This window comes from Lycorma delicatula, chromosome 7 (genome assembly GCF_047948215.1).
Source record: "Lycorma delicatula isolate Av1 chromosome 7, ASM4794821v1, whole genome shotgun sequence".
In the NCBI taxonomy this organism is placed as follows: domain Eukaryota; kingdom Metazoa; phylum Arthropoda; class Insecta; order Hemiptera; family Fulgoridae; genus Lycorma; species Lycorma delicatula.
In genome coordinates this window covers 116,057,534-116,128,140 of record NC_134461.1, presented here as the reverse complement: position 1 = coordinate 116,128,140, position 70,607 = coordinate 116,057,534, and the positions used below count along the sequence as shown (strand labels likewise).

The 70,607-nt window shown below is 29.4% G+C and overlaps 1 protein-coding gene across 2 annotated transcripts; it reads right to left on the bottom strand.

Moving 5' to 3' along the window:
- Window positions 1-18,482: 18,482 nt before the first annotated feature.
- On the bottom strand, window positions 18,483-59,259 carry LOC142328485 (uncharacterized). 2 transcript variants are annotated; one of them, XM_075372304.1, is made up of 8 exons: window positions 59,187-59,259; window positions 50,533-50,911; window positions 42,622-42,915; window positions 33,947-34,162; window positions 29,385-29,886; window positions 26,860-26,970; window positions 23,246-23,359; window positions 18,483-21,799 (listed from the first exon to the last, which is right to left on the bottom strand). In XM_075372304.1, the coding sequence occupies exons 2-8, from the start codon at window positions 50,836-50,838 to the stop codon at window positions 21,741-21,743; spliced, it is 1,602 nt and encodes a 533-aa protein (XP_075228419.1). In that variant the 5' UTR covers window positions 50,839-50,911; window positions 59,187-59,259; the 3' UTR covers window positions 18,483-21,740. The 2 variants fall into 2 exon arrangements, with proteins under 2 accessions (XP_075228419.1, XP_075228420.1); XM_075372305.1 differs by lacking the exon at window positions 59,187-59,259 and adding an exon at window positions 53,903-53,981.
- Window positions 59,260-70,607: the final 11,348 nt, after the last annotated feature.

Here is a 70,607-nt window from a genome sequence, read left to right as displayed (position 1 = left end):
TGTTGGGAAATTTCTAGATGTTATATTGGTATCCCTGAAAGCCTCCAACCCAAAAGTTTGTTTATGAGCAGTTGTAACCCCACCGTCAGTTCTTGTATTGTTGTTGCGGTGAGTTTAGTGAGTTACAATGTTCTCGGATAAAGACAAAGCAAAGTGTGTTTTATTGATGGCCGAATTAAAATCCGTAATTTTAGTTCAATGTGCGTTTCGACGTGAATTCGGAAGAGATCCACCACACAAAAATAACATAACACGTTGGTTCAAAAGATTCGAAGAAACCGTATCGGTTAAGAAACAGAAATCAACCGGCAGACAAAGTGTACCAGACGAAACGGTTGAACTAATTAGACAATCGGCAATTAGAAGTCCTGGGAAGTCCATCCCCCGTCAAAGCGTCGAATTAGGTATTCCAAAATTAACAGTTCACAAAGTTTTGCATAAAAAACTAAAATTACATGCTTATAAAATTCAGATACTGCAGGAATTGATACCCGATGCGATGGTGGTGTAAAACATCAGAATTTCGCTGTTGAAATGTCGGACAGAATAAGTGAAAACGAATCATTTTTAGACGGTGCTACATTCCATGTGAATGGATGCGTTAACAGACACAATTCACGAATATTTGGCTCTGAAAATCCACACAGTTATTGAGAAACAACGCGATTCGCCTAAAGTTAATGTTTGGTGTGGTGTGATGAAAAATCGTGTAATAGGGCCTTTCTTCTTTGCTGAAAAAACAATTAATGGAGTGCGTATCTTGACATGTTAACCAATTATTGCTTTCTTCAGCCGGATGAACTCGAAAACATTCATCGACTTCATTTCCAACAATATGGTGCTCCCCCGCACTTCATGCGTCGGTCCCGGATGCTTTGAACGAAAAATTTGGAGATCGATGGATAGGCCGCCAAGGACCCATACTTTGGCCTCCAAGGAGTCCAGACCTAACACCTTGCGATATTTTCTTGCGGGGTACATCAAAAGCGTTGTTTATACACAAAAAATTCGCGACCAAACCACTTAAAAAACACGATAAATGAAGCGATGATAACCATTAACGAAGAAATGTTAACTAATGTTTGTAGAGAAGTTGAGTATCGTTTGGACATTTATCGAGCGACTAAGGTCGCACATTTGAAACTTATTAATTTATGTAAAAAAATGTTTGAGACGGCAAATTTGAAAAATAAAAAAACATAAACTGTAAGTAATTCTGTTTTAATTTAAACCATGTTCAGAACCGCATCATTCTTTTATGATAACTCTGTATATTGGAAACTGTTATAATGTTATTAATTTTTAAGTACTAACAATTAAGTTATGTAAGAATTTTTTTTAAGAACATATAATGTAGCTCTGAAATTATGTAAAAAAAAAGAGGGGAGGAGAAATAATGAATAAAATAATTAATAAGTACGTGATCATGGACATATTGGCGCCATACCAAAAGTGTGTTTATATTGTCATGCTCATGGAAATGGAAAGGGGAATCAAAAGGGTTATGTGTTTGTCTGTAGCAGGAGCGTACCAAGACTTGGACGTTTGTCGAGCGACTACGGGCGCACATATTGAAATTGATTAATTATGTAAAAAAAAAATGTTTGAGACGACAAGTTTGAAAAATCAAAAACATAAACTGTAAGTAATTCTGTTTTAATTTAAACCATGTTCAAAACCGCACCATTCTTTTATGATAACCCTGTATTTTTTTAGTTATATAAACGAAATCATAAATTTCAGGATAAATATATTTGAAACACTAGAATTAAATACTTTACCTAATAAATAAACATCTATTAAAATGTTTAATATTTTATTTTGAAATTAAATAGCTAAAAATTTATCTTTTCTTTATTTATGATCAATATTTAATTTAATTACAATAATTACGGCCTGGAGCCTGTTATTAGATTTGACAATATAATTTATGAAAAAATCAATTTAAAATAAAATTTCAGGTAATTTTCTTAGCAGAATATAATTAGGCCTCGTGAGTTCTAAATAATATTTTTTTATTTTTTTTATTTATCTTTTAAAATTTCTGGATTTGGACAGTTATAAAAAAAATTTAAATTACTTAATACTTATTAATAATTAAATTAAATAATCTTTGAATTTTAATTATTTTTGTTAATATTTTTTTTGCTTAATGAAATTTACTACAAAAACTCGAAGCATATGCGTAGAAATATGAAATTTAATTTTTGTAGCGTATGAAAAATTTCATGCCTAACCGGCAATCGAACCCAGGACCTCTGGATGAAAGGCTGAGAAGCCACCATTCGCGCCACGGAGGCCTCTCGCTTTTTCTGTTTAGTCTCCGGAACCGTAAGCTACTACTTTAGAGAATGATATGTATGAATGTAAATGACATGTAGTCTTGTACAATCTCAGGCCAACTATTCCTGAGATGTGAACTGAAATCCAACCACCAAAGAACACAGGTATCGACGATCTAGTATTCAAATTCCTATAAAAATAACTGCCTTTTCTAGGATTTGAACCTCAGAAATCTCGATTTCGAAATCAGCTGATTTGTGATGACAAGTTCATCAGTAGACCAACCCGGCGGGTTGCGCCACGTAGGCCGGCGCGAGATATGCTCACTACTATCTCTATTAAATTATTATTTATACATTTAGAAAAATCTGTAAATAATCTTCTACATTTATCTTAATTGAAACGTGTAGTTGTAAATAAGTTGAATTTATTGCTGTTATTTTAAAACTTTTTTTTAATAAATTGTAAAATAAATTAATAATTTAAAAAATTTAACACAGTTTTAAATCCTAAAGTCATAAAATCATAAAATTAGATCATAATTTTTGTTTTTATATTATAATGAATTAATTTTATTACTAACTTTTATCATAAATTATTTACCTAACCTAAAAAACAAACAAAATTACTTAAATTTTTTTTCATCAAAATATTATTTTAAGAAAGCTTTAATTTTTAGAAATAAAACTATTTTATATTCGGTATCCGTACATTAATAGATTAAATAAAAATAGAAAATGTTCAATGTTCAATTGTAAACAAATATTGTAACATACAACACTTACCTTAACTGTTAACGGACAAGGTTGCATATTAATTTTCGATATAAAAACGTAGATAATTATTTGTATAACAAAATATACATTAAACATAATATAAAAAAACAAAATTCAGTGATTAAACTGATGTCAATTTAATTTATTATTTTTTGAGGTAAAATAGAGAAATATAAATATTAGATTGAACATCATATTCAATCTTTTATGGTTGTTTTTTTATCTCTAAAACAATCAGCTGTTATATATATTTTTTTAAATATATATTTTACTTACAGCTTGTTTTCATTCATTATTTTTAAATTCATATGATAATATTTCAGGTTTATTACAAAAGAAAAGTAATTTTTTAAAACTAAATTAAAATTATTACTTTAGTATAAATTACTTTTTATTATTATTTTTTTCTCTATTAAAGAATAACGACTAATTATTAAAAGAAAAAAACGTGTAAGTTAAAATAATTGAAAACCAAATCATGAAATCCCAGAACTATGTTAGCGCAACGATTAAATCATAAAATCTTTTCTTTTTTTTGTCTTCAGTTATTTGACTGGTTTGATGCAGCTCTCCAAGATTCTCTATCTAGTGCTAGTGGTTTCATTTCGGTATACCTCCTACATCTTACATCCCTAACAATTTGTTTTACATATTCTAAACGTTGCCTGCCTGCACAATTTTTCCCTTCTACCTGTCCCTCCAATATTAAAGCGATTATTCCAGGATGCCTTAAAATGTGGCCTATAAGTCTGTCTCTTCTTTTAACTATATTTTTCAAATGCTTCTTTCTTCATCGATTTGCCGCAACACCTATTCATTTGTCACTTTATTCGCTCATCTGATATTTAACATTCTCCTATAGCAACAAAAGCTTCTAATCTATTTTCTCAGGTACTCCGATCGTCCAAGTTTCACTTCCATATAAAGCTACGCTTCAAACATATACCTTTAAAAATGTTTTCCTTACGTTTAAATTAATTTTTGATGTAAACAAATTATATTTCTGACTGAAGACTCGTTTCACCTATGCTATTCGGGATTTTGTATCGCTCCGGATTAACGGGACACCAGAAATTAAAAACACTTCAAAAATTTTAACTAACGTATTATAGCCTTGGATCTTATAAATACGTAACTTTTTGAATTTTTGAATTACCTTGGATAGGATCAGAGTTATGGAAGTTTATTTATTACGCGCCCTCGAGTTACGCTACATATGTATGACAGCTATAACGCGATTTTGGTGCTTATTGAAAAATTCGCTAGCGCTCTTAATTTTCCTCATAGAAAAAAAAAAGTTTTTATATGAAATTTCCTCAGCTATCTTTTTCTTTTTCCTATTTAGTCTCCGGTAACTACCGTTTAGATATTACTTTAGAGGATGAATGAGGATGATATGTATGAGTGTAAATGACGTGTAGTCTTTTACAGTCCTCAGCTATCTATTGGTACTTTGTATTTTTATATTCGATTAAAAATAAAGCCGGTATTGGTGAAAAACTAAACGTTTTTCCTTAATTTGATAATTAAATAAAATAATAGTTAACCGCTCTTTTCCGCTAGGGTAAACGTTTATTTTACATATTTTTCCGAACCCATTCCAATCGTTTATTTGCTGTAGTAAATTTTGTCGATGTTAAAAATCTTTATTGACTAAGCTATTTATTAGATAATTCTAAAATCCATTTTAATTATTTTTATAAAATAAGTATAGGGAACAAAACTGGTTGCTGGGTAGAAACTCACCGTTATCATTATCTAATTAACTGTTGATTTTATGTGAATTATCCTTAAAGCAATCTAGATGTGTGGGATCCAGCTATAGGGTACGACGAGTAATAACACTGTTTAGTTAATTCAGCAATTCCAAAATAAACTTTGAGGACCTTAGCAGAGGCGTCGCGGTTTGTTAAGGATAGAAAAATGCATCTTCTGTTTACAAAGAGATTCAGAAAATTGTTTCACGATATAAACCGAGGTTAGACAAACATGTAAATTATCTGGCGATAAATCTATTGGAAAACAGCGATGACATCAGACGAATGAAATGTTTCCATGTACTGGACCTGGGAGATGTAACCAGAGGAGTGACCTGAAGAAGGAACTAGGAACTCAGGATGAACCTGACACTATGTAGTGAACCTCATTTGATAATCTACGAATTTTGTAGCTTTTTCTATTTACTGACGAATATTTTTTTATCTGTAGTATTGTTTTCATATGTTGGTATTAATGACATTGTTTTTATTTTTAGTTTTTCTTCCTGTAATTTATTTCTAGTGTTGTGTTAAGTATTGAACTTTATATAGATCACTGAAACAAGTATTTTTTTTATATATGAGGTGTTGAACCTATGTATGCTTTAGTGAGGGGTTTTGTCGGGGACCTCTCTTTATGTGATTATCATGACTCAAATTTACTATGTATGTATAATTATGTATCCTCCCTATGTGGAAGCGATTGTAAATTCTAACAGAGAGACGAAAAAAAATATTTTTATTAATATTATCATGATTATTTCTATTAAATGATTTTTTCTACATTTAACTTTTATAAATATTTTATTTATTAAATTAAGAAACTCTATATACTTTAAAGTTTAATTGAAATTCTTTATTCGACTAGTTATACGTTTATTTGATACCAAAAATAAATAAAAAATTGAAGAAAAATAAAAGAGTTTTCACAGAAAATTATTAAATAATTATTATTAAAAAAAAAAATTAAACCGATACCAAAATGCGCTGAAAAGTAAGAAGTAATTTCGTCTAAATACTTGATTAATTCTTCAGACACCTTTCTTAATCGGCGCTAAAATACATGATCATATTTACGTGGTACTCGAATGAACCTCTATAGATTGTGTATATAAAAATCTGGTGTGGACACCACATGACTTCCTTGTACGCTTATTAAATTACATATACACTTACTTTTTTTAAATAAAAATTACATAAAATTTTATTTTACTGATAACTTCTGATTTTTTCTTTTTTTTTGTTATTGAATTATTATTTACTGTATTTTTTTTTTAAATCAGAGATTAATAGTTATTAATAAATCAATATATTTAAATTAAATGAAAAAAAAATTTAAATATATATATATATATATATATATCTGAAGTAGGATTCGAACCGATGTGCCTACTCCTTGCAAGATTAAATATTTCATTAATTAAAATTTTATTTGACTATAACTCTGGAACCAATGAAAATAAATACCACTTATGAAACATCGTTGAAAAGCTCTCAATGTGAGCGTATTACTGCATTTAAGAAAACGTCTCAAATCCAATTTTGTTTTGAATTTTGGGCTTTTTGGAAACCTCTGGTTCAGTTGATTGCAATCAAATGGGGAGGTGCACAACTACATGCTACAACAGTCTTAAATCTAAAATTTCAATATGTTACGGCTGATCGTTTTTGAGTTATGCGAGAGACGTCACGTCGAAACTAGTCAAAATGGATTCAAGGATGGTCAAAATGGATATTTCCGTTGAAATCTGAAAACCGAAATTTTCGCGATTACAATACTTCGTTTACTTTGTACAAAAAATTAAAAATATGTAATAATCTTAAACGGAAAAGCAATCAAAGCACATAAATAAGAATTTCCCTGATGTAATATCGGTATTGGTTTATAGTACAATATCTGTAGGGCGTGGAGTAATTGTTTTTTTGGGGGGTCAATTTAACCAAAAATTGAAAACATAACACTACTTTATTTTAATTCCACAATATTACACGAAAATAATACAATCAATCTCTGAATAGGTTCTACTGCATCATATATAAACCAGAAATCTAAATTGATTTAATAGGGAAACGCAGAAGAATTTTTAGTGGTGATTTTCATGAATGAATTAGTCACATCGAGAAAATTTTTAAGTCTACATCTTTGTATGCGCTTACAGATTAGCATACAAGTGTTCGATTTATTTATATATAAATTTGGACAAAGAATCTTACAATTCAAAAAAATATGGTCAACTTTATAAACACTTAAACACAATCTAATAAATTTCTATTTAAAAATAACAAACCGAACAAATACCTATCACCGAGCCTTCAGATTAGATTACTTCAGCACCTAACCAATAGATTACTAAATTTCTGTAAAGAATCATTAAGAAGAATACTGTTTATGAAAATGTTTATCAAAAAGATACTGTGATGCATCAATCTCTGTATAAATTATCCTACATCATAATTTACCCAGACGTCTGAATGAATTAATAAAGAAACGCACAAGAGTATTTTAGTGGCGATTTTAATAAATGAATTGTTACATCGAGAGAAAATTTAAGCCTGCATCTTTGCATCCGCTTTAAGACTAACATAAAAGTAATATATTTATTTATATATCAATTTGGACTAAGAATACTGTGATATAATTAATAAACATGGTAACCTTTAAAACCACCGAAAAAACCTCATAAATATCTATTTAAAAATAACAACCACTTTGATAACTTATTTCTTGTTATATTAAATATCATCGTAATACCAAAAACGACAGTATATATTTTTTTCAAAATATAACATAATCTGATAAATTTGTAAAATACTGTTACGTATTTTTATAAATAATAAATTCCACAGTAAATATTGATTTTTTTTTTAAATTCCTAACCGGTCGGTAACTTTTTTTGTATGTATATAAATTTGCTTTTGATGCGAAAGTATAATTTAACCGGTAACTCTAAAAATTCATGCACCCAGATTTATTAATGTTTGTATGAAACATTATGACAGAAGGTAATGTAAAAGTAAGTAAAAGTTCAAGATACCGGACCTCAAAAATGTTCAATAAAAGTAAAATTTTGTGATATTTATTTAACTTTTTTAATTCATAACAGTCAACCAGCATTGGTAAAAAGAATGAAATACGAACTAATATCGATTCTATTTCACTCACAGCAAACCGATAAAGAATTAACCAATGACAATTCACATTCATCCTCACGTATCGTCGTTAAAACTTACGTTTCTCCGCCCCTTCAGATTAGATTGATTCAGCATTTTTCCAGTCAAATTACTTAATTTTTCTTACCAATCATTAAGAGGAATACGATTGTTTATCAATAAGATAATACGATGAACCAATCATAGCTGTAAAAAGGAACGGAAAAATGAAGAAGCCGTAAATTCAAAGCAGTCATAATTCTTATTCCTAAACCAATCTTAAAGTTTGAATAAAACTTATCAATTACGATAAAAAAAATGTTGCCCAATTTAATATAAACAGTCCATGAATGCTGTAAATATATATTATATACGGTTGTCAAACTTTGTATTTTATCAGACACAAAGACAGACAACCATCGAGAAAAATAATTAACTTTGACCATACCACATACAAAGAAATAATATCTCCATTATTTTATCCGATTAACATAGAAACATATTTTTTTAACGAATCTAAATCCACTTAAGATTCGGTATTAATGTATTGGCAAACAATCGACTGTATATTGAACGACTTTAATTAATTAAGTGAAACTACGTGTTACTATACGAGGTGCGACAATAAAGTAATGAGACTGATTTTTCTTTGCAAGATGTGGCAACCCTGCAGCTTGCGTAGGCACACCATCTTTGACCTTGGTCTATAAGCTACTTCTAGTCCAAGCGGCACATTGATGCAACTGCTCAGTCGTGAGTTGTGCTGTAATAAGTGAACATGTGTTTGTGTCTCTCGCCACAGAAATGAAACCGCAAAATATTGCGCAACGGTATGCCATTTCATTTTGCGTTAAATTGGGTGAAAACGCAACAACTTATGGTAAGCTTCAGAAGGCTTTTGGAGAGGAGGTTATGTCAAGAGCTCAAGTTTTTCGGTGGCATAAAATTTTTAGTGAAGGCAGAAAGAATGTTCAAGATGAAGATCGCAGTGGACGACCATCAACCTCATGGACAGATGTCAACTTGACCAGGGTGCGTGAAATCGTATGATCTGATGGAAGATTATCCGTGAAAATGATTGCAGAAGAACTCAACATCGATCGAGAAACGGTTCATCTAATATTAACTCTCGCATGTCAAAGTCAAAAGTGAAATACATGCTTCTGTGCTTCTTCGATTCCAAGGGAATTGTTTATAAAGAATGGGTGCCTCCTGGACAATCAGTTAACCGATATTTCTACAAACAAATTTTAGAAAGACTTCGTAAACGAGTTCTTCGTGTGCGTGCCGACATTGCTGATAATTGGATTCTGCATCACGATAATGCGCCATCCCATACTGCTCTGACAGTACAGCAATTTTTAACCTCAAAACAAATTTCAGTACTACCACAGCCACCTTATTCACCAGATATCGCTCCGTGCGACTTTTTTCTATTTCCAAGAGTCAAAATGGCGGTCAAGGGACACCATTTTCAAATAACACAAGATGTCCAAAAAGCTGTAACGAAGGTCTTGGAGGATATTACAGAAGATGAGTTCCAGAAATGTTACCATCAATGGCAGAAGCGCTGGAATAAGTGTATGCAATCAGAGGGGAACTACTTTAAAGGAGACAACACTAAACATGACTAAAACGGTAAGCAACATTTTTTTTCACATCAGTCTCATTACTTTATTGTCGCACCTCGTACTTTTTGACAGATGAAAGCTAGAAACTGTAGGTGGGAGGAAAATAAATGTAATAATGATTAACGTTTATTTACCTTTAAATGCATGAACGTTATTTATAGCACTCGTAATATACGATATTTTTTTGGAATTAAGAAATAAATTTATAAACTTATACTTCATTTCACATATTTGCGTTACGAGTCAAAATAACCAATCGGCATGTAGAAGAGTTAAATTTTTCGTGTTCACATGAACTGATGTCGATGTACACGAGAACACTAAAAAAAATTAAATGTTACAAATATTACACAATGACACATGAATGAAACTAAGTATGTAGTATTTAGCATTTAACAAATAACCGCGAGAGCTCTGGAACACACCCAGAAAACTTAGCATTCTTGCCGTAAACACAGCCTACTTTTTTCTTTTTTGTTTTTTTAACCTCCGGGTTCACAGTTAAGTATTGCTACAGAGGATCTAATGAATGATTTTTAGCATGTGTGAAAATGCCATTCCTGACCGGGATTCGAACTCGGAACCTTCGGGTGAAAGGCCGAGACGCTACCACTCGCGCCACGGAGGCCGGCTAAACACAGTATTCTGGGAGATCGTTAGTCTCGGTACGTTTATAAAACAGGACCGCCAGGATTGAGATTTATAATCTTATTTTATGATGGGTCGGTAACAACACTAACATAATAACGAAACTTGTTATCATGTTCGAACATGTAACATCTTGAAAATAGAATTCGGCTTTAGTTTTCCCAGTGAATGAGATTTTAATATATGAATTTGGCTAAAGTTATACGAATGTCAATCGGTATTAGAATATTTGTCTATGTTTTTTCTTGTAGTTGTTTGGGAGATATAATGTTTGTTTGGTCGGTAAATAGTCGACACTGTCATCGATAAATGTTTAATGTTACTATATTTTCAAGACAAAAAATTAAAGTTAAATATCAATTACAGATATTTTTATTATCTTCCTTTCGTTTTCAGTTAATATGTGTCTTTAAGCTCAGTACATGCGCACATGCTTCGCGTGTACTGAGCTTACCATTAAAAAATATCTTAAAATTTGGTTGCTATTAAAACCTCATGATGAATTTTATGCGTTTTTTATCTAAAGCTGTATCAAATAATCAAACTAAAAATAAAAGAAAAAATAGTGTACATCTTATAATGAGACTAATAGTAAGGAGTTATTAAGACAGGGCGATGTAGACCTTTTCGTTACGCTACAAATTACTGTTCTGGTGCCCGTATGTTTCGGTGTGATTTTAAAGACGTTTCACATCAATGTGTAGTTATAAAAATATTATATATAAACGATAACTAGATCTCTCCACTATACTCGAATACTGCGATTAGCTGACACAATGTATATCCACTCATTCTATTGCTTATTTCAGGAACTAAGATCTTAGTTACTGAATATGTAGATCAAGTTCATTTTAAAATATTTCCATTTCCTATTCTTAGAATTGTTGGTACTGTTTTTATGCTATTTATTTATTCAGGAATATCAATTAAAGCATAACAGAAATAGTTTTTTTTCATGAAAATTCCACTACAAAAGTAATTTTTACATGCTATAACATGCAGACAAGATTTGACTTCAAACAATTATGGGAAACTTTGTAAAATACGATCTCTTACACAAAATTCTGACGCGGTTTTTTCTTTTTAATACCCATTTATTTATTTTTCCACCAATTTTATATTGTATACAATATTATGTACGTAATTATATATAACTTTATTGCTATACGTATTTAAAATAATATTTAATTTAAATTATTTTTCTTTTTCAAATTTACAAAATTATACATACACTTTTCAGGCCAATTAGTAAATTACATATTCTTATATCAAAAACTAAAATTTTTTTTTATAAGTTATATTTTCAAATGAGCTGTACGTCTTTTTTATTTATTTTTTTATCATTTGCATAAATTATGTTTTTTATAAAGTTTCTTTATACTGCCGACTTCTACTTCATGATCATAAAAGTGATATGGATTAATAGTCTGTAGATCAAAAGCAGATAATATATATAAGACTGGATGATATGAGATGTGGTTAAGAGTGTCAGCCAGCGTTGATTTTCTGCTTTTTTTATTTATTTAACCTCCGGATCCACCGTTAAGCATTCTTCAGAGGATGAAGCTGAATGATTTGTAGCGTATGTGAAAATCCCATGCCTGACCGGGATTCGAACCCAGGACCCCGGATGAAAGGCCGAGACGCTACCCCTCGCGCCACGGAGACCGGCCGATTTTCTGCATTTAAAATATGTATTTTGAACGATTAATTTCTCTGATGATAATTTTAAGAAAATTAATTGTGTTCTTATTAAATTGTAAATTTTAATTTTTTTCTTGGATTTTGTTTATATATATATATATATATATATATATATATATATATATATATTAATGCTTCACATTTTCTATGCTACTTATTATTTTACATTCAGATAAATTGATAATGTTTCATAGAACCTGGTTATCCACTTCTTAATCGGTCAATATCATTTTGCATGGGTTTTAATATTTATCTATATCTATAAAGCAACTAGTCATGACTGATTCATCAACACCCAGCAAAAACTACGAAGATATTTGATGAAAATTTATATATTTGTTCATACGGTGTAATTACACTCTAAGAAAGAATGTTTTGAAATTCCAAGTTTAAAGAGTTAAAATGAAGTAACAATGAAATTTATTATTTATTTTTTTTATTTCTCGGTAACAAGTAAAGATATCAATTTGATTTTTGGTGTGTGAAATATTGATGTGAATATCTAAATACCAATCTCTAGATTTTTGAAATTCCGAGTTAAAATGGATTCTGATTTTTTTTTTGAAACCCAGCTATTTTTTTTTTAATTTCTCGGTAACAAGTAAAGTTTTTGGTGCGTGTAATCTTCATGTGAATATCTAAAAACCAATTTTTTGGCAGAGACTTTGGCAGTGGTGAATAAAGGTAGAAAGATTTTGAACAATGATTTCAGGTTTTCCCCATTTTCGACTATACGAAACAAATTATTCAGTAGATTTGGGCATGCAAATACTCTTCACATAAATATCTAAAAACTATTTTTGGTTTTTCTTTTAATTTCGATTTTTTAAGCGCTGGGATGGTGTACAGCGCAGCGGTTCTTCCATTTTCCTCTCTTTGATCCTGTGCTGAAGGCAGTTTTAAGAAAGTGTTCTTCTTACTTGGGGATGATAATATATGTACTTTCCTGTTTGCTTATGACCAAGTCATGTTGGCTGATGATCCATTTTACATAGAATACTGATTCATATAATTATTTATCAATAATTATCAAATAATTATTTATCATAGAATATTGATGATTCAAGAATATAAATATCATGGTACAATTTTGACATTTGATGAGAGACCAGATAATAATATCTTGAAAGACGTTGGCAGAGATAGATTGATACTAAAATTTTTCACCTAGTTTCGCAGTACAAATGAATATGAAAAAACACCAAGAAGAGGATATTCACTTTCTTTGTTCATAGTTCATCCACTTACAAATCAGAGTTGTGGACTCTCCACTGCAGACTGAAAGATAAAGTGGCAGCAATGCAAATGAATTTTTGAAGGTGGAATTGTTGGTTGACCATTCAGGATCGAGTTTGAAACAATGATAACTTGAAGAGGATGGGCAGGACAGTGTTGTTAATTGACAAAATTAAACAATGAACGACTCACCTGATATGGTCATGTGAGATGAGTGGAAGAAAATAGAATACCTCAGAAAGTCTAGTCATGGATTCCAGCTAGATGAAGGAAGAGGGGACATCCTAGGCAAGAATGTATGAATGGAATTGTAGAAACCATGGATAGGACTACGATGTGTTTGACAGATGAAAATGGCATTGTGGGGTTGCGGTAAATGGCCTTATGTTGTAAACAAAAACCAGTAAATAATAATAATAAGCTCTTCCTTAACATCTTCACTAAATTCTACTTTCTCCTATTCTTCTCATTTTTTCTGTCCATTTCACTTTCTCCACTCAACTTCATTACCAAATTTCAGAGCTGCCCTAGTACTTCCCTTCCATATTTATGGTTAGCATACATAATCCATATGTATACAATGGACTTCACACAAAGAATTTGGCAAACCTCTTTCTCAATTCATTTTGGATCCTTCTAGCTGGTAGTCATCTTCCATGTTTTCAAAACCTGTTTTTCTCATAAACGTTTTGCTTCTTACTTCCACTGAACAGTTTCCATTACCAAACTTCCAAATCTATTAAATGATTACATTTTGTATAATCTTTCTTTTTGTTCACAATAGAGACATACTTGTTACACTCTTACAAAGTATTAATTGAGATGAATAGTTCAATAGTCTTTGTATGTGATGAGATAACTTAAAAAAATTATATTAAACTGTAGAAAAAAATAATTACAAATTTATTGCACTTCCCCTTTCTGTATAAAATCAACTATCAATTTATTTTTTCATCAGAAATAGAAATAACAGTAAAAAAAAAAAGTAATAATATAGAGTTAGCTATAAGTTATATTACATTAACTTATATATCTTATCAATTGCTCCTGGAATGTGTTATCTGATACTAAATAAACTTGATAGATATAGTATTTTCTTAAAATTGTATTTTTTCATAAATGACAACCTCTGTGTTATCTTAAACATTGTATTTGCACACTAATAATAATATTTTAAACAAATTTCAAAAGTAATATTGGTAATTTTTTTAAAAATCTTGTTATATTTGCATCAGAATGTTATAGCTTTGAAATTTATGTAAAATTTACAGTTAATATAGAAATAATTATTCTGGGTCAAATTTCCTTCAGTTTCATATGACACTATTTTCATATTCAATTTCAGCTATGGCTAAAATAGGGAGTATACAAGACATCAAAAAAGGAGTTATACTCATACAAGACAGAAAATATTCTCATTTATCTATTTTTTTTTTTTTTAGATAACATGATCACTGTACAACTAGTATTTTTTTATACGTATGCTTATTTTATCACACGTCTCAGGAGTGGTCAACCTAAGTCTGTTCCAGACTACTTGTTTACCAGTACATTTATACTTACATTAAAGCAACGTCAGGCCTGGCAAGCCACCAGCAGGAATTGTATTTACCTATACACAAATGGTCAGACCTGGCAGTAACTAAAATTGGTTAGAGAAAACGAAACAAACATAAGCATATTTTAGTTTTATCATTGAGTGCGAATGAATATATATTTTAAAAGTGATATGGGTTGAGTAGTGTTAAAAAATCTACAATGAAATCAAAGCTTTCAATCAACAAAAGCCGTAGATTTTTCAAAAATTTTAACAATACTGAGCATTAACAACAATGATAAATATTATAAGAAACAATTTTCATTTCACATGTTTAACATACTATTTTATTAAGAAATGAATCACACTCTTACATTTATGATCAAACAGTTGTCAAAGTTTCAGATAGAAATTATATTAGGCTTAATTTTTTCATTTCTTATTTCTTGTATCCAGGTGTGCTCAAATTGTACGTATATTGTAACTTGTAAGCAGAAAAAATAAAAATTTCATAAGCATTAGGCATTAAAAATAGTTTAAAACAGTGCTTTGAAGAGGTTATTGTAGCTTTTGCAGTATAATATTACATACTGCATTTCGGTAGGAGTTTTATCTTGTGATAAACAAAGGGGTCTCATCAATAAAAAAAATCATGATTGAAATACCAAATGGGTGTTGTCATACAGTTGCAAGTGCCTGAAATAAACAATCATATTTTGTAAATTTGACTATAAAAAGATATTTTCAAATACTGGGAAGATTACTTCAGCCCAATGTATAAAAACGAAATTTGCAATTGCTACTAGTAGGCTACATTGAAGTTGAAGATACTTCAAAATAAATATATTTTGGATCACAGAGAAGAATATGATTTTTGTTTTTTGTACAACACAATCAAAGAATTGAAAGGGAAAAGCTTTAGAAATGCAGACATTATTTTATTTCTCTAGTGCAAGATACATTGCCACACTTTGTATGCTAAACAACTACGATGATACTCAGCATTTGAAGAGATTTTTTGCCTTAACATTCAAGACTTACTTTTCAGCTTATCAGTAGCAGCTTCTAGTACCACATTGAAAACAATTACAAGTTATGATAAAATGATCAAAATTTTAACATAAGGTTTGACTTTTTTTTACGGCTAAAATACTTCTTAATGCTTGTTACTTAATTTACTTAATGCTGATCTCCATGGCAGAGTAATAGTATCTCGGCCTTTCATCATGAGATCCCGGGTTTGAATCCTAGTCAGACATGCCATTTTTCACATGCTACAAAATTCCATTTCCATATCCCATACACAAGCTTCAAACTTGTGAAAAAAAATCAATTTGGTTAAAATTTGTTAATTAATTATTAATTAATTTGTTAACATCAAACTAGTCAAATGACTGAAAACAAAAAAAAATAATCAAATTGGAAACTATCAAACTGCTCCGCCAAAAATGCTTTTGTGTGATTGTTCTTCCCTTGACCTCTTCATATAGTATTTATATCAGCAACAGATACTAGGATTTATATCAGTTAACAGAGTTATCTCTGGATCAGTTAATAGAGTTATCTCTGGATTTATATCAGTTAACAGATACTAGTGAGAAAGAAAGAACCAGCTCCTGATTTTACTGCTGATTAGCTATAAGGTAATCAATCTCTTATCTGACATCTCATCATGACTGATATTTTCTTAAAATTTTATTAGTCTTTTTTAATTTTATTAGTTTTTATTTTAATTTTATTAGTTAATTAAACTAAATTATTTTCCATAAAATTATTAGCTTTATCATATTTGTTTATTTTTTATTTTATTTTATGTAACTTATAAGAGCATATAATTAACAATTTTATACCCTTTCTTGATAACAAATTCAACTTTCCCAACTTTTTTTTAACCACTGCAATGATCAAAGCAACCTTAAAAATTGATTGTATGGATAAGTATTGATATATGATATACAAAAAATAATAATAAAATAAAATATATTTTTTATATATATTTGATACTGATATAAACTTTTATTTCAAATACATTAAAAAATACTTATTTATATCACATAAAAATTAAACATACTCAAATGATTAGAAGTAATTAGTTACAATTCAATGAAGATGACAATTTAGTCAAACCTATTAACTAAATGCTTTAATTAAGTTATCAATCAATTATATAAAATCCTATTAATAATAATATTTTTAATTTTTTTATAACAGTTTACTTCTTTTGTAGAAGAGTCTTTTTTTATTAGAATTGTGTCCATTAAAGAAATTACTTTTCTATCATAGTAATAAAATATTACTCAAACCATAGAATTGTAAACTAAAAAACAAAAATCTTTGTAATTGGGAGTTAGTCAGCTGAGAATGAGTCAATGAAAAAAAAAACAAAAAAAGGGAAAATAGGAGGTCAAAATTTACCCAATATTCACTTCAGCAAATAATATCCATATTGTACAGTCACCAGCAACAGACATAATCAAAGATTTGTAATTTCCAAGTCAGTCCATGAATAGCTCCCCTACCAGAGGATGCAATGGCTGTACAATCTTAACTTTCCAGCAAGAAGAACATAGAAAGGTAGTAAAAAAAATGATCATCATCATGCTCACCAAGTAGGCTTAAAACACAGAAAGAATTTGACTGTCTTTCCAAAAAAGACCAAAGCATGTGGATTATAGTATTACTCATCAGCTAAACATTCCTACAAACACTGTCCATGATATTGTTCAAAAGCGATTGAAACTTCATGCTTACAAACTGCAGCTACTCTATGAAATTACATCTAGCCACAAAGAGCCAATTTGTAACAACTATGTCAGATTTCATTTCAGCTGATGAAATCTACCTGCAGCGCATTTTATTTTCTAATGAAGCAAAATTTCATGCCCATGGAATCGTGAATCACCATAACTGTCAAGAATGGGACTCAGAAAAGCTTAAAAAATTGGTGGAATTCATCCACAACTGTCTGAATATCTGGCAAGATCATGCATGATAAGAGTTTTTGGGTCATTATGTTCCATGAACAGACTACTACGGGCAAAGTGTCCCCAAAAATGTAGAAAACATTGTGACGCAAATTGAAAATATAGAGGGCCTTATTTTCCAACATGATAGAGCACTTTCACATCATGCAGAAGTTATGTGGACTGTGCTTAACGACAAATTCCCAGAAGGTCAGAGAGGAAGGAACTCTTATCACTTGGCCACCATGAAGACCCAGTTTGATACCAATGGATTTCTTCTTTTCGGGCTATGTGAAATTTTATTAAGAAAAAATTCATCACTTGACCACATGTGCCAAAAAATAACAACAGCTGACTCCATAAGCGATTCCTGCAGACGTGCTTGCCAGAATGTGGAATGAGGTGGATATCAGTTTGATGTCTGCAGGGCTGTAAACAGTGCTCATATTGAGCAGATTAAGGGGTAAAAAAAGTGATAGACTTTGTACTTTCATGTAATAAAACACATAAATTTGTAATTCTAAATGCAATAAAGTAAATTTAATTTAAAACTGTAGAGTTCTTTTTAGAACCAACATTAAATATCTGTTATTTACTGAACAAAATGTAAATGCCATCAGTTATTATAAAAAGTTATTCTGAGAAAAATTCTATAATATTCATGGCCACTTTTATTTTTATTTTACTTGATTTTCTCCTTTCCTGCTGCTGTTAATAAAACCATTACTATACTTTCAGATTCAAAGAATGTATTGAGCATACATTCTTGTAAGGTAACAAAAAAAAAAAATTCCCAATTACAACTAATGTTAACATTTACTTCATTGAACTTAGTATAACTTGTACATGATTCAAACAAGAAAACTGTATATCTTCTCTACAATATGATAGCTACTACAGATTTTATTACTTGCACCAATTTCAATTATTTCTATAAATATATGTAGGAAGACACAATTTTAATAACTGAATATGATGCTTAACAATTAATATTATTTTAATGGAATAGAATTAAACATTTTATACGATACATAACACATGTTATTAACTAAACCAAATTTATCAATAATTTATTATATATTTTTTATCACCCTAGTAAAGAAAATTCACATCAGTTATAATAAAAATAACTACCTCATAAACTATAATATCTTACTTGACAAAAAAATTAATTACAATAACAATCAGAAACAATTTAAGTAACTAATAGAATTAAAAAAAATAACTAATAAAATTATAATATCTAACGACTAAATTTTCTTTATATTGTACTTTGTGTATCAACTATACAGTTAATGTAACTAATACAGTTGAATTATAAAAGTATGCATTTAATTCAAGAACAATATTTCTAAGCTAACACAAGCTATTAAAAATTTAATTAATGGTATTTTACACTAATCATTGGTCTACAACACAAAAGAGATTAAAGTGATGTTTGCTAAATTTAATTTTTTGTATTATTATTCTAATCAAAAATTCAAATACCTGTAATATAATTCCCTCCCCTACATTTATTTTTTTTTACGAGTAGTATTGTAATAGTTATTTTAAATTTTATTTCAGTTCATTTATGGTTAATAAAAACATACCATTCTATTTTTTAATTTATCATCAAATAAAATCAACTCAGGATTTATTATCACTGTCTGATATGATGAAGATAAATTTATAAAGAGATACTATGTTGCATCAAATTTAAGAACTTATTTTTTTTTTTTTTTTAATTGGCTGTCTATATAAAATGAGATATTTATAGTTATGTTAAGTTTGCAGTTATTATACAATAATAGTTGTAGGCAACCTGTCATAAGCCAAAAATAACTTTTAAAAATAACTAGCCATTCTCAAGAATAACAATATCTAATGCCAAGCTTACTAAAGAAGTGAAGTAGTTCCCTGTTGTCTTCACCACCAAGCCAAAAATACTGTAACAGTATTACCATTCAAAGCACATTGAAATACTCTGTCTGATATTCAGTTCTAAAAACAACAACTTCACAACTTCTCTCAGTTCACCATAATAATTAACATCATAACTACCAAAGAAAGTAACCCTGACTGGTGTCTATTGTACCTCAAGTGTTTTAGTTGCATCAAGCCACTAGTAAGGTGGGATGGACAATGTAAAGCAACAAAAAATAATTTTACAAAACTCCTTAGTATACATAGCATTGTGATATACCACTTTAACTCAAAGGGAAAAAAGTGGTATTAAAAATCCTAAAAAAAAAATCAGTTATTAAAAATAAAAAAAAATAACTTCTAAATAATACTCCCTTCAGTTCAATGAAAGAAGAAAGATAAAATGTTCATTTAATTTCTACTGAAAGTTTAAAGTTACATTAGTTAAGGGACAAGATTTATTTAACAAAGAATAATAGTCACTTGATCTGTATCTTATTATTATTATTATTAATCTAATAATTTTAACCTTCTGCATTTCACAGAATATTTTAGTTATTGTTTTACACAGTTATTGCTTGTGCCTCTATAAAAAAAAAATTGTATAAAATAGAACCCAGCTGAATGATGAGGGAGTTAAACAGAATTGGAACTTTTCATAGACTACAGAGCTGGAAAAAAGATACAATAATAAGCTTAGTGTAAGCTGCAGATGAGTGGCGTCAGTGTGTTCAAATGAAGCATATAATCAATTAAAAAAAAAAATGTTTTCATCAATTCGTTAAATTAATCTTCAGTTACAATGCATAAAGTATTTATTTCATATTGTTACAATCCAAATTTAGTAACTTGGATTTAATTACTATGTGAAAAAATGTAATCAAATCAAAAAATAATCTTAAAATTACACTATTTATGAATCTCTCAAAAAATCGGTAACATAATTAATAAAAACACATTACAAGAACATTTATTACATAAATTTAGTATGATAACAAAAAAGTTTTTTTTATTAATCAACTTTTATTTAATACTTTAGAAAACGTTTTTCTGAAAATCACTCCTTGTAGTTTAGGCTTTTAGTTTTATCAGTTTATCTTACATTTGAAGCAATATAATAATAAAACAAAAAGTAATATATTTTATTTTTCTAAATTTGTATATTTTTAAAGAACATTAAATTTTCAATGTGAAACAATCAATCAAGTAGCAATTCTAAAAAATAAATCCCTAAATACAAACAAACTACAAAAATAAAAAAAAATTATTTACAAAAATTAAATTAATTTACAATAAAAACATCACTTTCATAAGTAAAGATCATCAATTACACACATTCTTTATAAAAATTAGAATTCAGAATTCTAATGAAATAAAAAATATATTTTATAAAAAAATATTTACCCTGCAAGCTATTAAAAAAACTAATTAAATTTAAATAAAAAATTACTCAGTCAAAGATTATTGATTATTGTTACACATCACATAGAATATGTTATATGTACGATAAAATCAACAGCCAAATTAATTTTATGTACAAATCACTTATACATTTCATATAAGTTATCACAGTCAACATTTTAGTCACTTTTATGCACCATAATTGTTTAGTATTAAGTTTAATACAGAACGTTTTTTGTAATATTAATAAAACAAAAACCTGAAATATTTATCTTTAATGAAAAGGGATGTTGATTTATGAAAAAACTACACAAAATTCAAAATTTAAAAACAAAATCAATGCAGCAGAAAATGTGAAACTTTAACAATAGACTATTGATTCATTTAGATCCATTGTAGCAGATTTTTTATGCTACTCTTATTTTAGCATAGCTCATATTTTGCCTACTAAAATCCAGCAATATAAAAAAGCTGAGCAAGCATACAAAAAAACTATTTCTTAAATTTATTTTATAAAAGTATATGATTGTTAATGTTTATATGCTAATTCTGACTGTTATTTGTATTTTATAAAAAAATTATTTCTTTTATAATTATTGCATCATATACCAGTGATGTATGTCAATTTTAATACTTTTTATCTTAACATTGTGGCAATGTAATAATCATCATAGCCAAGATTAAGAGTTTATAATCACATACAAATGTATACACAAAACTGCTTGAAACCTCAATTTTCCAGAAAGATATTAATGATAAGTACAATCAGCAACTGATGATTTCTTCTTCTTAGAACTTCTTAAATAATCTGAAAGAAAATTACGTACTTTTAATAAAACAAAGAGAAAAAAATCAATAATACTAATTTTTCTATGGCTGTATTACAATATTTGAGTTACATGGCTAGAACCTGTATCATAGTGAGGGTCATTATGAAACAAGTGTTCAACCAGCTCCACGGGGTTGGTCTAGTGGTTAAACTCGTCAATGCAAATCAGTTGATTTCAAAGTCAAGAATTCTAAGGTTCAAATCCTAGTAAAGGCAGTTACTTTTATACGGATCTGAATAATAGATCATGTTATGGATACGGGTGTTCTTTGGTGGTTGAGTTTCAATTAACCACACATCTCAGAAATGCTCTACCTGAGACTGTACAACACTATACTTCATTTACATTCATACAAATCATCCTCCCGAGTAATACCTTATTGTAGTTCCAGAGGCTAAACAGGAAAAGAGAGGTGTTCAATCATCCATTGGTGGTGGAAAAGCCTACTCTTTTCAAACACTGACCAGTCAGAAGCAGTACTGTTTAATGTATCAGCTGTTTTTTTACTCTGATTTTGGTCTGACTTAGTAACTATAAAATCTGAGTTAGAAGAAGCTGAGAAAGAAATGTCTTTAACACTGATCGATATTAAAGAGATGGCATGATTTATGATTAATAACAAATTGCTACAGAAATGTATTATTTGATGTATTTTTTTTTTTTTTTTTTTGAGAGGACGTGAACTTACAAGTGAAGTGAATTTTTTTTTTGAGAAGAAGTGCGCAAGAGAGGGGATGTGGTGAGAGTAATGGAAGAGATATGGTTCATGGATCGAGACAAATGGAGAAATTTTGTTAAAGGCCCAACTCGAGAAAACTTTGGTTAAAGAGAAGTTAAAATGATGTTGATGATAAATATGGTCGAGAGGAAAGTAACAAAATTTCAGAGGTATTTCAAAGGACTAGTCAAATCTGGAATAAATTTTGTTAGTAATATTTACAAAAATTTCAAATGGGAGGTGGTTCTATCTCCTTCCAAAAATCACTTCTATTAGATTAGTCATAAGTTTAGCAAAATATTTCCAATGTATCAAAATTACTTTTATTAAATACCTCATAAATATTTTACAGAAACTTGACAGGTAGTATTGCAACTAATTTTATATTATGGATCTCATTTACATGAATTAAACCATTCCCAACAGCTAAATCAAACAAATCTAAACATAGGAATATATTTTGTTAAATAGTACTGCTTAGTATTGTCACAAAATAAAAATATTTTTTATGTGAATTTTACAACAAAAAAAATATCATCTAACAAAGAGTATTACTCTATTAAGATAATAATTCAAAAAAATAAGGCAATTCACTACAATATTTATAAAAACAAACAAAGGAGGTGACGAATTAACATATTCTGTCAATATAAGATCAAATATTATATTAATTTAAATATAATAAATATACATTTTTGCTTCTTACTATCAAGAGTTCCAAGAGCATAATGTTCTTCAAGGATCTTTAAACGCAATTTAGCACGTTGATGGCCATGATCAGCAGCCATTCTGTACAGCTGAAGAATCAACTCAGGATCCACTAAAAAAATAAACAAAGAATTCAATATTATTTATTTTAGGGGAATAAATAAATATATAATCTTAAACAAATATGTTTCAAGTATGTACTCTATATCACATATTTGTTTCTGAATTTGTCTCCAATCAAAAGAAACCTCATCTGTTAAAAAAAAGAACCAAAAGAGCAAATCAAGTCCATGAAGCTGCCCTTATTTCTGATCATGTCCAAGAAATCTGAACAGCAAAGAACACTTATTGTCAATGAACTCGTATATTTCGAAGGCAAATACAAAAAGTTGAATTTTTTCTATAATAAAATCATTATAATTTCAGAAATCTTAATCTACTTCTAAAAAATGTATTTCTGCATTTTCATCCAAATATAATTCAAGGAGAACTGTACATTTATAAGTCAACATACATATGTCACTGAGTAAATTCGTCTTATTAACCATTAAAGCATCAGAAATGACAGCTAGAAATCATCACACTAATGCTCCTGATAATTAAATTATCAATGAAGAAAATTTTATCCTAGCAACTGTTTGATAAACCAAGATTTTTAAAGTATTCCTTAATATGCAGGTGATATTAAAGTATGGAAACGGCTTCATATTTTAAAACTGAGGAATACTAGAAGGTAGAAACGAGTATGGATCTACAAAATCACAACTCTATGGGATATTTGAAATTTTTGTCTGCCATCTTGGATTAAACCTCAATACTGAATTAAATTTTTTTTTAAATAGGAAAGTGGACAGTGATACATGATTTTAATGTAAGGTTTTACAAGAAAAACAATGGTGAAAACTGTTTCTCAATGTCTTTGTTTTCAGAGAAAATGCAGCAAAATCGTAAAAATTATGGTAGTAATAAAAAGAGGTAAATATCTCAAAAGTAACATTTTTATTTAGTATTACCTTCAAATAACATCTTTAGATAGTTAATGTTAGAATTAATGGGACAAACACTATTATTTCAAAATAATAAATTCACAGCATTCAAAATAATAAATAACACTAATAATAACATGCAAAACTTTTCTTTTCTTTATTCTGTTTAGCTTTCAGAACCACCGTAAGGTATTATTTCAGAGGATGAATTAGGATGATATGTATAAATGTAGTCTTTTACAGTCTCAGATCAACCATTCCTGAGATATGTGGTTAAATGAAACCCAACTACCAAAGAACATCAGTATCCACGATCTAGTATACAGATCTATACAAAAGTAACTGCCTTTACTAGGATTTGAACTTTAAAATTATAGAGAAAGGTTTATATTAATGACCATCTGAATAGGCATAAATGTCAATATTGGAGCAATGATATTCCTAATGAAAAATATCATACACAGTTCTGCAAGAGGGTCATACATAGTTTACCCTGAGAAAGAAAACTTTCGGGCAGGAAATATTGATAATCAAATGGAAGGTCCTTTTATTTTAGATGGAAATGTTAAAAGAGATACTTACTGCAACTTGACAGCCAATAGGATTTTTCCAAATATCCAGGAAAATTTTGGACGACAACTAGATAATTTATAGTTTCAGCAAGATGAGGCACCATCTTATTATTAAAAGTACAGCAAATTTTACAGATCATTAGATAGGTCATAGAGGTCACCTGCCACATCTACTACGCTACAATATTATTTTTGGGGTTACTTAAAAGCATACAATTGATGAATCTCATGTATATTACTTAAGGTTAGTGCATTGCCAAGCTATAGAGAAGTATTTTGAACATTTGTTTTAGAATGGTAGCTTTCAAAATTTATTGTATAACTAATTTAGAATCAAAACACTTAAATTTTTTAATTAAATATTGCGATAAAATAAATAATATCAGCTGATCTAACTATTTAATTTGTAGCAGTGTTGCAAATTATAAGTTACTGTGTATTGTTATTAATGTTATTCATTATTATAAAGTCCAACATTAACTGTTTAAAATTACTTATTAAATGTAATTCTGAAGATATTAAGAAATAGAAATGTTATTTCGAGGAGTTTTTACCTCGTTTTATTACTAAAGCGATTTTTCCATTTTTTTAAATTTTATTGCTTATAACTTGAAAACAAAAGGTTATATCAAGAAACAGTATTTGAATCATTTTTCTGATAAAATCTTACATTAAAAATCTTTATCACATTTCCTATTTTTTTAAAATCTGATGTGGACATCACATAACTTCATTGTACACATATTAAATTACATATACACATTTATTGCTGCACTTCATTTAAACTTATTTCATTTAAAAGTGAGATACGATCCACCAATTATTTAATAAAGTGGACAGTTACACAATTGCTAATATGTTAATTTTTATTAACATCAAATATTTATACAATTATTAATTCAACAATCTTACCTGAAATATTAGGATAGAGTAAAAGTCCCTAAGTTTAAATAAATGTAAGTCTTACATCTATCTAATACTATGATTTTTTTTTAAAATTATTATGATGTAGCAATCAACAAAATGAAAACAACAACGAACAATCAGATGTTTCGCCAAATCTGATATGGACACCACATGACTTACTTGTATGCCTACTAAATTACTTATACAGATTTTTTAAAATGAAAAGTACATAAAATTTTATTTCATTAATAACTTATAATATTTTTTCATATTTTCTTTTTGTTATTGTTATTACTGAATTATTATTTATTGTAATTTTTTTTACAATCAGAGGTTAATAATTATTATTAAATCAATATATTTAAATTAGAAAAAAAAAGTTAAAAAAAAGGGATGAAGTCAAATTTGAACTGATATATCTTCCTTTGTAAGATCCAAATATTTCATTAATTAAAATTTTATTCGGCTATAACTCTGGAGCCAAACAAAATTAGTATACTACTTATGACATATCGTTGAAAAGCTCTCAATGAGGGTTTATTAATGCAGTTAACAAAAAGTACAAAATCCAAATGTTTTTGAATACTTTTGGTTCAGTTGATTCCATTCAAAAGGGAAGGTGACTATCAAAAAGGTTGTAACTAGATGTTACAACCCTGGCCTCGGGCAGGAAGTGTTAGTTAACAGTCCTAACTCCAAAATTTCAACATCCTATGGCTAATCATTTTTGAGTTATGCAAGGTACGTATGTACATATAGACAACACACCGAAAATAGTCAAAATGGATTAAGGGACGATCAAATTTCTGTTGAAATCTGAAAATCAAAACTTTTTGTGATTACAATACTTTCTTGTATGAAGTACAAGGAAGTACTTTAATATCACTCTGTATTGCTGATTTATATATTTGTTTCATAATAACTCAAATTAAAAAAAAAAAATGTATGAAAAATGTATATAATGTATATAATATACCATAAAAATTAATTTACACAGAATAACAAAAATAGGTATTGTTGATTTCAGTTTAAATTCTTTAATCAGTTTATTGACAGAAAAACAAATAATACATATTTTTTACTAGAAAACTTAATTCAAAAATTTTATGACATGATTTACTTCTTAAATATATTTAGAATAAACCTACCAGAATGACTACTATTTTCATAACATTCGGCAAGCCTGTACAATGTAGCTGAATTTCCATTCACATTAACTATGTCACCAAATGTTTGCCAGTCATCACTTGAATTCGTCTCTAAAATAGAACAGAAGTAAAAAGTAATGGTGAATAAAAAACTAATTAATAGCTGCATAAAATTAGACAAAAAAAATTACAGTATGAAACAAAACCATTTTAAATCAAATATTGTTAAAGACTTTAGGAATCTAAAATGAAATCTCTCATGCAGTAAAAGAAAATGAATACAAAAACCTGTAGCAAGAGAGCCTGTACACTGACTGAGCCTACATAATTTCATTCGAAACTTCAATTTTGAATATGAAAAATGCAAGGATCAAAAGACCTAAAAAACTTTGCAAGGCTGTATACCCCAAAGAATAATGAAACAGTAAAATAACAGAAAAGAGATGTGTTATCCTATTACAAGGATCTGGGAATATTTGTAACTACATTGTTTTAATTCATCAAGACCAAAACTTGAATAACACTTTCAACTGAAGTAAAAAAGGTTAAGAATCAACTAACCAGCAATCTGTATACATCATGTAATTAAATATAAATTAAAATCATATAATTAATGGATATACATACTTGGGAATTTAAAATGTGAAAGTCAAGACAATATTTGATTTTCTCCAATAACAGGTAGATGCCTAATTATAGTTCCTTAATCCTTAGTCCTTGACTGTTGCATGAGCCCTACAATGTCATTGTCTACTAGTTTTACTCGAATATCGGGTGACACCCACACGAGTATTTGAACTATAATAACTGTACTGCGGAGATAGCCTGAATTTCATTAAAACATCAATTTGTACTGTTCTCTTTTGAACCAGTTCAAAAACCTCGCTGCTTATTAGTACAGTTACAAAATTTCTTTTTTTAGGCTATGTGTATCCACTTCTTAACCTAAACGTGTGTTCTGTTTTTGTTTATATTTTTATGATGGCTTCTTGTTTGCATGTTCTAAATGATGATGATATTATTACTGCAGGTTTTGTAACTGACAGTTTTAGTTCTTCATCTTTGTGGACAGATGAAAATCTTCAGAATGAATTGAACAAAATTGTAATGATGTAGGGGATGAATGGTGATGGATTGAGTGTTTTAAATGAATGGAAGTATACTCCAATGATTTTCCCCAGCTTTTCTAAATTTCTGTCTAGTCTGGTTCAAGGACCACAAAATACGAGGGTTATTTTTTTTCAAGGTCCGATCGGTCACAAAATTAAAACCACAGTGAAAATAACAAATTTTTTATTTGTAACAAGTACTTGCATAGTTACACTATTTCTCTACATAGTTGCCACTCCAATTTAGACATCTGTCGTAGCGTGGTACCAACTTTCCAATACCATTGTCATAGAATGGAGCCGCCTGTTTGAGAAAGCCCATTCCCACATTTTGGAATTCTTCAGGCTTCATACTTTATAAATAATAAAATATTTTAAACATAATCTGCTAACTGAGCAAGGAAGTTAGCACCTGATATATTAAAATCTCAATTAGATTTCTGTATGAATTTTACACTTCATAGTATTCCCAGGTTTAACCTTATTTTAACCTTACACTTTCTTATCACTATTTCTTCTTACACATTTCTTATCACTAGCTTTTTAGATTATAAAAAAAATCTATGTTATATCACTTTCTACGTGCATAAGAATTTTACCCTGATGTAATTCTAAATTTTTGTCCTAATAAGCTTTGATGAAGTTGATAATTTTCTTATTTCTTAAATTTTTTATAATTATCGATTACAGATAGGATATTACTTGTTTGTTCAATTCATGAGCAACCTTAATAAAATGAGATTTAGATAGCATCTGCATCTTCATTTGTAAAGTAAGCTGGTAATCTTACCAACAAATTTAAAAAATAAATATATGTTAATAGTTAAACTAAATATAAGGCCAAATTACAGATAAAAAAAACAATATTGCAAGAAAGGAATAATTCATATATTACCAAAATTACTTGAGTTTCAAGGTAGAATTTAGTAACTGAAGTTAGCAGGTGATCATCGCATGAAACTTTTAAAGAATATAGAACAGAAATAGTTTACAAATAAATTTTACCGATCCATTACAATTAAAAAATGGAAATTCTTTGATAAGTTTAGTTAGCAAATGATCTGTTGTACATGAGTTTATTTGTAATGTGTGAAAGCTGTAAAAAAATTTAAACTTATTAATCAATGATGATTAAAAATATAGTAAATTCTTGATAATTAAAATTGTGTAAATCATAAATAAAGAAAATTTCAGGGTGCCATCTGCTAACTTGGACTTTCAGTTAAAAGATAGTAAGTAGGACTTTTGGCAAAATATGGGAAATTGCACATTTTAAGGTAATCATAGTATATATATATATATATATAAAAGGAGAAAAGGACATGTTTTTCCATTAAACATAAAGGGAAGTCTTAAGTTAATTAGTAGTTTTAAAAAACATAGCAACTACAATATAGTCAATATACTTTAACTTACCAGAACATGTTTTAGAAGATTCTTCAATAGTGCTAATCTCTTGATTAAACATTAATGGATCATCATTTGTGGAAGAAGCAGATGATGATGATGACGATGATAACTGTGAAGATAGTGATGGAGAAGACGGCAATGATGAATCAGGTCGATAAAAAACTGATAAATCATGAATTTTTTTATTGAGATTATTTGAAATTTGTCTTTTATCTGTGAACTGTAACTTAATTTTATTCATTTTAAAAAAGTCAAATGCAAGTTTAGATTCAAAATTTTCTGGTATTTTCTCAGACTCGGTTTTTTCATTAAGATTAACATTTTTAGTCTGTAGATTAAGAGCAGCTTGAGCTTCTGGTTGTCCAAGTGCAGCTGCTGTAATAAATAGCTTCTTTGCTTGCCTACTATCCGCATCTAGTCCACCCCATCCGTGTGCATAAAATACACCTAAATTATATGTTGCAGCAGGATGACCCATTTCTGATGCTACTTGATACCAGTGAGCAGCCTGTAACAGTTTCTTTATTCAGTACAGTAACAGCCTGTAACAGTTTCTTTTTTGTACAGTTTTGAAGAAAAAAATTTATGAAATTTTATGATTTCTTAAATAACTTCAAAGCAATATATTTTAAACATTTTATTTTAGTTTTCATTATAGTCTAACTAGAAATTGTTCTTCATGAGTTACTTTTTTTTAGATTCAATATTTTTAAATTCTCCAGGTAACTAAAAGTTATTAATATGACACTTATAATTTAGAAGTGCACATTACATAAAATAAGTAAAAGAGAAAAGACAAACAAATATTTATGCTAATATTTTGTATGTATTATTAAATTTTTAAATTCAACATTAACAACTTAAATCATGAGCTAAATTTTATCTATTCCCAATAACAAAACTCCCTTTTAATTTTTTTTATAGAGTGATATAATCAGGCACCAGATTATCTTGGAAAGTTGGTGACTGAGATGCAATTTTTACAAATTCTACTTCCTTCTTACTTGTAACCTTACTAATATATAGATCTGTAAAATAAACTTCCTTTAAAATAACAGACCTACATTTCTAAAAAAATTTTATAACTATTTTTTTTTTATGAAGAGTAGTTTGAATGAAAGGCAATAAAACATTTACTGAGTATTAGGGGTTTTTCCTAATACTAAAAATTGACAAACTGCAGTGGGCACACATTGATTTTTTTTTAATTTTTCAAACGTCCATTTGTTTTCAGTAGTTTATGACAAATCATCATGGAACACTACATGCCTTAACAACACTGTTTATAAATCATAAAAATGCATTAACAAAACATAGAAACAGTTATATTTATGTACTGTGTTTCAAAATATTTATGGTGTGCACAACTGGTCAAACATAAGCACAATACACAGTCTGGTTAAAAAATTTAAAGAGAATTTTTCTCTACTTGGATGTTGAAACACCACTTCACAAAATAAATGCAAGAAGTCTAGAGAATATTGCTATGTTACAAGGGCAAGAGTGTCTGTGAAGATCAAAATTAATTGATTTCACATCGTTCACAAGAATTGGGCCTTTCTTCAACAACATGGCGAATGTGTAAAGATTTTGTTCTACACCTGTATAAAATTCACTAACTCAAGAACTAATGCTATGAACCATTCTTTGCATTGTCGGTTTGCTAATTTGTCTCTAGACCAGCTCAAAGTGGATCCAAATTTTTATAAAAAAAAAAATCATTTTCAAATGAGGCTCATTTTTGCCTTGATTGGCTTTGTAAACAAGTAAAATTGCTGTATTTGGGATGATTCCATTCCACAAATGAATCAACAGCCACCATTATATACAAAAAAAATCATGTTTGATATGGATTATGTATGGGCTGATGGCGTCCTGGTGATATTTATTTTTTTCAAAAATGAGCAATAAGATGCTGTTACAGTAAATGGTGAAATCCTATCGAGCTATGATTTATGATCTTTTCTATATAAATTTTGAAAATTTTTATTTGAATGAGATGTGGTTTGAACAGGAAGGTGCTAGATTACACACAGCTGCTAAAACAATTAAGTTATCTGTCAAAAGTTTGGTGATTTGATAATTTCACAAAATGGTAATGCCAACTGGCCATGAAGATCATGTGATTTGACTCCCACATACTTTTTTCTCTGGGATTATGTTAAGTCACAAATCTGTAGTAATAAACCACAAATGACTTATGACTTGAAAACAAATATTCAATCCGTTTTTAGTGGTATTCAAGCTCATTTGTGAGAAAGTCAAGTAAAATTTTGTTAATAGATTTGACTAAATCAAGCAAAGCTATGGATGTCATATAAACAATATTGTTTTTCAATCATAATGTAATAAAAGCTTCAAATTAAAAAAAAAAATTTGGTTGATATTGCACATACTGCTTTTTTATTACAATTTTACTTTTTTGTGCTGAAAATGAAAGATCCATTTAGTTATATGTAACATAAATTTATAAAATATTACAAAAATATGTTTAAAATTTTTTCACAATTCTTATCAACATCTCTAATGTCTCTTATTATAAATAACTGAAATGTTTTAAGAAATTTTCAGTTCATATTTTCTTGCACAATCGCATTATTGAAATATTAATTATGTAGGCACTTATCATCAGTATTTATTAGTTCAAATTCTGAATAAAATTTCTATTATTTTACATTATTATGTTTTTAAAAATTAGAAAATATTAATTATTGGCTAACTTCATATTGTAATGCAAAAAAGTGTAAAGAATGCTAAACATAGTTGTTTACTGAATATTGATATAAAACTGACCTTATATGAAAAAAACCATCAGCTTAGCTGAATGTGTATATATTCTTATAAATTTTTAAATATATAACAGATGAGTAATTCAAGTTATAATATTTATTTCTAATTTATTATAATATTTTTATACCAGAAAACTCTTTATCAGACAGGGGATTTTAAATAAATGATCATGATAGTGTCTTACCAATTATGAAAGCAAAACAAAAAAAAATTATGCCAGAACTTATCCCAGATAAGTGTTCATAATTACATAATTTTACAGTATAAAATAAATGTACATTTTCATAAAATAAAAACAATGATAAATTCAACTTAATATCTTCTAATTAAGTGTACCTATAATGTATGTTTGAACAAAAAGTGTGAACAGCAAAGATAAGATTAAAACTGGAAATATTGTATTCCCAGTATCATGGTGTATATGAAACTGAAATGGAAACATGTGATTCCAGTGGTATACTGGAGGTTAATCATAACATAACCACAATAAATTAGTGTTTAAAATATATTTTTTTAAATTTTATTCATGTTCCACTTTTGTAATATGGAAAAATAAAAATGTTTAGATAACATTTAAAGCCAAATAACTATCTGAAGTGTCAACTGAATAAAGTAGGATCATCTATTCTTCTACCAATTGATAAACATTGTATATTTAACATACTACTATTTTTTTTGTTAATATATGTAAATTAGGCAAGAAAATCAATGTCAACTTGGTGTAACTACAAACGAAAAAGATTCATTACATAAAAAAAAGATTAGATTTAGGTAACAATCACGCAAAGAAAATTCTTTAAATGAGGTCTGTAAAAAAAATAACTAAAGTTTTTGAATTCCGTGGATATGGGGGACTGACATATGGCTTTGGTAACTTTATGAAGTGAAAGACCATAGGAAAAGTTCATTAAGACAAAAAAAAGTACATCAACTTCAATAAAATGTCAAAGTCATGTTCATAATTATTTTTTGATAGTCATTTATTACCGATTTTTACTGGAAGAGTAAACTGTAACTTGGGATTACTACTTAGGAGTTTTAAAAAAGACTATACAAAAAATGTCAGCAGGAAAAGGCTCAGGCTCTAATAATCTAGTCATGACTACTCCACCATGAAAATGCACTTCGCATTAAGCATTATTAATCCGCACGTTTTGTTATAAAAAGAAACAACTGTTCTTCTAAGCTCCTGTATACACTTTTAACTTGGACCCAGCAGACATTTTTTCCTAAACTTAAATAAATGATAAAAATTTGAAGATTTGACATCATTAAAGAGAATAAACAAAAAAATTTGTCTATGTCACTGAAGCCAATTTTAATTGAAATTTTATAACTGGTGCTTAAATTGGAAATGCCAATTTATATATATGTATAAATAGAAAATAGTATCAATACTGTATCAACAGCGGTCAACACTACTTTGACGGTGTCAAGGACCTATAACTCTAATGGAAGTCCAAAGCTTTAACATAATAAAATTTTTAAACAGACTTTGCATACATATATTTTAAAAATGTTAAACAAAATAATTAATATTTCTTTCTTAGGTCAAGCAAAGAACTGAGATTCAGATGTAATTTTAAGATTATTCATTTTTCACAATGACTATAAAACTATTGTTTTAAGGTTATAAAGTATTTAAAAAAGAAAAGCGAGTTATTTACAAAAAGTTACTTGTATAAATGGTACTCATAAATCAATACATTAGTTCTCTTCATTTACATACATAAACTTTCGATTATAATACTAGGCTAAAGGTATTTGAAAATAATTACCTGAGCAAAATCCTGCTTTGTACCTATTCCCAGTTCAAAACATTGTCCAAGATTAAATGCTGCTGGAGCATTTTTGAATGCTGATGCTATTTTAAAATGTTTGATTGCTTCTCTATCATTTCTATGTGATAAACAAGCTATACCACGTCGGTTCTCAGCTTCACCAACAACTCGTTCATGTACCCACCTTACTTCTTCTGCAGCTTCATCAAAGGCCTTTTAAATCGAAATAAATTGTTGACTTATTTCAGTCTGATACAAATTAATATTATCAAATAAATTAAAAGAACCACCAATAATTGAATAAGTTCATATCTTAAAATAAGTACTACCTCAGAATCTTTATCATCAGTTGATGATGATAGATAGTGTTTTGATTGCAAAACTATAGCTTAAAATGAATATAGCAAATTAATATTTCATGGTAGTTAATTCATTATACAATTTTTTTTTAATTTAAATATTTATTTTGAATAAAAATCATTTAAAAAAATCAGATTAGAAAAGTATTTGATATTGGAAAAAATAACCTACATCCCAGTAATTTCATATGAACTGAATGAGGCTAACCTCCTTTGCTATTTACTTCCAGTACTGCAAATCTGGGATATCAATCATGAATCATTCAACTGATCATTATAGTAGACGTTCTACAGTCCTAAAAGGTAGATTGTGAATGACCGTTCAGTACTAAAAGGATTTTTACTTTTAATTTAAAGTGTATACCTGCTTCATAAAATTGTAGAATAAAGAACAGACCTCAAACAGAAAGCTCTTTTGTTGTGCAGCTATGAAAAGCAATTTGGGTCTTTTTTAATAGTCAGCTAACTTTTCTATCAGTTTTAACAGAAATTATTTGTTTCTTCCTTCACAACCCTTTTTTAATTTTATTTTGAACTAAATTTAAGGAACTGCATAATGTTTTAAGATGTTTACAGTAAAATTATTTTCAATGTTCACTGACAGCCAAAATCTAATAAAAAAATAAAAAATTGATAACACAGTTATAGGACTTTCCCATTACGCAGCTAAAGCTGCATTCCAGGAAAGTCCTACAACTACGGGTTGTTTTTGATGCACGGCTTACACACATACCTTAATGAAAAATATTTATCATTTTATTTAAATATAATATTTTTTTATCTAATTCAATAATTCTAAATAAAGCACATGCACATACTGTATTTAATTTGCGGGAGTAAAAAGGTACTAGCGGCGATGGTCAGCATTAATTAACTAATGTAATTTCACATCTTACACAGAGCAAATTTTGTGTTTACAGTTGGCAGACTGGTGTAGCTGTGAGGCTAACGCACCGGTACCAAGTCAGCTGGGATCAAGTTCGAGACCCAGCCAGATTGAGTTACTTTTTTACACTTTAAATACTATTCATTTATTTAATTCTACCGTTCACCAGTAACGTCACAACATAGCAGATGATAACACCTTTTTTGGGGGTTGGGGTGCAATTTTGCAAAAATCTTTTTTTTGCAAAAATTGTTTTTTAATTGTTAACAAATGTGCATAAGAAAAATATAACCTTAATTAATCTTGAGATACTAAAGATGACCTACTTTACAGCCTCACACCCTTAATTTTAAAGTTGAAAATCTAATGGTATCAATGTATATAGAAGTAACAAACTGACCAAGTTTGATCAAAATCGGTCTAGTAGTTCTGGAGATTTAGAGGGTAGAAGGTGATTTAGAGGCCAACACTGAACACACACATGAATGCGCGAGTACACATGAACATTAACATTAACACCCAGAAAATTTCCATCCGTTTTTTTGGGTTCCTTATGTGTCAAAACATCAAGATCTGGTGAAAACTGCATATGCCCGAACTGGACCGATTACAATACTTTTCCTTCTAGAGCTGTAGTTTTGCTATAGTGCTATCTAGACAGGAAAGTAGAAATAAAAACAACTGCTCATCTCTTAAATATACTTATACTATTCTTTTATATAACCTCTTTTCAAAGTTATGAAACAATGAAGTTGCACAGTTGTGTATAAAGGCAAAAATAATGGGATTTTCCATATGTAATTTTTCATAATTGAAAAGGTTTTCTTTAACACAAAAACAAAAAATTTCAATCTACACCCTTTTTCTATCATATTAAATTTATTAAATATGAATTTCAAAATTAATTACTTTACAGATGAATATTGTTAGAATAGCTACATTAAAGGGGAAAGTATGGTGAACTTGCCAAAAATGGAATACCAGGTTTCTAGCAAATCTTTACATTTTAAGGTACAACTAGTTCATCTAGATAAAAAAACATGTATAATGTATGTGCTGTATGAGGTAAATAAATTTCATACTTTGGCCTTACATTTCAGGATTGACCAAACCGATTTTCTTCAAATTTGGCTCAAATACTTTTATATACGTGGCACTGATCATGTTAATTATTTTTCAAAATTCATTCAGGGATGGGGGTATTACAAAAAAAACAATTTTGATATTTTTACAAAAAAAAACATCACTTTAGCAAATTTGGTACCCACATTGCATAAATAAATAATCAAAAAAAACTTCCAAAATATACTTCCCTACCTCTTAAAATTGAAACACGTATTTTTTGTTCTTTTTTTTCATCTCCCTTCATTTTTAATATTAAAGATTTTTTTTTGCCATTTTATACATCATATAAAGGGCTATCAAAATATGTTTGCAATTTTCCAAAATTAAAAACCCCAGACTTTATACACGGAAATGTTTTTTTGAAAATATTTATGTTTGTTTTAGCCTTATTGGAGGAGATGATAAATTTAGAAAAAACTTTACTTAAGCAAATTTGTTAAGCACCTTTATTTCATTCACATTTTTAAAAAATTTATTCCCATCCTCTAAAAAAAAAAAATATTTTCTTTTTTGTTCTCTCTTTTACGTGTTAATATAAAAAAAAATAAAAAAATATTTTTCTAAGTCAATTTAAGGAAAATTAATATATTGGTGACATCTAGATAGTTCTAATATGCCAACCATACTCATAATAAAAAATAGTCACTATATAAAACTGTAATACATTATTCATATATTATGTTCATTAATGGAATACTAAAAACTTCACATGCGTGGTAGAGATCTAAAAAAATAAAATAAAACTTTCAATTGTTTAAACCAATAAACCAATTGAAATGATTTATTTATTTGATTTTTTTAAATTGATTTGCTTTTTTTTTAATTTAATAAGATGATCATGAATGAAAGGTTAATCATACATTACAATATTACAAAGAAAAATACTAAATTAATAAAACTATTACATAAGTTTTTTTTGGACTTACAAATCTTGAATTACAAAATATTAAAGTTATGGAATACATTTTTTTTAAATATATTACACCCTAGTTTCACTGATAAGTATAAGTTAATGAACAAAAATAGAATTATATTTGCATCAGATGTTAAATATGAAAAAAGAGCAAAAAAAAATGTTTACTGCAAATATTATAAACAAGCCTAATACAATGCCTATATACTATGATAACCTTGATAACACAGTAAAAAATAAATGACTAACAACTCATAACAATTCATGTTTATATGAAACAAGTGATTAAAAAACAAAGAAAAACAGGAAATTCAGTTAAGTTTATCAATGAATAAATGTAGTACTGTGATAACGATGTCATAACATTAGCAAAATAAATTCAAATAAGGAATATATTTTTAAGAAAATATTATTGCAGTATAATCTTTATAATTACTCACCTTCTGTTATTTGTCAACCTGGAAATATTTTACAAGATAATTTTACTTTCCTGCCTAGCACTATATAGAAGGGAAAGTATAAAGTATGGTAATTGGTCCAATTTGGGCATACATGGTTTTCCCCGAATCTTTATATTTTGGCACCTAAGGGACCCAAAACATTGGATAGAAATTTTCCAGATGTTAATGTTCATATGTTTGTGTGTCTGTTCGATGTTGGGCTCTAAATCACCTTATATGTCCAGAACTACTGGACCGATTTTGACCAAACTTGGTCAGATTACTTCTATATATGGAGCAGTGATGCTATTAAAAAAAAAGTCAAGGGGGTGAGGCTGTAGAGCAAGATCACCCTCAGTATCTCAAGATTTTTCCTAATTACGATCTTATTTTTCGTAGGCACATTTGCTAATTAAAAATAATACTATTTCCAAAAAAAGTTTGCAAAATCGCACCCCACCCCAAAAAATGCTCTAAATAAACTACTGGCTAAATGGGTATAGTGTGTCGTTAGTACCCCTTCTCACCAAAGGAGTGCTAGTGTAGCACTGGCATACAGCTGCTGTAGTCATTTCTCTCTCTCTCTCTTTTTCTGTTTAGCCTCCGGAACCACCGAAAGGTATTTCAGAGGTTGAATAAGGATAATATGTATGAATGTAAATGAAGTGTACTCTTGTACAGCCTCACATTGACCATTCCTGAGATGTGTAGTTAATAGAAAACCCAACCATCAAAGAAAACCGGTATCCACAATCTAGTATCTTGTATCTATGTTACAACATCACAGGTAGGTGGCAGAATTAAATAAATGAATAATACTTAAAGTGAATAAAAAGAAAAGTGGTCACTAATTTACCACCACACCCACGTGACTCAAATATGAAAAATGGGCTTTAGTAATTATTTTTTTGCTCTTCAATTTTAATGTTTTAAGTTTAATGTGTGATTTTTTAAAAAGAAGGAGTTTTATTAACTGATGATGAGGGGAAACCCTCAAAAGCACTTTTATCAAATAACAATAAGCATAAACTAAGAAACATTATTGAATTTTGTACTCTTGGTGGTAAATTGTTTTACACTTTTGTCTTTGATATTATTATTATTATTATTATTATGCTTTTACGGCCAACATGGGACCACTTAAGTCAATTTTAGTTGGATCTTTTCAGAAAAGCGTGTTATTTTACTCTTTCGAGCTGCCCAGTATTTCTTCATCCGTTCAGATCTTGCTTTCTTTTCTTCATCCGTAACACCCTCTTCGTTGTATTTTGTCGTTTGTCTGTCTTTTGTTTAAATCTAATGCTTTTATCTTTTAGGTTTGTAATTTTTCCAGTTTTATTCTGTAGGTCAGTCAGGGAAATTCCCAATTCTTTCATATCTTCTCTAATTTCTTTGATCCACCCTACTTCTAGCTTTTGGAACCAGAGCTTTTCAATGATATTTCTTGACAGTCTTGTTTCCGGTGTCCTTATGAGATGACCGAAGAAAGAGATTCTTTTTTTCCGCATAGTATCAGCAACAGGCTCTATTTCTCGATACACCACCTCATTTGGCACAATCCACCATTGGCCTTCTTTTTGGTGTTTTTTATTGATACACGTTCTGACAATTCTCCTCTCTATTTTCAGAATTTTTTCAATTCGGTTTTTCTGAGTGATTTTGAAAAGGGTCTCGCTTCCGTAGGTGACTTCTGGCTGTACTACAGTTTTATAATGTTTAAGTTTTGTTTTAGCAGAAAGGCATTTTTTGTTATATGTTGACCAAGTTAATTTTTGGGATTTAATCATTTTATTTGTCCTGTTTTGCCATGTCACTTTTTCATTTAAATTATAAGTTATTATTTCCCCTAGATATTTAAATTGTTTTACTATTTTAATTTTCTGATTGTTTACCGTAATGTGCTCTATTACCAGAGGATCTATGGCCATTAGTTCAGTTTTTACGAAAGAGATATGAAGCCCTATCTTTTGTGCTAGGTTTTGAAGGCTCATGATTTGTGTTTTGGCTTCTTGAATATTATTTGCTAAAAGAGCGAGGTCATCTGCAAATCCTAGGCAATTTAGTGTGATGGAGTTTTTCTTAGTACCCATTTTTATATTTTTGGGATTTATTTCATACCATTTTCTCATGACAAATTCGAGGGCGCAGTTAAAAAGGAGTGGTGAGAGGCCGTCTCCTTGCCTCAAACCAGTTTTTATGTAGAAGGGTTGAGAGAGTTCACCTCTGAATTTCACTCTGGACTGGGTATTGGTTAAAGTTAATTTTATCATGTTTACGAGTTTAGGGTGAAGGCCCAGGTTTCTCAGAATATTCAGCATGGATGGTCGGTGTATACAATCATAGGCCCTTTTAAAGTCGACGAAGGTGATTATTAGTTGTTTTTTCCGTCTTTTATATAAGTCCATCATAAGTTTTAGGGATATTATTTGCTCCGGGCAACCTCTGCATGGCCTAAATCCCCCTTGGTATTCCCCAAGTTCCAGTTCAAGTTGGTCTTTGCATCGGTTGTATATGATTCTCGACAGGAATTTGTATGTGCAATCCAGGAGAGATATGCCTCTGTAGTTTTCAGGATTAGTTTTATCCCCTTTTTTATGTAATGGATGGATGAGGGCTGTGGTCCAGTGTTCTGGAAGTTTTTCTTCGTTCCATATTTTCACGAGGCATAGATGTAGGGAAGTTTTGACTGAATAAACTGATGAGTGTTTCCAGAGTTCTGCAAAAAGCTGGTCTTCTCCGCTTGCTTTGTAGTTTTTTATTTCATTTAAGGCTGCGAGAACTTCTTGAATTGTTGGCGGGTTGATATTTACTGGTGAAGTTTTAACTGGAGTTTCAGTGTCAATCTCAAAAAGCTCTGAGGGGTCGTCACAGTTGAGGAGTCTATTGAAGGTTTCTGCCAAAATTTCAGCATTTTCTTTATTGGTGTGGGCCATATTTCCTTTTTTAAGGGAATATGGGTGGGTGGTTCATATCTTTGAAGAGCCTGACCAAAAATTTTATAATAGTCTCGGAAATTAGTTTTTTTGGAACTTTCTTCTATTTGCTGAATCAAGTTTTTTTGGGCTTGTCGTTTGGTTCCTCTTATAATTTTCTGAGTTACTTTGATATATATATATATATACAGGACATTTCATAATGTTCCATAATAATAAAAAAGAGTATTATTATCTATACTACATAACATTTTAAGTTTAATACTACTAAGTCTTTTATTTCAGTTTCTTTATAATGATAATGTACACTCCACAATATTAATTATGATAAATATTATCTTCAATGATGCTATAATAGTAAACAAAAACAATAAATCTATTTATTATTAGGGTTTAACAGTTAACTAAACAAGTGAAAGAATTTTTACCGATGCATCATGAAAAGTTTTTTTCTTAATTAACTGCAAACACATAAAGATTTATTAGGTATTAAAGCAATTCTATTTGAATGCTACTAATACCTACTGTTACGTATTCCCAAAAAGAAGAAAGCACACAAATGTGATTATATAACGTTAAACCTGATGACTCACAGTTCTAAACTGTTACATGAATTATCAACCATTATATGGCAAATGAAGTAGATAAAAATATCTTGGAGGACCGATTTGGTTTCAGGAAAAATAGAAGAACAAGAGAAGCAATCCTGTTTCTCCGACAGATCATTGAAAAATATATTAAAGTGGATAAGCATATTCTAATTGCTTTGACCGATATAGAATATGTTTTTGATAATGTTACCTGCAACATCACAATCAAAACCATTTAAAATGTTAAAAAAAATGGCTTCATAAGCTAGAGAATTATCAAGTAGTTTTAAAACAATCAAACAGCATTAATTGTAAGATACAAAGTGGAAGCACGAATAACAAAGGGAGTAAGACCATAGGCCACACTTGTCTTTTTTTGTTATTTTATTTTACTGTACAACAAAATTTACATATAAGCTCAATATATTATTCAAAATTTAAAAATGTAAAACATAATTTCAAATAAAATAGCAAAAAATTAAACAATACATTTTAATGTAATAGGTATAGAATTTAATACTAACTAAAGACATGGGACACCACAAAAACTAGTTATTGGAAATTAATATGGTAAGTTTAATTTATCTAATTACTGTGATTGGTGGTTTATATTTCATAAAATATTAAATTTTATTAACACAGTGGTCAAAATGTTGATGAATTATTTGAATATTCAAAAATGAAAATGTACATATAAGAAGCAATGAAAAGTTCTCAACTGTGAGATAGTAGTGGAATAAAGATTAATAATGTGTTATATAAAATGTACACTTTGCATATGATATTGCTCTAGCAGCAGAAAATGATCTCAAAACCTCTTTAAAGAAAATGAACAACCTTCTGAGGAAAAGATGTACAACATGGAAATAAATAATATAAAAACAAAGATACTGAAGTGCATGCAAGGCAGCAGTAAAAATCTGATATTTTGCTCGGTGAAGCAAATTGTCTTACATTAATGCAAGGCAATTTAGATACAAAGAAAGTCATCATTTCATCTGAAATAAAGAGTAAGAAAGATGTATGTTAACAGATTTCTTAAAGCAAAGAAGGCATTAATAAAAAGAAACGCTATTGAAATCAAAGAACATATTACTCTCAGCAAGAAAAAACTTTAAAAAGCTTTGGAGTAAGGTGACATAGGGCTCAGCAACTTGGATGTTCCTGAAGGCTACAAAATATAAGACAGTGTTTTCTGTATTGCTTCTGGGCTGTAGGATAATTAACAATTAAGTCTGAGGAGAATAGACAGAACTGATTTTTTATATAACTGAAAAAGAGAAAACTTCTGTATTAATAAAAAATATAATAATTAACAAAAATTAATGTAATTCAAATAATTAAAATAATATAATAAAAGTGTTTTCATTAAAATAAAAAAAAAAACATGTTTAACCTGTCTGAATAAAGTGTTTGTTTTACTTACTTCTTCAGGGGTAAGAATTTTTGATTCTGGTTCAGAGGTAGGCAAACATGGTGGTGGTGATGATGTTGATGATGATTGCTGAAGGTGACGATCATCTGACTTCACATTTGTTGTTGGTAAAATATGATTATTAACAGGTTGTGAAAAAACAGGATTAAGAAGTAATTTATATATTCCAGAATATCGTTTTAATGAATCTGGATTTATATCAGGTTCAATACATGGTTTTTGTCGCCTTTCTTTATGTCGATACCATGGTTGTATTATAGTCCACCCTAATACTAAAACACCAGTCTGTTAAAAAGAAAAATAATAGATTTTAACATTAACAAAGGGTATTTATAAAATTCAATCTAAAAAAAAACACACCTGCATATGGTTTTTAAAGATACATTTTTTATTAAAGTAAAATTTCAAATTTAATTTTAACCACAATCAGTGAACTTTACTGAGAATCAAAGGTGAGCTTAACCCCCACTTTTGATTTCAAAAATTGAAAATTTTTCAAATCTAATACAGATCGTCATATAATCATTATCCATTCCTGATAATGAGTTTCTGGATATTATAAAAGTAGGGTATCATAAATGAAAATCATACTATAAATATTAAAGATATTTATCTTATGCATCAGTATCAGATCTTTTTTTATTACTAGTTGTTGATAACAATGAAATAGACGTGGCATAAATTCTGTTTTACCACAAATATATTCACAGTTAAATACAAGAAAGTATACAGAAATAAAATGGAAAGGTAAGACATTAAATTTTTCTTTATAGCATCTTATTTCTTACTCAGTGGCGACAAGTAATTGACAATTTTTTTCCAATCCTTCTTACTTTCAGCATTTTTTTAGGTTCTCCAATCATCACTTCTCTTCTCAAATATGCAACACCTAACACTGTCCAACCAACTTGTTATCAGTCTGCTTCTAGTCTTTTTTTATACAATAACATCCATTATCCTTTTAGGAATTCCTTCCTCTCCCATTAAGTACAGATGGTTAAACCATTATAACTATCTCTTACCAATATTTTTTTTATTACAGACACCCATTTAAATCTTCTTTAATTCCTTCAAAGTGTGTTTTATTTACTACTCACCTTAAGAAATTTATTTTTGCTACCATTAATGGGATTTCTACTTTAGTTCTTACAAAAGCTTTTTGACCCATACAGAAGTTTTAGGTAGATATGATTAAATGACAAAATTCTATTTATTTGGGTGTTATTGGTTGGAAGAGTGCAAGTAGAGTTTAAGAAAAAAGTAGAGTAGTAATTACAGTTAAAATCTTTAGCTAGTTGTATAATATTCCTACTAATTTATAAAAAAAAAAAAAAAAATATCCACAGATTAAAAAATCTGTCGGTCCAGTCCGACAGATTAAGAGGCTAGAAGGATAAATATTGCTGGGAAGACCAACTACAAATAATTACACGTGAATCAAGCTAGCGAGATATTAAGACATCAGTCCCACAAGGGCAATCCTGCGAGGAGAGGCTGCGAGTTGTGTGAGTTTGGCGAAGTTCTGCAAACCAGTCCAGCGAGACATTATGACATCAATTCAGCGAGGAGAGTTTGCAGTGTGAGCCTGCGAGAACATTCTATGCGGAGAACAGTAAGGGAGAAAATTTCCAGTGTGAATTAAATTCGATACAACTAAGGTGACGCCACGGGGAATTCCAATAAACAAGAAATAGTATCAGTGAGTTACCGTAAAACTATAATTGAAAGAAACAATGTACTAAATTTCATTAATAAACTGTTAGGGTAGTTTTATTTGTGGACAGCAAAGGTATTTGCAAGTGAACGTTATATGATTGTTTGTTAATACAAGACTAGTGGTTAAAAAGGGTTAAGACTAGCGGTTTCTTTTGTTAATTGGTCTTAATTCTAGTTTTCTATTTTCTACGTGGAATAAATTTTGAATGGTTTATTTTAAACTCTGTCTTGTGTGTAATCTCTATTTATCATTGACATTATGACTATTTGAACTGTAATATTATGATTATTATTCTTTGTCGATTATGCGATTCCAAATTGCATGGACATTTATGAAGAGATGATTCTGTATCGAAAAAGAAAAAAATTCATACAAACATAAGTCAGAAAACGGTTTGTTACAGATTTGGCTCACGAAACATTTACCTTTACCTTCCGCTCCATCAGTGAAATTAAACCGCACTGAAATTCTTGGAGTACAAATCAAAATGGTAAATTTGATACTTACTAATGATTCTGATCTAAAAAACTGAATAAAAATGGTTCCAGACCTCTATCTGAATTAGGTTTTAAGAAAAATGGGGTAAAACATGAATAGTTTTGTTAGAAAATACACTGTTTTAGGTTTCAACAAAAATAACTGTTAATTTACCAATAAACAAATAAAAATTTCTAATTAACTTTTTACAGATTTTAATTCTGAGAAAATTGATGTAAATAATGTCTATTAAAATTAAAAACAGATTTGTATGTGCGCGCGCAACTGTATAGCTTAAAACTGAACTGAGCCAGTTCAAACTGCTTCATTTGAGGGTCACTTTTAATATTAGCCAATAGTCAAAGAATTTCTGCCAATTCAAAAAAAAATGTATATTTAAGTTATCACAACAAAGTGGTACAAAATACACATCTTGCCATAAGATTTCTCATGATTTAAATTTGATACCATATCATATAATAATTATAGAGAACAGACAAACTAAAACATCTTTAATTATTATTGATGGCTTCTCAAAAACAATGTTGATAGACGATAGACCTGATGTTGTATTTCATGCCGGATGATTTAATTTCTCTGATTCATGGTTTACTTTATTTGGGCATGTTAATTTGGACCAAAGACCAGGTATTGGATGACTGAAAATCCTAAGCGTTCACTTCACTATGAAAAAATTAGTGTATGGCAAATATTAAAAAAATTATTTACTAGACCATGGATACTGTTGTTCTTGGGTGATTGGGTTTCAATTAACCACACATCTCAAGAATGGTTGAACTGAGACTGTACAAGACTGCAGCAATTCATTTACACTCATACATCTCATTCATCTTCTAAATAATGCCTGAATGGTAATTCGCAGAGGCTAAACAGGAAAACGAAAGACAGGACAATCTCTGGGGTTCAGAGCATGGACTATTTGCATTTTACACAGGTATAGGTGCATCATCCAAAATTCTCCTTACTATTCAAATCAAAACTCCAAGAGCAACACTGTAACACCTGGCAAATCTTTGATAGCTTCTTGTAATTGTTACTCATACAGCCTCCACATTCTCAGACGTCCTAACAGTTCTTGCACTACCAACTCTATTCATGTTGTTTAACCTATTGTTTGTAAGTTGTAAGCCCAAACAGAAATGACTTTCATATTTGGAGCAGCGGCGCAATGCAGATGAAAATGTAGATAGAAATCGCATTGTGCACATACGTAACTTCAACCACCTTCTAAATACGCTATAACAGTGAAACCTTGTTGTTCACTGGTTCAATGCTGCATGGTTATTAAACTTACAAGCATGTGGGACATGAAGGGACTGGAAGTCGAGAGTTTCAAAAAGTATGCAGGATCTGTATTTATAAAATAATAAATTATGTAAATTTTAAGAAATTTATTTGTGTATTTATAAAGATGATGAATGGACAATATGATTCCGGAACCGATTTAAACTTTTCTCCATAATTAAAATCTCAATTAAGAAAATCGGTTTGCGCCTCCACGTTGGATCGTCTGGATAACCAGTTAGAAACGTGGAGATTTCTACTGGTGAACTAAATCGGAATCACCTCTCTGGATCACATCCAGAGTTGTAACTCAGGGATTTATTCCCACCGAAGGCTGACTTGCCTTTGAAAGTCAAATATGGAAGGTCTTTTAAGAAAAAATCCACCGTCTGGTAAATACCAGAGAAGGCTGCACTCGGATCCAGTGGGCAGCTACTTAAAAGATAACAACGAATCGGAGCGTTTGGAAACACCCAAAAACAACACAACTTCAAAATTGAGGATAAAACACAAGCAAATAAACTACATTGCCACTCACAACACTAATTCTCTAACTCAACCCGGCAAACTAAAAACTCTAACAGACATAATGGACAAACAAAAAATCCTAATCGCAGGACTTCAAGAAATGAGAAACACGATCAAGAGCCGTTTGAATCTCAGGGTTACAGAATTTACAAAGGAATCCCCGGGAAACGTGTGATGAAGAAATGCCCACAGTTCGAACAGGATTTGCAATCAATCTTAAAATAATTGACTCAGTCATAAAATTTAAGTCTTACTCCCCCAGGATTTCAACCTTAACCCTAAAATCAACCAATAAATTCTACACCATAATAAATGTCCATGCTCCCACCAATGACAAAAACAATCTTAAAAAAGATAGAGAAGAGATGGACAAATTCTGGGAACTTCTTGACCAAACTGCAAACAACATAAATAAGACCCACACTAAGATTTTAATAGGGGACTTTAATGCCCAACTTGGTAAAGAACAAAGATATCGTGATATTATCGGAAAATGGCCTGCCCAGAAGAAAACTAACAAGAACGGCCAAAGACTTGTCGAATTTTGCAGAAACCATAATATGATCTCAAAATCCACCTATTTTATGAGAAAACCAAACAAATTGAAGACTTAGAAACACCCAGATTTGAAAAAAAGGGGAATGGCAACTCGGTCATGTTTGCATGGACCAGAATTATTACAAGGAGATTTATAATGTAAAAGTCTTGAGAGGAACAGATACTGGATCGGACCATTACTTAATTAAAGTTAAAATAAAATTCACCCCACATAAAAAGAAAAAATCCCAACCTAAAAACAAAAGAGCTTATGATCCACATAAATTAATAAACAATGCCATCTTTGAAGAAACAACAAAAAAAATCAAATTAACTAATAATTTAAAAGAACTGACATCCCAAATGAAAGAAATAGCTGAACAACTAGCCCCTATAAACCCAAGAAAAAAACACCAATGGTGGAATGAAGAATGTGACAAAGCATTCAAAGACCGATACCGGGCTTGGATCAACCACCAAACCCAGAAAACTGAAGAATCTAACCATGAATTCACCAAACAAAGGAAAATAACTCAGAAAATTATAAGAGGAACCAAACAACAAGCCCTAAAAAACCTGATTCCGCAAATAGAAGAAAGTTCCAAGAAAACTAACTCCCGAGACTATTATAAAATTTTTGGTCAGGCTCTTCAAACATATGAACCACCCACCCTTATGCTGAGAAGAAAAAAAAGGAAAAATGGCCAACACAAATAAAGAAAATGCTGAAATTTTGGTAGAAAGCTTCAATAGACTCCTCAACTGTGACGACTCCCCAGAGCTTTTTGAGATTGACACTGAAACTCCAGATAAAACTTCACCGGTAAATATCAACCCGCCAACAATTAAAGAAGTTCCCCCAGCCTTAAATGAAATAAAAAACTACAAAGCAAGCGGAGAAGACCAGCTTTTCGCAGAACTCTGGAAACACTCATCAGTTTATTCAGTCAAAACTTCCCTACATCTATGCCTCGTGAAAATATGGAACGAAGAAAAACTTCCAGAACACTGGACCACAGCCCTCATTCATCCATTACATAAAAAAGGGGATAAAACTAATCCGGAAAACTACAGAGGCATATCTCTCCTGGATTGCACATACAAAATCCTGTCGAGAATCATATACAACCGATGCAAAGACCAACTTGAACTGGAACTTGGGGAATGCCAAGGGGGATTTAGGCCATGGAGAGGTTGCCCGGAGCAAATAATATGCCTAAAACTTATGATGGACTTATATAAAAGACGGAAAAAACAACTAATAATCACCTTCGTCGACTTTAAAAGGGCCTATGATTGAATACACCAACCATCCATGCTGAATATTCTGAGAAACCTGGGCCTTCACCCTAAACTCGTAAACATGATAAAATTAACTTTAACCAATACCCAGTCCAGAGTGAAATTCAGAGGTGATTTCTCTCAACCCTTCTACATAAAAACTGGATTGAGGCAAGGAGATGGCCTCTCACCACTCTTTTTTAACTGCGCCCTTGAATTTGTTATGAGTAAATGGTATGAAATAAATCCCAAAAATATAAAAATGGGTACTAAGAAAAACTCCATCACACTAAATTGCCTAGGATGACCTCGCTCTTTTAGCAAATAATATTCAAGAAGCCAAAACACAAATCATGAGCCTTCAAAACCTAGCACAAATGCTTCATCTCTTTTGAACTAATGGCCATAGATCCTCTGGTAATAGAGCACATTACGGTAAACATTCAGAAAATTAAAATAGTAAAACAATTTAAAAATCTAGGGGAAATAATACCTTATAATTTAAACGAAAAAGTGACATGGCAAAACAGGACAAATAAAATGATTAAATCCCAAAAATTAACTTGGTCAACATATAACAAAAAATGCCTTTCTGCTAAAACAAAACTTAAACATTATAAAACTGTAGTTCAGCCAGAAGTCACCTCCGGAACGAAACCCTTTTCAAAATCACTCAGAAAAACCGAATTGAAAAAATTCTGAAAATAGAGAGGAGAATTGTCAGAACGTGTATCAATAAAAAAACACCAAAAAGAAGGTCAATGGTGGATTGTGCCAAATGAGGTGGTGTATCGAGAAATAGAGCCTGTTGCTGATACTATGCGGAAAAAAAGAATCTCTTTCTTTGGTCATCTCATAAGGATACCGGAAACAAGACTGTCAAGAAATATCATTGAAAAGCTCTGGTTCCAAAAGCTAGAAGTAGAATGGATCAAAGAAATTAGAGAAGATATGAAAGAATTGGGAATTTCCCTGACTGACCTACAGAATAAAACTGGAAAAATTACAAAGCTAAAAGACAAAAGCATTAGATTTAAACAAAAGACAGACAAATGACAAAATACAACAAAGAGGGTGTTTACGGATGAAGAAAAGGAAGCAAGATCTGAACGGATGAAGAAATACTGGGCAGCTCGGAAGAGTAAAATAACATGCTTTTCTCAGAAAAGATCCAACTAAAATTGACTTAAGTGGTCCCATGTTGGCCGTAAAAGCATAATAATAATAATAATAAAAGATGACGAAATTTAAAAAATTTTATTTATATAAACCATAATAAAATTAATAAAGCTTCTTACGAAATGTTTAGTTTGGCTGCCCCACCATATGAAGTTATGTTACTAAACTTCCAAGTGTGTGGAACATGAACGTCTACTTCCCCCACCATACAAGCTTTTTACGAAACATGTGGTTTGACTGTCGCACCATATTATGAATAAGAGCAAACATTAGATGAAAAACATATTAAAAAAGTATATAATTCAAACATATTTTTGTTTATTAACAAAAACTACAGAATACAATCTATATTGAACCTTCCAGTTACAATTCTTTAATACCTCGCATATTAAATAAATCTTTTTAATGAAATATACAAGAGCAGTCACAGAAATCAAATATCTAAGAAAAGTAATTCTGCAGAATTAATAAAGTTAATTACCATTAAAACTGAATTTAAAAAAAAATAATTTAATTTTTTCATTGGCAGTTAATAGGTTACAAAAATCATCTACACTATCTTATTTTTATGCACATTTTCTCAAAATGTGTAATCAACTACTTAACATTTTTTAATCCTAGTTTTCCAGTATAATACCTATAAGAAAATTATGATAAATAAACAGTACTGGTTAACAAGATTAGTATACTAGAATAATATAAGCTTAAGAAGAAAATTTATACGATAGCAGTTTACAAACCATGGAAAAAGTATGCAGAATCTATATTTATAAAATAATAAATTATGCAAATTTTTAAGAAATTTATTTGTGTATTTATGAAGATGATGAAATTTTAAAAATTTTATTTATATAAACCATAATAAAATTAATACTAACCCATCCAACAGCTCCAATTATTGGAGGACATGGTTGATAATTATTAATATTCTCAGATCTAAAAGAATCTTCCGTACTGCTTTTATTTGATTTATGTCCACTTTTGCCATTATTGGCATCAAAATTCTGTATAATACCCAATTGTGAAAGGTGACGTTGACATAGGTCTAAAAAACATGGAACAAGACGTAACGGACATGGTATTTTATTTTCTTGAGTGACTGCACTTCTTCTTCCTTGGTCAGCAGTAGCTGATGTTCTATTTGAGCATCTTGCGCGAACACCGCGACAAATATACTTCCACATTATACACTGCACTAATTTCTTTATACTACCTATCTATTCCCAGCCTTCAGGCATACTAATTATTCAATTTGACCTGAAATAAATTAACAAATAATTTGCAACAAAATATGTTCTCTTTATTTTTCAATACAATAATACATATATATATATATCAGACTTGAAAAAATCACCAGCAGAGGCAATTGATTCACAGTAAAACATGCATATGTGATGAAAATACTTTGTTTGATATAATCTATATCTATCTATAAAAATGTACTACATCAGTTTCAAACAAACTGAAAAATCATTTTAATCATTTGTCATTTTTATAGTCGACTCTCATTGCAACAAAAATGTCAAATAACATTGACACAAAACCTATTGCCTATTGTCAGAACAATAGGCAATATTTTGAAACTTTCATTTTTTTCTAACTTCCATTTTGAAACTTTTATTAAAAAATGAAATGTATAAATTTAAAATTAAAATATCTGGAATTAAACTTAATAAGCAAATGTAAATGGTGTAAACAAATAAATATCCTATTATAACTGGTGTAACTGAAAATAAAATGATTCTTGCATACAACATGGCATATGAATAATAGTTGCAAACAATCTACAATTTCATTATTTGCTAATCTTCTATTTATTCTGTTCACAATGGTGAAAAGAATGGTGACAGAATATGAAACCAGATAAAGTCCCTCTACCAATTATGACATGTGAATCATATTAGTTAAGTGCAAGGACAAAGTATTACCAAAATGGTAATAGTGCTGCAAGATATTGGTGTTGTAAATTAGAATAGGACACATGGAAGCATAGAACAGAGGGAAAGGTCAAACTACAAGTATAGTGACTGATCAAATAATTTATACTGTTTTTTGGAACTAAAAGGGTATTTTTTTAACATTAATAGAACCTGGGATCTTAATAACATCTGAAATTTATGGTAAAATGCTAAAGAATCTTTACATATATTAATCCAAACAATCTGACCAGGATGCTGTTATTTAATGTAACAGTGTGTCTCAATCCTGTAAGTCAATCCGCAAGTTATCCTGTAAGTCAATAATTAAATGAAATTACTTGATGGTAATAAAGAAATAAGTTGTAGGCTGTATTTCACTGAATAATTGGCAACCTTTAATAACATTTTATTTTTGTCCTCCATGCCACATATGTCTCTCAAATTGATATTCATATTTTACGAATTAAATTAAGAAACCTTCAAGAGTTGCAAGACAAATATGATGCCATTCAAACACAACTTAAAAAAAGGAAGATGATGATGATATTTGTTCAGGTCATGTATAGGTTGAAGAAGATTTATGCAGTTTGAATGTAAATTACAATTTTTAATAGATAATATTAACCAAACGACAATTGATCAAGAAATTAATGTAGTTACAGGAATAAAGCAAACGCAACTACAACCAGTTAATTTACCATTTTTCAGAGGTAATGTTCTTGACTGGCAACATTATTACGAATATTTAGCTTCTGTTTCAGATTCATTCACAATATTAAATCAAAACTGTCTGAATGTAACTTTAGTACTATAACCACTAAGGAATTAAATCATATTCTTTACGCTTTTATGTCAATCACAATCCATGTGTTTCAATAATGAAATAAAGAATCTTAAAAATAATCAGGTTATTGATAAACAAAGTAAGCTCAGTTCACTAGGTCCATTCTTGGATGATTTAGGTCTAATCCATGTAGGAGATAGACTTCATTCAACGTTCTCTCCCACAATATCATGTTAAACAGCCTATTGTTTTACACCCTAGTGCAAACATTACAAAATTAATTATCAACTCTGAACACTTAAGACTCTTACGCTCTGATGTACAATTACCACATCATTCGTTGCGATAGAGATACTGGAAATTCAAAAAGAATCATTTCGTCAACCATTCATAAGTGTTTAACTTGCTTTAAGTTTGATGAAAAACTCAATTCCAACAACTTGGTCAATTACTGCCTGTTTGTGATTCCTTCCCAAAAATTCTCTTCTTGTGCAGTAAATTATAGTGACCCAATTATAATTCATCATGGCAGGCAGAGATCTAAACATCGAGTAAAGCTTACATAGCCCTTTTTATATGTTTAACCACTTAGGCTATTCATTTAGAATTAGTTTCTGATTTGACTTCACAATCATTTATTTCTGCCTTCAAAAGATTAATTTCATGCACAGGTATACCTGCTAAAATATTTTGTGATAACAGTGCTAACTTTCATTCTGCTAGAAATATTTTGTAGAACTTGTACCAACTTTTAAAGTCAGGTAAATTTAAAACAAATATTCAAATCTTTTTAACTTCACAAGGGAATTATCAGTTTCTAGTAGATTTTCACATTTTTCCTAGAAGCTGACTTGGCCTTTCCTTACAAAGGTCTTGTTTGATATAGAAAATTATTAAACCAAAAAATCATTAATGGATAATTAAACATCCAGCAATTTAAGATCCTTATTTATTGGTAAGCAAAGTCATTTGAAAGATTCTACAAAAGGTGTGTCATAGTAAGATAAGCGCCTGAATGTGAATGGGTACAACGTAAAAAAAAAAACTATGAGGAAAAGCAACTTACTTATAAATATAATAAAAGAGTTATCTTTATTTCTTTTAATACCATAACTGGATGTCAATTTTTTCATCATTTTTATCTAGGATTGTAACCAATACTATTTTAACAGATTGAGAGCTAAACAAATTGGCTTACAACAGATGGAATCACAACCACAGCTTAGCAGTTGGTTTTATCCAAGTTCAGATTAAATATTTTTGAAACGGCTATTAATAGAAACCAAACTATAGTACAATGGTAACATGGTACATTAAGATCTAGTAAAAAATAACTATATCTTAAGCCAGTTTGATCATAACTTTTAAACAAAACAGAGCAGCACTTCCATCGACATATCAAATAAATTTTATCTTCAAAAGGTGCTATACTTCAAAAAAAAGTTATTGCAAACATTTAAAATGTAAAAGCTAAAGATCTGACTTTATTTCTTAAACCAAAATGAAAGCAATGTTAGTTGTAAATAAAATAAAACAGACACTTACTGATGACTGGTTTTTACCAATTCATGACAGCAGATAGACCAAATAATTTACAATAATACTATATTGAACTGCACTTCGAAGATAAGGAAGTGAAAGAAGATTTAGAGCCTGATCCGGAAAAAGATGGGGTTTTCATAATAAAATTGATTACTGAAAACCACAACATTGGTTTAAAACTAGCTTGGACAATACAGTTACATGTATATTATGTATTAGAAAAATAAATGAATACATGTACATAAGTTAATTCTTGGAAAACAGGATAAAAACAAAAACATCTGAAATAAAAGGATGTGGTTTACATAAAAGCTTACAACACAATTTACCTGAATGTAGAAAATAATCTGATAATTTACAATAAACACAATTACAATAAAACAAAACTAAAAAAAAAAATAATCAAGAATTACATTTTCAATTTAACACTATTTTCTACTTTCTTAAAGAAAAGAGATTACGAAAATTATGATTTTTTTTTTTAAGAAATCAAAACAAAAAGAACTGTACAAAAATTAGCACTTGTAAGTAAGCTATGAATAAATATTTCATTCTAAACTATACGTCAAAAATACATATTTAAATGGTTCTTTTCATATAAATTTTTAAGTTATTTTTTAAAAATCCAACTCTCATGAAAAAACTAGTAATGAATTTTTAAATTTAAATAATATTATTTAAATTTAGGTATTTACAATACCTAAATAGCTGGAATCATGCTTCTAGTACATTTTTATCAGCGCTGTATGCAGTCCCTTTCTCAATTGTCTTATTATTAATAGTGTTTGTCTTAAGATATTGGGAAACTGATTTAGTAAGTGGTCGGATAGTATATTTTATCTGTTTTATTAATGTATGTTAATCAATTACTTTTTTCAAATTTAGTACACAAATATAGGTTGGGGAACTAGTTTGTAGAGGAGCATAAGAAAATTAAGTCACTATCTTGTGTTGTAACCTTTGTATGCAGTATGTTATTTACACAGAAGAGTTATTACAATATTTTATACATGTTTTTTATATTGTAGCATATATTTATACATGTTTATTATCTTGTAGCATACATGTTTTCTATCTGTAACACAATTTCAACTAAGATATTAAAAATGGATGACTCCATTGACTCTATTCATAGGCCTGCCTGAGGATGGTATTTGTTGTCATATGAAAACTAGATTTGCTCTTTTATGATTTGTGTTAGTTATATCACAGCAATGTAATGTTTTGTTATGTAACTTACAACGTTATAGGTCAGTGATTCTCAACGTTTTTAGCTACAAGACCTCAAAAAGGTAAAAAAAAATATGATATTTCCCCTCAACCCAATGAAACCTAGTTAGAACTATTTAACGATGCTATAGTAAAGTATATGAGCATGCATGTATGAAGTATACAAACATAAGCAATTAACAGGTTTCAACTTTATGTGTATGGGCTCCTTGTAATTTGGTTTGCTTGCATAATATTCGCTCAGAGAGTGTTATGTTCAAACACAGTGTGCTCTCAACAGGATAAAAGAGGTATAAAGGATTGCAGAATCTCAGTTTAGTTTAGAATACAAAAAGTGCATCTGGTGCCTGATTTAATTTTTTTAAATAATAAGTAGTTTCATTTAAAAAATAATAAAAATTGAGGTTTCAGTTTTTTTTGTGTGTGTGGTCAAATATTGTAATTTTTTTCCAGTTAGATTATTACGCAAAATGGATAAATTTGTGAAAAAAACGAAGTGAGCCATATACATCCAGTGAATTGATTGGTAAAATGACAAAATTGTAGAATGACATCCTGACCCAAGAGAGAAGACTGATCCACGAGGAGAAGAAACCTTGTGACAATCCCGGTTGCCACATCAACCCCTCCTTTCCTAGCCCAATTGAGCTTTACTGGAGGTCGTCTTTTAGACCCTCTAAACTTGATAATACATTACAGTAATCAGTTTGGTCTCTATCACGATGCCACCGATGCAAATGCCTTGGCAGACATTTCCATTAGTTATTTACACAACCTACTACTGCGTTCGTATGGCCTTTTCCAAACATGACCACCTACCGTAACTTACAACCCTCAACTATCAAATTGTACAATGACAGTTATTATATGACAGAAAAACCACAGTGGGTGTTTTGCTTTCAAGTCTTCTCCAATGAAAGCATGAAGCCATCAAAATTAATTTGACACTAGGAAACTAACCATCCAGATCATAAAAGCAAACCCTTGGGAGCTTTTTGAAAGAAAATTACGTAGTTTGAGCAATCAACAAGCTTCTTTTTGTAAACCAAACCATACTGATAAAAGTGCACTTGAAGCATCTTATCTCATAGCATTAAGAGAAGCTAAGACTTCCAAACCCCACACAATTGCAAAATACCTCATATTGCCTGCTGCAATTGACATGGTGAATATTTTAATAGGCAAGGAAGAAGCAAAAAAACTGAAAACAAGTTCTGCTTTAAATAACAGAATGAAGCTAAGTCGATGGCATGGTTGCTGATGTTCACTATCGGATAATTCAGTAAGTGAATTCAGGTGAATTTTTTAGTATTCAATTTGATGAAACAAATATTTCTCAGTTCTTATGTTTTGATAAATACGAATGCGACAGACAGATCAATCGAAAATAATATGTTGTTTTGCAAATCAATACCTGGTCATGCAACAAAATACTTTTTTTATGTTTTTTATGAAGCTACTAAAAACTAAAACATAGGTTGAACAAAAGTAATGGTGCAAAGGCGATAAAAGAAAAGAACAGTGGATTTCTGAAAAAATTAGAGATCATGTTACCAAGGAAGGAATGGACGCAGTCATACTTCCTTTGCAGACATACTCTTGCCAGAAAATGTCAAACAATTTCTTTGTAAAGCTGCAAAAATGGTTAATTTTATTAAAAGTCGACCATTACAGAATAGGCTGTCTGCTAAACTATGTGATGAAAGGAGTAAAAAGTAGTCGGATGGTTATCATGGGGGAAGTTGTTAACCCGGTTATTTGGAGTTGCAGGATGAATTAATAATATTTTTCCAGAATAAATGAATGCCATTCTCAATGTTTTTACAGAATAATATGTATATGTTGCAGTTGGCTTACTAAGCTAATATATTTTTTCATTTAAATGACTTGAATATTAATTTACAAGGACATGATAAAAACATTTTATTAATGGCAAAGTTCAAGCTTTCATTAATAAGCTTAAAATATATTACTTGCCTTCAAACCAAAAATTTTTATGTTTCCACTCACGATTATATTAAGAAAAATTTTGTATGAAGAAGTTACTATTATTCCCTACAGTTTGGATAACATTAAAATGCATTTGCATGAGCTAAAAATTCTGTTTGCATAATATTTCTCAGAAGATAAAAATTATTTCTTGAGGGGATGGGTACTGAATTCATTTAGTGAAACGTTATTGTAGCTGCTAAGTTACCCATTGAGATTCATGATCAGTTAAATGAGGTATCTGCTGATAAAACATTACAACCACAATTCATATCTGAAAATTTAGATATGATTTGCTTGCTTGTCAAAGTCAATATGGAAATTTAATCACAGAAGCATTGAAAATATTAATCCCTTTTGCCATGTCTTACCTCTGTGAAAAGGGTTTTTTATCTGTAGTTACTCTAAAAACTAAACAGGAATCAATATCACTTGAAAACAGTTTGCTTCTGTGTTTCTAATGTAGATCCACATATGGAGAAACTTTTAAATAAAAAACAAATGCAATCATAAATGTAAGTAAAATGTTTATAATGATTTTTTCCTCATAAAATGATTTCATTATTGTTTACTTGTAACATTGTAAGCTAATTTCATGACCCCCAGGTTGGAAATGCTGCTGTAGATTCATGATTTCTTGTAAAGTACATTTTGAAGAGGTTAATTTAAGTATAAATTGGTAAATGTAGTTATGCATGTTAATAGTTAACAGAAACACTATATCATACAACATACTAACAAAGACATCTTTTGAATATAAAAATTAAACTAAAATGACTGGATGAAATATTATATTGGGCAAAGGGGATGTCAGAAGCATAATGATAAGCAAATTTCATTACATTCATTCAAATTTACATGCTCAAATCTCTCTAAAATCATCTTAAACATACTGGAAGGAGGTTAATCATCTAAATTTTACTCTAAACAAGGGTAAACAACTCTAAACTTTTATAAACAGTTCGAGTCCAATACAATTGAAAAATATAAAGAATTTACAGGTAATTAAAATTAGTAAAAATAAACAAACAAATCACATTTCAAATAAACGCATACTAGTTGAAAATGGGTTTCGTAACAGTTTTTAATTAAAATATTAAAAATGAGCCACATGCAATACCATTGAGCAAACAACTGCAGTTTTATTTAAAGTACTTTGGGGGGGCAAGTATAAATTTAATATAATGTTTAAAACTAATTTTAAAAACTTTTAATAATTTAGTAGGAAGTTTGTCACGCTGATCAATGAACTTGCATGATTCCTCTAAAATAATATTCAGTACTTCCCAAAGATAAAGTTAACAATAAACTTTTTATGCATGCAGTTTATTCAAAAGCTCACTCCAATCTTATTGAATTAACGAAATCAATTTTATTTCTTTAACTTTGTGTAAAATATATATATATATATATAAATTTAAAACAATTATACTACAATCATTGGAAAATTCTATTATACAGTTTTTAAGAAAAATCATTCCAGTCATTTTGAAATTAAAAATATTTTAGTTTCATGTGCATTAATGATTAAATGAATGTAAACATAAATAATAAAATAAAATGCATTAATTCATTTTCTCTTATTGATTATGGCCGGTGTAACTCTACAAACAGGTATAAAGGTGCCCTTCATATTTTATAATACGTACAAGATAAATCTAATGAACGTTAAATGAAACAAAACAAATTTTTCAACGTTTATAATATTTTTAGACAATTTTTATTTAAAAATATAAATAATTGTTGCCAGAAAATAAGTATATAATTAAAACATACTTTGCAACATATTAAAATTAAGATTTTCATAATAATAGTGCTAATAATTAAAGACAATACGACCCATCAAGATCTAATTGCCAGTTATTACTGTCGAACTTTCGACTATCTAAACATAACCTGAATAACATCTCCGGTAGTATTACGTAATACTAAGTTAATTGTCAAAACGAAAAAAATACAGTTTATTAACCTATTTTCATTAATGGAATAAATATTACGCACTGTTATTTTAACAGCCGGGTATCAAAAGAGTATTAAGGCAGATTTATACGAAAAAATATTGACTTACATGACACACTAACGGCTGGACGACATTCGTTTACGTTAGGTCTTCCGATCAACGAATATACCGACACCTAGCGTTATCTTAAAGAATTATTAAAAATTACTGGTTTTTACTGACACCTCGCGAGTGATTGACGATTTATCAAAACACGTTTTCAGCGCATTTTTACTTCATTAAGAACTTTATTAACAACTTCATTAAGAATTCATTAAACATTTAATTTTTGAAATTGTATTTGTTTCTAAACTGTAGTCGTTAAACTTTGATAAACACTTTAATTTAAAAATGTAGCTTTTAGTTAGTAAATAAATAAATTATTCTAAATTGTACTTGATAATATGTATCATGTATAATCAGTTATATCATACACTATAATAAATAGTTAATAACATCAAGGATGGTAATATTGCCCTACTCCATGGATAAAAAAATAAACATTCCTTTTTTTTATAAATGTGCCCCGTTGTATAAATTGCCTGGATCGTTCAACATAAACTGCAGTAAAATCTCCAGCAGTGCAGTAATTCAGAATATTACTATTAAATAATAAGTAGAAATGATGTTTTTATTAATAAATATATAAACACATGAGATACTAGATATTAAAATATGTATGAAGAAATAAGTACCAATGGAATAAAATAGACACAAGAAGAAAAAGAACAAAACTCTTTAAAGATAAAAAAGGTATGGACACAAGGAAAAATAGTCAAAGTTGATTTATTGTATCCTTTAAAAAGGTAATTTGAAAAAAAAATCAATGACAATTCAAGAGGAATTAGATTAAAATTGTTAGAATACATATTACTTTCATACATTAAATAAAAATGAAGAGAAATCAGACAATTTTTTTTTAACCTCTGGGACCACTAGGTATTTCTTCAGAGGATGAGATGAATGACAATTTTTGTAACGTGTGAAAATGCCATGCCTTACCGGGATTCGAATCCACATCCTCTGGATGAAAGAATTAGGCGCTACTACTTGCACCACAGAGGCCAGCATGTTTTAATTAACATTATTTAAATTCTTAATGACAGAATAATATCATTTCTGTAAAAGAAAGTTACTTTATTCTATTTAAATAAATTAATGAAGAGATCTTTTAAATGGGTTGGAGATTAATTAAAAATAAGGAAAGTATGAGTATGAAAGACCCTTTTTCATATTGTAAAGATTTGTACTGTGTTAAAAGTTTAAAACAAATTTTTTTTTAAAGAGTGGTATTTTTATTTATAAGAACTAAGTGCTGTATATATATATATATATATATATATATATATATATATATTATATGCCAATTAATGCATATATATATTTTTATTTTAATTGAAGGTAATAAACCTGAAAATATAAATGAATGAATAATTTTAACATTTTTCTTTTTGCTAAAAATTGGTCTATGTGATTCATATTTACAAGCTCCAAACAATGATCTGACAGCCGTTTTTTTTGTGTCTTTAAAACCTATTTTGACTTTTTGGGGAAGTTATGAGACTGATATATTTCAGGAAGGAAAATAAACAGGAACAATACATTTTTAGTATAATGTAATAATGACAAGTGTTGCAATTTATTAGGACACTAAACAAAATACTATTGTATTGCAAATGAGAACAATGTGATCTTTTCATAAGATTTTGTAGCAGTACATGGGTATCAAAAGTAATATTCTTATCATTAATAGGGCTACTACTCTCACTTGGTAATTTCCATAATGATTTTATCCATAAATAAAGTTAAATTGTTGCAACCCATCTGATAAATAATTTTTTGGAACTTTTTTTAGTCCTTTTAAATAATTATTCTCAGATATAGATGATAAAGATTATGGATATTAACAGTAATTAAATACCTGATTCTTTTAAAGAATTCCAGATCAATAAAAACTACATTGTCATTTATTTTTTTATTTATTTTTAACTGATGAATAAATTCTCCACAGAAGCTTACAAAAAACTTTGTGCATGGGGAATTGAAAATGGAAATTTGTAGCGTATGAAAAATGTCATGCCTGACCAGAATTTGAATCTAAGATCACCAAAAGAAAGACTAAGATGCTACCAATCTGCCATGTCGATTGGCAAGATCGAATTATCTTTCTAATTTGAATATGATTTTTAAGACAATATTATTAAATGAATAAACAAAATCAATGTTTGGTTCTAGCAAGCCAAAAATATATTAGATGTAAAACTATTCCACTATGTGACATACAATTTTGTGTTACTTTATTATAGCACAGAAATTTTAAATTGAAGTGACATAAAGAAAAGTTACTCAGTTGATTTTTTAAATAATAAATTAATCTTTCATTGCATTGATTAAAAAAAAAACTGGATTTTCTGAATTCAGTTTGTGTAGATAATTAATATGAAAATAAATAGATTTTAGTCAACACACCTGAAATATTTATTTTATTATGTACTGATTTTATGTATTATTATTATTATTTTTACATGCTGGTATGAATTATAACTACTTTTCTTTTATCATAAATTTGAATTTTATGGCGATCTGGTCGAGATTTTTCCTAAGTTTTCCTTGAATCATCCACGTAAATGAAGGGACATTTCCTTTTTTTTATCAATGGAGTAAATTAAAAAAAAAAGTAAATAAGTAGGTATAGCTTGTCCAAGCCAAATTTGCACAATTCTGAACTAAGTGATGATTGCCTAGCGGGGCTATAATATGCTACTTGTGAAAGACAGTATATATATATACGGTATAATAAATATTATGGTATACTCATATATACAGTATACATTTTTTTTATCTTGTAGTAATTTTTTAACTAATTTTTTTATACTAATTTACGATATAAATTTTTTTTTAGTATTTTTTATACTAATGTTTATTCCAACCAATAAACAGATTCACATCATACATTTTTAAATTATTTTTAGTCTTATAACCGAATAAAACAATACACAAATATTTAGCTAACTTATTTTTACCACTTTTATATTAACTCGTTCTTAGACTGTGTATATGAGATTCATAGTACAGAACCTTTCAGTGGAATTTTGGATTACTTCCGGTTATCCATTTGCTCTGAAATTTTGCATACAGTTTTGCTCCTGATAACACATTTTAGCAACATAGTGGCTAAAATGACCCTAAGTTGCTAAGTGAAAAGAATATCCCTTCAACTTATTTATGAAAATAATTATAAGTGAGATATTTATATCTGAGTATATAGTTGCTATTAGAAATTCTGTACAGTAGCGACCGAAGTTTTAGAAAAATTTAGTACTTTATAACCGGATCCAAATTTTCATTTGAAAATCGCAATTATCTCGAAAACTGTCCGTCCTAGCGCTCTAACAAATTTTTTGACCACCCCCTTAACGACGCCCATCTGCTCCCAGTGGTACCCGAAAGATGATAATGTTTTCAAGTGCCCCCGGGGCGCCGTTCGGAAATTGGGGAGGGGGATTCGATGGGGTGTCACCGTAATATCTTGGCAACCGCTCGTCCGATTTTCACGATTCAAATGACGTATGTATCAGCAGATCGAGCGCTTAATTGTTTAATGCATCGGGTACACTCTTGATCGACCAGATCTTGGTTATCCGGAAATTAAATCGTTTAGCCCTATGTTTTGAATGCACTCGTCCACCGTAAAACGTACCGATCAGATCTTTCGCTAAATACGTTCAAACCTGTGTGCTGGCGCAGTTGTAAAGTATATAGCTTTTTAAAAACCACTCGTATTAAATAAACTAAAAAGTAGAAAATAAAAAGATATGTGAAAAAAATTGTTAAAACACCACTCTTAAATTAAACGCACTAAAAGGTAAAAAATAATTTTAGGATGGTATCTCAGAATGGATATGACAACAAGCTTTGATGATTATATATAAGATTATGTGAAATAGCTTCAAATTAAAAATTTGATGTTTTTGCCAATTTTTTTTATATGCATGATGAATGGCCTTTAGAGTGGGGTGCAAACATGAGCACCCCATTACTTTGCAAGGAGAAATTAATTTTTTCCTAAACTATTTCACCAATAATTCGTTAAAACGTTTTTTTTTGAGACTCCTGTGGGAGACGAAACACGTTCTAAAACTTTTTTGGGTTCATTACAAACCTTCCAACTGCAGCTTCTCCTGCCATGTAATTAAAAACGTCATGTATAATTTCTTTCCCTTGGCGGTGAATACCTTTTCCACGTAAATTAGACATAATATGCAAAATAATAATATCAATTCACTACCATAAGAATTTTTTTTTGTCTTCAGTCATTTGACTGGTTTGACTGGTCTCCAAGATTCCCTATCTAGGGCTAGTCGTTTCATTTTAGTATACCCTCTACATCCTACATCCCTAACAATTTGTTTTACATATTCCAAACGTGGCCTGCCTTCGCAATTTTTCCCTTCTACCTGTCCTTCCAATATTAAAGCGACTATTCCAGGATGCCTTAGTATGTGGCCTATAAGTCTGTCTCTTCTTTTAACTATATTTTTCCAAATGCTTCTTTCTTCATCTATTTGTCGCAATACCTCTTCATTTGTCACTTTATCCACCCATCTGATTTTTAACATTCTCCTATAGCACCACATTTCAAAAGCTTCTAACCTTTTCTTCTCAGATACTCCGATTGTCCAAGTTTCACTTCCATATAAAGCGAGACTCCAAACATACACTTTCAAAAATCTTTTCCTGACATTTAAATTAATTTTTGATGTAAACAAATTATATTTCTTACTGAAGGCTCGTTTAGCTTGTGCTATTCGGCATTTTATATCGCTGCTGCTTCGTCCATCTTTAGTAATTCTACTTCCCAAATAGCAAAATTCTTCTACCTCCATAATCTTTTCTCCTCCTATTTTCACATTCAGTGGTCCACCATAAAAATAGAGGCGACAAAATTTTGGTAATTTTACGCGAATAAATTAATTTATTTAACTGGACAAGTTTTCACTGCAAATACAGTATAAATTAGAATGGAATCATTTACAAAAATAATTTAGTCTCTGAATGAATCAGGAACTGTTTGTATAAATAGAGATTTAATGTTTCATTTGAAAGTTTGGAACGACACATCGTTCGGTTATTATTTACACAAATATCAATAAAGAAATCTTTCTTACGTATGACTCATAGCCTAGGCTAGCGTATGGTTGTTCGCAACTTCCAGAACAAAGGGAGAAGAGAATCTTGTGTATGTTTGACTTTGATATTTTATATAATTATAAAACTATAAATAAATACATTTAGGCCTAAACACTAATCAGTAACAGCCGATTAGTCTCCATAATATTGCATTACATATCTATTTCAGTATCTAATAAAGAAGTAATTATTAATGCAATAATATACAAACTCAGAGTTAAATAAGTAACTAATAAATATAAGACATGAATTTGTTCTTTGATTGGAATAAACAATAGTCGTACCGTATACATACTGTCTTTAATCGAGTAGTATTATTAACTCGTGATCATTAGGCAGTAAGATATATGTTATGCTGTTCATCAGATGCCAATTCGGCTTGAGCAAGCTATACTTACCTACCTTTTCCTGGTATAGATCTAACTGAAAAACAATTTATTTTTTTAACAATACATGTAAATTATAAGTATGTACTAGCCTAAATAAAATATTCATTTATTTATTCCTCATTTATATATTTTGGAGCCTGTAAATAAGAATCACGTAAAGATATTAAGCAAATTAAAGTTCTAGCTTATCCATGTGTTTATATTTAAGAATTTGCTAGCTTTATTTTTAAAAAAATATTGTCTTATTCCTAAAAAAAGTATTGCTATCCATCCCTATCAAACCAGATAACAGAACTATTATCACATAAACTAGTACAACACTTCAGTTACAATAAGGGTCTTCATAAATTGTTTATTAATTTGTAATCAATAACCAACCATTTAAATTATCTTACTATTTAAAATGAAATTAAAGAATTTTTTTTAAAAATCAATAATGCACTCACAATTAATTTTTTTTATAATAATAACAAACAACAATTCTTTCATTGAATTTTTTTTTTCATGTTTGTTTAAATGCACAAATAATAAATGCAAATAATTTCAGTTAATTCCTTTTAAATCATTAATTTTTTTTAATTTAGTATTTGATAATTATTTTAATATTGTTTCACATATTTACCAGGTGCATTCATGAATCTCCAACTACTGGAAAATTTGATTTTGTATTATAGCAGACCACAAAGTATCGTCCAGAGCTATTAGGTGCTACATGACAATGTTATGAAAAATCTACATTCATTTCAGTTCTTTCATAGATAAGAAGCAAAACTTATATTTCTCATGTACAATGTTTAATGTTTTTTCATCAATTAGATTTTTTATAAACTTATTTTGTCACTGTTTGCCCATGGATATCCAGAAGCAAGGAAAATTTTCTTGCTTCTTTTCAATCATTTTTTTGTCTAACTTTAATAATGCAGATTATATTTTATATTGATTAATAATTTGTTGAAAATTTATCAATAAAAATAAAAGTGAAAAGGGTGTTAGAAATCAAACCAAAAAATTGTAATATCCACAAAAACATTTAATATACAAATTCTCTCATTACACAAATTTATCACAGACATTTAAGGAAGTGGTAATATCTTCCATTAAGAAATATGATAATGGATACTTAATGATAAAATAAAAAGTAGGTTGCGCTTTAAATTAAAAGAAATATTATGTGAAAGGACAATTTTTTATTTCTCCTAAAAAGAGATACCAGAATGGCATTCTGGCACTAGTACACCCCTGATATTTAGTGTTTTTAAATAAAAATAATAAGTACATAAAATTTCTCAATTTTTTATAGTTATTATGTGTTACTGCTATGATTAAGGTTTACCCACATGTTCCCTTGATTCATCCATGCAAATGCTGGAGTAACTTATTTTTCATTTTGCACACACACTCATTTGTGATTTCATGTATAATAAATTATGTACCAATCTAAGGAAATTATTTATTTATTATTAAAATAATGCAGAATTTTGGCTTTAAATGCTGTTTGCAGAAATTAAGCAAACAAACTAATGTTATTAAAGAACTTAATTTTTTTATAATTTTAACTTATTTGTACAAGCTTCAGCAGTTTCTTACAGTATTGGTTTTAGAAATGCAGATAATGGTTAAGACAAAAGATTATCTGAGATAAGAAAAACTTTATTTAATAAATGAGTCGAATTTATAGTTGAATGATCATCATTATCAGATTGTTGAACAAGGCTAATTATTTATTATTATTCCTACAAATTTAATAAATTCCATGAACAATATTTATTCTATGTTATGCACTTAGAGTGCTGTTCCCGCCATTTGACGTAATGACGTAACTACCGAGAAATGCGAATCACGTCATTTGACGGAGTTCATATTTACATGTTATTAAGTGTAATATCCCGCCAAAAGACGGGATTTATTCTACTCCAGTACTTTTCGTATACATTTTAGTAAATAAGGCACGGAGTGCGTTTGGTAATATCGATTATTATAAAATGGATTTGGTATCGTGCAGCTACAATCGTTGAAATTACGTGTTTGTTTACGTTCTGCGTTTAAGTTATAATGGTATCTAACAATTCGTATAATGATGCAGTCGATGTTTTTGTTGATTTACAAAGTGATGATGAAGATATTCCTTTTGAAGATACAGATAATGATGAAGATTACGTGAATAAAGAAAAGTGTGATAGTTCAGGTATGGAAATTTTCGTAAATTTACATTTGTTTATTTTTCAGGTTATATTTTTGATACAATTTTCTTTTGAATGTAATTGTTTCCTATCATTTTAATTTCTTAGTTATTATATTTTATATTTCTTCTTCAGATTCTGAAGAAAGTGAAGTTGAGGAACAGAACAGAATTAGTGTTAGAAGTGATGATGGTTGGGCAACAACAGATAAGGTATCTGACATTGATATTTTTTGTGGGGATGTAGGAATTACTGATCTGCTTCAGTTAGATAATGATAGTTCTGTTTTGGACTTTTTTTCAATATTACATTGACAGTGATTTACTGCATCACTTCAAGCAACAAACAAATTTATTGGTGCAGCAAAAACTGAGACAGTTGAAAGCTGCAGAAAAATTAACTCCTGGCTGTAGGATGAATAAATGGAAAACTGTTTCTATAGCAGAAATTAGAAAATATTTAGCTATAATATTACATATGTCTATTGACAAAAAGCCACAAATATCTGACCACTGGTCAAAAAATCCTGTAATATCATGCAATTATTGTCCTAACCTCATGAGTAGAGATAGATTTCTTTTGAATATGACAAATTTACACATAAATGATAATAGTACATATGTACCCAAAGAAAATTTTTGTACCCAAATTTTTTTCTTTTTCATGCTCACATCATGCTCACCAATTTTCTTTTGGTCATTCAAAAGAAAATTGTATCAAAAATATAATACCCTTCAAGAACGTTGTAAAAAGGCTTACCTTCCGGGTGAAAACATTACAGTAGATGAAGGGATGTGTAAATTTCGTGGTAGGCTGTATTTCAAACAATACATGCCTAAAAAGCCTAGTAAATATGGCATAAAATTATTCATGCTTTCAGAGTCTAGTGTAACAAAAGACTAAATTCCAGCGTGGTCAGCAAGTCTTCCGTCGAAATAATAATATTCTTGCGTTGCGCTGGAGAGACAAGCGTGATGTTTTCATGATCTCCACAAGACATAAAGCAGAGATGGTTACATACAAAGACAGGTTTGGAAGAAATGTAACTAAACCAACTTGTGTAGTCAGCTACAATAAAAATAAATTTGGAGTAGATTTGTCAGATCAAAGGATGTCGTATGGAGCTTATGAACATAGGTCTGTCAAGTGGTGGAGGAAACTGACCTTCCATATGATCCTTATGGCTGTAGTAAATTCTTGTATACTGTACAGCCATGTTACAAAGAAAAAAATTAGTACCAGCCAGTTCATAAAAAAGTTATGTTTGGAACTTGGTGTTTCTGAAGAAGAACCAAGTCGACCAAGTAAATCTGGCAGTCAGCTGAGTCGATTTGCTACAGGAAAACACTTTCTAGAGAAAATTCTGGTGCCACCAGGAAAAAAAAGGTGTCAGAATATGCAAGGTTGCTCTGAAAAAGGGAAGAAAGAAAATGGGAAAGTGACAAGGAAGGATACATTATTTCACTGTTGTGAATGCAAAATCTTTTGTAAAGATTTTGCAAGATCTTTTTGTAAAGATCCTTGTTTTAAAACTTTTCATTAAAAAAAAAATTACCTGTAAATGAAATTTTTTAAAGTAAAACTATTTTGGTGTAGGCCTACTGTAATTTTAATAAATATTAGTGTTAGTGATAGTGTTTGTGTGAACCGAATGTAAAAAAAAATCTTTTTAATTTAAAAACAGGCTTTCAAAAATCTGCTATTTCTTTTTATTGATAAACGGTAGAAGTATATATTATATATCATTTGAAACTAGAAGATTTGAGGTTTTCAGTCATGTAAGTACCAATTTTATATTATTTTTAGTTCTAAATTTACGAAGTTACAAATGTAAGCAAAAATGGCTAGCATTCTACAAAGTCACATTTTGATACCCCCAGCACCCAAGTGTTAACCATGGTTGCTAATTGGCCAAGTTTTTAGCAAATATGTTACATAAATTTTTTTCATAGTTTTATAACATTAGTATTGCTGGAAATAATAAAATCATAATACAGATATAATGTAACTAATAATTTATCAACAGTAACTCCATCAGTTTGATGATTAAAAAAATTATTTATTGTGTTATAAATGAAGTTAGTTTTACATTTTTCACTGATATACTTTCTTATCATTATGTTCAAGATAGCTGATAATCACTGAAGAATAAATTACATTTCTTTATTAGTGTAAGGGATTCCTACTATTCCATCATACTGTTCACAAAATTTCTGCTTCTGTTTCTTCATTTATAAGAACTAAAATAAAATGGACAGATATTTACCATGCTCTTTGTATTCTAGTAGTGGACCGATGTATACATTTTAATAAGGGGTAAGGTCAGTTTGGAGAAAATGAATCTTATTCCTTAACACGTGTGTTTTTAAAACGCATTGATTGCATATGTTTACTATTCAGATCTAAGCTTTGATTAGCTGATACATGAAAAGAATGGGTGAAGAAAAATATTTTTGATATAACCTTCTATACTTCTACTATTCATATAACAAAAATTAGTCAATTTTTGATTAATGGTATATACACAAAAGTACATTTCATTTGATTTGCAGTAGTTATCTCTATAAAGATATCTTTAGTAAAACATTACAGTATTAAGACAATGCCTTTCTTCGAACTAATTAAATCTTGGATCTAGCCAGGCTAATTTTCTTTCTTATTTATCAAACTGTTATTCAGCACCTGAGAAATATTACTTGTTATACATGCAAAGAACACCTTAAAAAATCTTTTAATGGTTTTCAATTATAAATCTTATTCATTGACTAATTTTATTTTATCTTTATTGACCACTGAATAATTTTCTCTCATAATACTCATATTTTTTCAAATGAAAAATAAAAAAAAATTATATGGAATCAATTTTATGGTACCAATATCATTTTTATATGGAAATGAATTTTAAACACCAAAATAAGTTAGTTAATAAAAACTTAACAATAGTATTATGTTGAGTTATTTGATCTTTTTAATATAATATTTAAATTACAGTATCATGAAAATTAATCCAAACACAGATATTGTTAAATAAAAAGTAAGTTTATTTAGAAAAAGAAATCACACCTGTATAATTTGTGAATATCTAATAATTAATATATCGTCCTTTATTCTTCTTAATCACTTCACATACACGTTTTGGCATCAACTGAACAAGTGTACTACACATTTGTTTAATGTCTTCATTATGAGATCATACCAATATTGTTGCTTTAATGAGGTCAATTTTTGTGGTACAATTTATTTTTGAGTCATTTTCTGACTAGTGCCCAAAGATTTTCAATTGAGTATAAGTCTGGAGAGTTGCCTGGCCAAGGGAGCACTTAATATTTTGTTCTTCATAACATTTTTTTCATTTTTTGGCAATGTGGCATGGCACCAAATCTTTTTGGTACAGTCCGTTGCCTTGTGGGAATTTGTTTTGAAGTTGTGTCACAACCCTTTATTCATAATCTTGATATATCCATAATTTCTCAACATACCATCTATTAGAATTAATGAACAAAGGACTTCAAATGTGAAATAACCCCAAACCATTTTTTCTGGGCATATTTAACAGATTGCTGGTTAAGAGCCAGTGATATATGTATTTTCATCTGATACATATGATACTTTTCTAATGTATCAGATGAAAATCTGATTCTTTTCCTGTGAACATAAAAGTGTGACTCATCAGAAAACACAACATTTTTCCAATCTTCCTTGATCCAGTTAGCACGTGCTCTGTTCCATAA

What these genes read in the sequence shown, in the direction of transcription:
- LOC142328485 (XM_075372304.1), bottom strand. Translation starts at nt 50,838, where the DNA reads ATGTGGAAGTATATTTGTCGCGGTGTTCGCGCAAGATGCTCAAATAGA. An exon ending in CAAAGCAGGATTTTGCTCAG is followed by an intron (nt 29,887 to 33,946) that starts GTAATTATTTTC and finishes AAACTGTTACAG; the next exon opens with GCTGCTCACTGGTATCAAGT. An exon ending in TGAAAATAGTAGTCATTCTG is followed by an intron (nt 23,360 to 26,859) that starts GTAGGTTTATTC and finishes TTATTTTTTTAG; the next exon opens with TGGATCCTGAGTTGATTCTT.